Source organism: Sorex araneus, chromosome 4, assembly GCF_027595985.1.
Source record: "Sorex araneus isolate mSorAra2 chromosome 4, mSorAra2.pri, whole genome shotgun sequence".
Lineage (NCBI taxonomy): Eukaryota > Metazoa > Chordata > Mammalia > Eulipotyphla > Soricidae > Sorex > Sorex araneus.
Window position 1 is genome coordinate 135,564,130 of NC_073305.1, and position 71,173 is coordinate 135,635,302.

General features: G+C 45.1%; 3 protein-coding genes across 3 annotated transcripts in view; all 3 read right to left on the reverse strand.

Moving 5' to 3' along the window:
• Positions 1–3,809: 3,809 nt before the first annotated feature.
• Positions 3,810–17,358, reverse strand: LOC105942841 (F-actin-monooxygenase MICAL1-like). The gene is made up of 25 exons (XM_055135613.1): positions 17,000–17,358; positions 15,057–15,401; positions 14,746–14,953; positions 14,376–14,480; positions 13,833–13,937; positions 13,581–13,736; positions 12,447–12,547; positions 10,219–10,476; positions 9,868–9,983; positions 9,549–9,675; positions 9,326–9,404; positions 8,689–8,836; positions 8,148–8,338; positions 7,897–7,985; positions 7,587–7,628; positions 7,309–7,386; positions 7,054–7,210; positions 6,754–6,830; positions 6,034–6,295; positions 5,828–5,913; positions 5,483–5,593; positions 5,286–5,379; positions 5,033–5,132; positions 4,869–4,942; positions 3,810–4,527 (listed from the first exon to the last, which is right to left on the reverse strand). Exons 2-25 carry the CDS (start codon positions 15,312–15,314, stop codon positions 4,394–4,396), a joined length of 3,156 nt encoding a protein of 1,051 aa, XP_054991588.1. The 5' UTR covers positions 15,315–15,401; positions 17,000–17,358; the 3' UTR covers positions 3,810–4,393.
• A 10,886-nt stretch (positions 17,359–28,244) lies between these two features.
• On the reverse strand, positions 28,245–45,719 carry LOC101556424 (zinc finger and BTB domain-containing protein 24). Its single transcript, XM_055135867.1, is given in 8 exon segments — positions 28,245–29,088; positions 29,090–29,770; positions 30,846–30,927; positions 39,007–39,090; positions 39,846–39,929; positions 40,395–40,562; positions 43,891–44,867; positions 45,591–45,719. Coding segments are annotated over 7 exon segments (2,097 nt in total). The 5' UTR covers positions 44,843–44,867; positions 45,591–45,719; the 3' UTR covers positions 28,245–29,042.
• A 7,147-nt stretch (positions 45,720–52,866) lies between these two features.
• The window catches only part of AK9 (adenylate kinase 9), a 145,311-nt gene continuing 127,004 nt past the window's right edge, over positions 52,867–71,173 (reverse strand). The window contains exons 31-38 of the mRNA XM_055136724.1: positions 68,947–69,093; positions 66,280–66,503; positions 61,139–61,335; positions 58,497–58,666; positions 57,679–57,777; positions 55,283–55,385; positions 53,906–54,020; positions 52,867–53,075 (exon numbers count right to left, since the gene is read on the reverse strand). Of these exons, the coding sequence (XP_054992699.1) occupies positions 52,867–53,075; positions 53,906–54,020; positions 55,283–55,385; positions 57,679–57,777; positions 58,497–58,666; positions 61,139–61,335; positions 66,280–66,503; positions 68,947–69,093 (1,264 nt within the window). The remainder of the gene's footprint in view (positions 53,076–53,905; positions 54,021–55,282; positions 55,386–57,678; positions 57,778–58,496; positions 58,667–61,138; positions 61,336–66,279; positions 66,504–68,946; positions 69,094–71,173) is intronic.

Sequence of the window (71,173 nt, forward strand, 5' to 3'; positions counted from 1 at the left end):
TTTTTGCAGTCAGTCATAAACAAAATAGGTTGAGGTAGTTTGGATAGATCAGTAATTTTCTCTAGTACATATGCATAGAAAATAATCTAACTAACCTGTTCCAAATATCCAGGCAAAGGTAGACTAGTAAGCAATTTTGGTTCCTTTAAAGGGGCAAGTTTGTTAGGAAGTGTCTGATCCCAGTATTTCTCTGGCAGCCTAAGAATACAAAATTCATTAGGTGGAAGCTCACAAGTAATAAACATAGAGGAACTGTGTGGACAGAAGAAATAGAAATGATTAAAATGTGGTAACAATGTAGTATATTCAGGTACTGAGATATAAAGAAGTTAATCTGAAACTTCAAGAAACATTAAACCAATGAAGAAACAAACCAACATGCATACACACTAGCTCCTCCTTTTGAGAAAAAAATGGTCATTACCAAAAAGTGTCAACGATGAGAGTGGGAAAATTGAGTCCAGAGGGCCAATTGGTGGACAGACATAGACTTTTGGTGGAGGTCAAATTTTTGTGTGTTGAACTATTATTGTAGATGTCAAACTATAAATGTTACTGTACTCCTGAAATCTATATAATGCCATAGACCTATGTCACATCTAGAAATTTATTCTGCAGTGGATTATCTGTGCCTTTGTCCCCCCCCTGCCCCCAACACACACACACACACACACACACACACACACACACACACACAAAAGTATGAATTTTTTTTTTTAATTTGCTTTTGGGTGACACCCAGATTTCAGGGGCTGCTCCAGGTTTTGTGCTCAGGGGTTGTATCCATAGAGGTGCTGGGGAATATATGCTGCCAGGATCCAACCCAGGCTTGGTGCACATTCATTTGGCCTTTCCCTTTTTATTGAATTCTTCCCACATCTACATGTAAACAAGCATCATAGCTGTATTAAGGAGTCAACATGCTTCATTAAAAGAATAAAAACCAACTTCACTTTTTAATTTTTATTTTTTACCTCTCTCTCTCTCTCTCTCTCTCTCTCTGTATTTACTAAAAGGCTGTGGTGCTCTATCTCTCTTGCCGCCCATGTTTGGTGGTCTCCAGCCACTTTCCCCAGCCCAGAGAGGCCGATGGCGATGGGCAGACGAAGGAAGGAAGGAGGGCCAACCTGGTTGGTGTCAGTTGCAGTTTATTCCATTCCCATCTTCATTCTCTCCTGATTCTCCTCCTGCTTCTTCCTTCCCCATGCTACTTCATTCTCTTTCTGGATCCCCTTCATTCTCCTTCTGGCTCCCCCAGCCCACTCTTACAGTCTTCGTTAAATCCCAAAGCACGAGGGGTTGGGGCTTACATGTAGGTGTGGTCATGTTGGCTCTGGGGGAGCCAAGTCCAGAGAAGCCCCCAGCCCGTGGTAACACCCTTCTGGACCATCTGCGCAGGAAGGAGACACAAGAGCAAGCGTTCTTTTGTGATCACTATCTTTCAAGGATATCTGGGCCCGATAAGAGGGATGAGAAACCGCTAGAACATCCTGAGATAAGTGAGATGGTGCCTCTGGGTGACCTAGTTGCAGAACCCATAAGCTTGGTTTTTTTCTCTGAAATGTAAAAACCCACAGAAGTTCGAACAGTGACGCAAACAGCAACTATAAGATTTGAAGCTTTCTTTGATACGGGGTCTTGCTTGGGCCTGTGTGCCTAGAAGCTTGACAACAGCTAACTGGCTTAATAAACTCCACTTGTGTATTACATTACTGGCTGAACTCTTTGTGCGGTTTGGAGAGGGGGAAATTATCAACACTGGACCCTAACAGTCACAATCACCAGAGGTAAAGTCCTTCCCTCAGGGGAAGCTTCTTCTAGGACAGATTCTCATCCAGCAAGACTCTCTCAAGACTGAAATTCCAAGTATGGGTGCGTTTCTCCTCTCCTTAGTCCAACAAACATATAACATTCATAATATTAATCATTTTGTATGGAAACAGTAAGAGGCACATTAAGCTTATAGGATTGCGCTCCTTGAGCCATCTCGCTATAGATCTCAGACTACAGTGCTCAGGCCAAATTAGTCTTTCCTAACCCTAGCAGGGTCCTAATCTTGTCATTACTTTTTGGATCATGACAGCATTTGTCCATGACCATGCTCTTAACTTCCAGTTAAGTATTGTGGCACTTTGGCTTGGTCCATTTTGATGCCAGGGTAGCTCACAGCTTGCCTTGGGTCCTTTCAGTCCCTCTTTGGGATCCTGCTTTTGGGTTGGTAGGAACTAAGGGCAACTGAAGCTTAAGTCGAGGAAGCAGGTGTCCCAGAATGAATATTATTCAGAGTTAATTAACTCCTAAGTTACAAAAGCATAATATTAACTGTCTTCCTGTGTCTATATAAAAAGGACATTGCTTTAAACTATTCAAAAGACGTAAGGAGAGAAGAAAGGCAATATTTCATTCATAAATATAAAATCATAATTTCTGAGGAATCTGACCTTACAAGTTAACAGAGTCTGATTAGGGGAAAAAGGTGATAAACCGGTCGTGGAAGATAGCACAGAGAAGAGCTTACAGATAAATAGATTAAAAGAATAAGATGGAATTTTTGTTGGTGCCCAACCAGATCATGAAGATGAGTCCTTGGATACTGCCCTGCAAGCAGGAATCAGAACCTAGACCCCATATTGCACTAAGTGGGCGAGCCTAAGCTTGTGAGTCCGATTGATGTGGAAAAGACCAAAACCAACTCTCGGTGGCCAGCGAGTTCCTGCAGCACAAAGAAACAGTTTCCCCTTCTCATGTATCTCAGACCTAGCTAACCTTTAGATGTAAACATCCAGACCCCAGGTGTGATGAAGTGATGACTTATAGCGCCCAGTGGTAGACCATGTTTTCTTCTTCAGAAATTGTAACTGACCATGTTTTCCTTCCTATAACCAATCATGTTTTCTTTCCTGGATATTGTAACTATATGTGTTGTAAACAGGGCAAAGCAATGTATACTTTGATACATGCTCATCCTGTACTTCCATTTCCTTGTTTTGATTCTTCCTACTCTGTTGAATTTCATTGGACATGATTATAATAAGCCAGAAAATAAAAGGAGACTGAGAAGGCTGCTCTTGGTCACAAGATCTGAGTGAGTCCTGTGATCTCCATGAAAAATGATTTCTCTCGGCATTCCTTGTCTCAGCGCCTCAGACTACCGAATCGAATGTTCTTACAACAAATTTTATAAAATTAAGGGGAATGGAAGTGCCTCAGGAGCACTGTGATACACCTAAGCTCCCTGTGGCAAGGGAATCCTAAAGATAGATAGCATTCCAAAGATAGAGCTACATTCCAATAAAAACAGAGGAATGGAGGTGCTTCAAGAGCACTGTGATGGGTATCACCTGAAAAACCTAAACTCTGTGGCAGAGGAGAAAGCACAAACCAATGTTATCCTACACTCTCTCCCTCTCTTTGGTTTTAGGACCACACCCAGCAATGCTCAGGCTATACTCATGGCTCTGAACTCAGAAATCACGCCTGGGGGGACTTTGGGGACCATATGAGAATCCGAGGATCAAACCTGATCAGCGAGTGCAATGTAAGAGCCCTACCCTCTATCCTATCGCTCTGGCCCCTTCTTCTCTAATCACACGTCTTCATGCAGTGAATTTTACTAATGTTCACCAACCACAGCACACATTCCATCTGCAGATGTGACTCAATCAACAAAATATTTTAACCAATAATTCATTCACAGATATTTAAAACAAAAATAATTAAAGAGAGATTCAGTTTCCAATTTCTTGTGAAAACCAGAATAGCCTGGAAGTAAGTGAGTTGCTGCTGCCCTATTCAGTGTGGCATACGCAGTGGAGTTGGCAGTCCTTCCCATTGCTTCCCATCCTTTCACTACCAACGCACTTGCCTCTTGGGCTTAACTGTCTCTGTTGGCAGCTGTGACAACCTCTACATTGCCAACAAGATCCTAATCTTGTCTCAAATCTACCCTCCAGCACTCTGCATAAGGCTTGTACTCACCCCACTGTACCAAAACTGTTATTGCCAAGATCACCAGTGACTTGTTCTAACCAAAATCTGACATGACTTTGTCTTGCCTGATTTCCAAGCTCATTTTAATCCATAGGCTGGGCTTTCGAGATAAGATTTCTGTCTCCTCTTTCTTCTCCCTCTCTTGATGCTCCTTTCATCTTATTTAATGCTTCTTTGAAAACTTGAGACAGCCCTGCCTTTTCCTTGTGGAGATGGTAATTTGGGTTTGGGTCAGCGATGATCACAGGCTCCTTTGCATGTCTCCTGCCCTCCCCACACATGCCAACCTCTGACCCGCAGGCAGCTCACGCAGCATTTATGGAGGAACCATTTTATTGTCCAACAGTGACGTCCTCTGGGTATCTCAAATAGCAGGGCTGTCCTGGGGACCTCCTGTTGTCCTCTAGCTGTGGCCCACCTCGCTGAGCCTGCGTTCCTCCTGCAAGCGGATGAGGTTGTCTCTCTCATTCACTACTCTGAGCTTTTCCTTGAGGATCTGTGCCTCTTGCTGCCGATCGGCATCAGTCTTCAGGGACTCTATAAAAAGGAGACAAAGCTTTGAGAACTGGGCCAGGTGGCAGGAAGGCCACATGCTAACACCCCGCCTGTGTGGCTCCCTCCACCTAGCCTTGTTTCCTAGTCTGTGGAAGGAGGCTGGCTGATGCCACACAGAAGTGGTTGCCAGCATCACTAAGGAGCAGGCCCACTCGGGAAGGAGACCCTGAGTCCACTGTGTGGTACGGATGGAACGGACAGTAGTTGGAGTCCGGAGCCTGGTGCCCTGGGAGCCACCACATGGACTCAAACCCTGGTGCAGGGGTCAGTGTCTGGGGGCTCAGAGCCCAGGCCATAACGGCCTCTCACCACAGGACACTGACCTTCCCGGTTCACGTAGCCAAGGAGCTCCTGGTCCAGGTACCATTGTTCCTCCTCCAGGTTCAGCTCAGTCATCCTGCAAAGAACAGGAAAGAGAAATCCTGAGTCTGCAGGGAGGGTCCCTGGGACCTGGCTGGGGCCGAGAGCTGCCCCCCACCCTGCTTACGTCAGCATAAGCTCAGCCTCCTCATTCACCAGGCTGTTCTTCCTCTGAACAAGCTGTAACAACAGCTCTGTCCATAATGTCTTTTGCTTTTCAGGGGAACCTGGTGAAAGAATTGGAGACAAGGTGATCAGGTGGCCCTGTCTGTCCTGGGTATAAGGAATCAAGTCTGATTTGGGGGCAGAACCTGGTGCTAGAGGGGGAGGACACCCCTCAAGTTGATGGTGCCATCCCCTCTGCCCCCATCTTTACTCACTGCTCTCACGCCGTAAGGCCAGCTCCACCTCCATGCCCTCAGCTTCCAGCTCCTTCAGGGCAGCTTCTATCTCATCCAGTCTCCGCTGGATGGCCTGAGGGGCACAAAGCGAAAGGCTCTGGAGTCTTTAGAGCACTCAAACAGAACATGGGGGAGCCTTGACCCCATCAGAACTCCCCGGAACCTCTAGACCTCACCTGGGCCTTGCAGAACCGCTTCATCTCTTCCTCCTTGGCGCGGCGCAACAGGGTTCGATTCCATGTTGGGTACTTGCTGCTGTCTGAGTTCCTTGTCATGGTCAGCAGAGTCTACATCAGGGCCAGGGTCAGGCCAGTAAGGCTAAGGGCATAGCCCCAGCAGACAAGGCTAGGAAAGCTCCATTCGGGTGGGGTCCACTCTAGTAGGGGGACAGGCTGGGGAGGAGACACTCCTAGGGGAGGGAGTCTGGTGTAGCTCTGCTGTGGTGCTGGCATGGGGGTGTGTACTTAGGGGAGGGCGCGCAGGGCTGGGGCAGACAAGGTAGCCAAGTTCCCGCCAATCACCTCTGTGTCTAAGTCCAAAGTTGTGTCTTCCTCTTCCTCATCACTGGAGGAGGCATTATCTTCTTGCTCTGTTTTCATGCCGTCAACTGAATAGGGGAGTGGACATGGTCTGGGATTCCCCCTCACCTAGCATTCCTCCTTTAGGAAGTTCACTATCAGCAAGCACCACCACCACCTTGGGTCAGCACCTCTGAGCAGAGTGTTACCTTGAGTCTCCTGGGCTGGCAGTCCCCAGCCCATGAAGCTGCCCTCCAGGGCCTGTCGGGCCAAGTCACTGCAGCTGCGAGGGGGTTTCGAGGGGGGTTCTACTTCCGGATCAGGGATGAAGTGCAAGGAGGCGAGCTGCTGGCGCTCTGGGCTGGACAGGCGGAGTAGCCGGCGAGTGGGCTGGCTGGGGTCTGGGACAGGACTAGGCCTGAGAGTGGAGGGACTTGGTGGCAGGCTACTGTCCCGCGGGCTGGGGAGTTCCTGGGAAAGTAATCAGGTAGCGTGGTCACCTCACCTGCCCAGTGGGGAAGCCAAGCCACCTTGTGGATAAACTGTGGGCCCTGCAATTCTTTGACTTACAGCAGAGCGTCCCAAACTTGGTTGTCCTACCCTCCTTTTCAGAAAAAAATGTCACTCAGCACCTCCCTAGAGCCCTGCCTTCTTTAGGAGGACAAACTGCTCGCTGTCGAATGAACTGAGGTGTCTACTGCCCAGCCTTCCAGTGGTGGTAACCCCCAGCCCCCCACCAACACACACACGCTTTGGAAAGACCCACGAACACCATTTCTAGGACAGTTCCAGGCAGTATTCTAGGTGCGGTCGTCACTTAGGAGCACAAGGTCAAGGCTCCTCTCAGAGCTGGTGTTCCAGGGAAGGTTGGGGCATCCCAGCAGGGCTAGAGACCCTTTCCGACCCCCAGGTCCGTGTGCAGCTCTCACCTGGCTCTCGTGTCCTGGGTGGCTGCCTTCCTCCTGGAGGCTGGGCGGGGGCAGGTGCTGGAGGCAGTAGAAATGTCCTGGGAAGGGTGGAGAGGGCACTCACGAGATTCCTCTCCCAGAAGGGTGGGGAGCCCAAGCACTGGATTGGCAGCTGGGTTTCCAAAAGCCCCCTAGCTCCTCAGAACCCAAAAGAGCTGGGAGAAGGTTCTGGGCTCGGTGTGAAGGCCATGCAGAGCTTGCCTCCCTATTCTCTCCAGCTTTGAATTCCCAGCCCTCTGGGGGCTTTCCAGGCCCACTCACCATCTTCCAGGTGCTGCTGGTAGCCACCTGGCCACAATGTGGCCTCACAGACGTGGCAGCGGAAGCAGCTTCGGTGGAAGAAACGGCCGTCGACACAGAGGCGTTCCAGGATGTAGAGCTGCTCGCCACAGAGGGCGCACACGTCCCCTGCCTCGGCCTGCACCAACCCCAAGACTGCAGGGTCAGTTGCTGAGCCCCTCCCCTGCCCAGAAACCCCCATGCTGGCCTGCTGCACAAGGGCCCCTTGGTGCTCACCTCTTGGGGCTGGGGTGGGGGTGTCAGGGATACGCTGGGCTCTGCGACAGGAGGCTCCTCTGCACTCGGGCTCTTGGCCTTTAAGGAGACACGTGCTCAGGCCAGGAGCAGGGAGCAGGGGGCAGTGGAAAGAGGACAGCTAGAGCACACCCGTGGGAAGGGAGGGGCAGCGGATGAGGGGCTCCAGTTCCTGGAGGGTGGAGGGGGTCACAGAACAGAATGGGGGAAGGAGCCAGAACCCCCTGGGCCAGGGCCCGGCCAGCCCCTGTTGTGTTTACCTCTAGGCGAGGCTTCTTGCCACCAGCTTCCTCTCCATTTTCCTGCAACAAGCGCTGCCCTGATCATGGGGCTCCCTATGCCCAGATTGCCCCTTCCCCAGCCCCAGATGCTCTGGGGTGACTTTGGGCTCTGTGCTCAGCAGTGTCCCTTGAAGTTGCTTGGGGGATCACATGCAAGTGCTGAGGCCTGAACCCCGGGACTGTCTCTCCAGTCCTTTCTCCGTGGTGAATGTATACGTGCCCCCCTTCCTTGTGTCCTAGGACCTGGGCTAGGAGCCTACCCCCACAACCCCAGGTGCCAGCTCCTCACCTGAGCGCGGGTCCGCTGCAGTGTCCTCTGCAGTTTGCCCAGGAAGAGCACAGCTTTGGAGGTGCCCCGGGAAGGTTGCCTGGAGGGGCCTGTAGGGAGAGCCAGGTGTGTGTGTGTGTGTGTGTGTGTGTGGTGTGTTGGAGGGGGGTCAGCAGGAACCACTGAGCCCCACAACCCAGAAGGCCGCTCCCCGGGGCTCAGAGGGGCCCTTTCTCACACCTCCTTGGCCCGCCTGCCTCTCTCCAGCTCACCTGGCGTGTGGGGGAGGCTCTTATAGGCACTGTGGAAGGAGCTGAGGTAGGCGATGAGGCCCAGCGGGTCACTCCCTGTCACCACAGCTCGTGCAGACAACACGGGCGTGATGCCCAGCTCATGCTCTGCCATCCTCATCGCCCATGAGGCAGCTTCCAGCGCCCCCAGCCCTTGCAGGTCCGAGGGCTTCCTGGCGAGGGGCGGGCAAGGAGACAAGGCAGTGGGACATGGGGACCTCACCCCATGCAAGAGGGAGCGAGCTGAGGGGAGTGCAAACGGAGGGCGGGGGAAGACAGGACACAAAAGCTTTCTATTCCCTGCTGTACCCTGCCACCACCTTCTGACACCCACAAAGCTTCTCCCCGTGAAAGGGGTTCCAGTTTCACTGGCTTCCCAGAGTCGTGCAGATGCAGCGGGGTGTGGAGACCAGGGGGTGTGCTAATCCCGATAGCCCTCTACTGTCCTTCCACTCCGCCCAGAGGAGGAGGAGGGGGAGGCCCAAAGGCCTAAGAGGCGCAGCCGGCCCCGAGACCCACTCACAGCAGGTCGGGCTGCACACGGTGTACCAGGGCACACAGCGCCCGCCCATCAGCCCAGGAGGAAGACAGGTCCGTGACATGGACGCCAGGGAAGCCGGCCGTCTGCTCCTGGCACCAGCGCAGCAGCTCCTTCTGGGTATCCGCCGTCCCTGCGAGAGGAGGTGGTGCTGTGCCCGAGCTCCCACAGAGCCCCATTTCTGGGTGTGAGCATGGGAGTGGGTGTTTGTCTGCGAAGTGGAGGCAGAGACAGAGCCCCGTCCCTGCTGAGGAGCCCCTGTGATGCTCCCTGTCGACAACACCCCGCGCCCCAATTTCCTCAGTGAAAATCTCCGTGGAATGAAGTGAAATCACCTCTCCCCACTGAGGGCAGAGGACTCTGAAGGAGGGGCACAGCGCACCCCTTTCGGCCTCAGGTACGAGTCGAGCTCTCCCATCGCTATTGAAATGCTGCTCAATGCTGCTCCACCGCCCGCCCCCGAGCCCACTCCTCCATGATGTCCCCTGGGTTCTCCCCACCCCCTGCAAGATGCTCCACCCCACCCCCTGCTCAGAAGCGCTAGGTGGCCCCTGTCCTCATGATGGCCCCTGCTCAAGATCCAGAGCGACAACTGCTGGAACCGCTGCCCAGGCCCACTCACCAGCCGGTGCGACCGAGTCCGTCCTGTCGCTGTGTCGCCGCATGGGCTCCTTGTCCACCACATCGTACAAGTCCCGGACCTGAGGCGGCACCGTGCAGTGAGTCTCAGGCACAGGGCCCACACCTGTGCGGCAGGGCCCTGCCTGGGGAACGGGGCAAGTGGGGCAGGGAAGGTTATCCGGGGAGTCCAGGGCGGCGTTGGGGGAGCCCCCAGAAGAGCTGACCTGATTCACAGTCACTGCCTGGAGGTTCAGGTTGGGGTAGCGGGTGGCTGGGTCGAGCCCATACTGGGCCGTGTTGCGGTGCATGTTTTCCGGGGATGTCTGTGACAGGAGCTGGTACAGGCTCTCACTGGAGTGGGGGGTCAGAAACACTCATCAGCACCCACTGCTCCAGAACCGTCAGGTCTGTCTGTCTGTCTCTCTTTCCCCCCGTCCCCTTTTCACCCAAACCCTCCTTCTGATTTGCTCCAAATCCAGCCCTATACCCCTAACTCCTCCCTGACCCCCCTGTTCCTTCTCCCCCGCTCCAGCCAGTCCTTACCGCTCTGCCAATACTTTTAAGGGCTCAGCACCCTCAGCCCAGCGCTTCACCATCCAGGCGGCATCCAAGGCTGCCAAAAAGCCCCGGGCCACCCCAGTGCCCAGGGGCCAGAAGGGCTGCAAGGGTCAGAGGACAGGAAGCAGCTCAGCAGGAGTCCATGGGAATGCCCCCTCCCCACTCCCCTGGCCCCCCAGAGGGAGAAACCCTCACCTCCCCCACCCTGCCAAGCTGTCCTCAGCAAAGCATTCCACCCCACCTTTCCCCCGAGCCAGGCTGTGCCCAGCCATGGACCCTGGGTGCTGCCTCTCAGGGAGGGCCGTCCTGCCTCCCAGAGGACCAGAGCCCCCTCACCTCCACCAGGCAGTCCCCAACCAGCCCCAGCAGCAGGCGCGCGCCGTGTCTCTCCTGCACCCGAGCCGAGCTCTCGGCCCGCATCATGCTGGTGAAATCAAAGGCTGAGACATCGGGCCGCCCGTGAGCATCCAGCGCGAACTCCAGGTTCCCCAGCTTGCCCTGCGTGGCGAAGTCAGCAGCGTCCCGGACGAAGCGCTGCAGGGCCTCGGGCACCACGTTGTCGCTGCTCAGCAGCCGCTCGGTCTCGGGCCAGTCCTGGTGGGACAATTCATCAGAACCACAATGGTACAGGGGCCATCCTACCACCTGGGGTGTAATTTGGACCTAAGGATCGGGTTAAATGGGGAGGACTCCCCGAGACTGCACAGTAGCAGAAGGCTGAGCTGGAAGGAGGATTTGACGCCCAGCCTTGCTCTGCTGTCACCCGCATGCTGGGCTGAGGGGGAAAGGCAGGAGGGGCAGGGGTCTGGGCCTGCTTCAAGACCCAGAGTTGCTGCAATGATCACACTTGCTTTGGACAAGCCGTTGAAGTTCTTCATTTTTTTTTTCTTTTAGGTCACACCTGGCAATGCTCAGGGGTTACTCCTGGCTTTGCACTCAGGAATTACTCTGGCAGTGCTCGGGGGACGATATGGGATGCTGGGAATCGAAGCTGGGTTGGCCATGTGGAAGTCAAATGCCCTACCCACTGTGCTATTGCTCCAGCCCCCATTTGAAGTTCTTGAGGAATAATGTTCCCCAGGGGCCAAGCGACAGTACAGCAGGAAGGGCGCTTGCCTTGCACACAGCAGACCCCTGAGCACCACCAGGAGGGACCTCTGAGCGCAGAAGCCAGGAGTAAGCCACACTTTCGGGTGTGTGGCCCAAACCCTCCCCTCCACCAAAAAAAAAAAAGAGGGGGAAAAACAAAGCTATAATGTTCCCCCAACAGTCACTAACTGCCTAACTTTACAAGGTACTCAGGAGTGAAAATGCACAGTACCTAGAGGCAGGTGTCATCCAGCTACATCACCCACAGTGCTGGGTGTGCCTTACACTCCAGGCACCAGGGCAAGCATTTCGGAAAGAAGCAAGAGACTCTTTGCCAAAAGCAACTGCTGTTGGACAGGATATGGGGAGAAAGGGACCCTTCTACACAGCTGGTGGGGATGCCGACTGGTTCAGCCCTTTTGGAAAACAATATGGACGATTCTCAAACACTTAGAAATTGAGCTCCCATTTGACCCAGCAATACCACTTCTGGGAATATATCCCGGAGAAGCAAAAAAGTGTAGTCGAAATGATATCTGCACTTATATGTTCATTGCAGCACTATTTACAATAGCCAGAATCTGGAAAAAACCTGAGTGCCCGAGAACAGATGACTGGTTAAAGAAACTTTGGTACATCTATACAATGGAATACTGTACAGCTGTTAGAAAAGATGAAGTCATGAACTTTGCATATAAGTGGATCAACATGGAAAGTATCGGGCTAAGTGAAATGAGTCAGAAAGAGTGAGATAGACATAGAAAGATTGCACTCATCTGTGGAATATAAAATAACAGAGTAGACTAACACCCAAGAATAGTAGAAATAAGTACCAGGAGGTTGGCCGATGGCTTGGAAGCTGGCCTCACATGCTGGGGGAAAAGGCAGTTTAGATAGAGAAGGGAACACCAAGTAAAATGTGGTTGGAAATCCCGCGTGGGAAGGGAGATGCATGCTGAAAGTAGACTAGAGACTGAACACGATGGCCACTCAATACCCATATTGCAAACCACAACATCCAAAAGGAGAGAGAGAGAACAAAAGGGAATACCCTGCCACAGAGGCGGGGTGGGGTGAGGGATGGGATTGGGGGGGTGGGAGGGATACTGGGTTCATTGTTGGTGGAGAATGGATACTAGTGGAGGGATGGGTTCTCGAACATTGTGTGAGGGAAACACAAGCACGAAAATGTGTAAATTTCTAACTGTACCCTCACGGTGATTCACTAATTAAAAAATAAATATATTTTAAAAAATAAAAATTAAATGAAAAAAAAAGAAGCAAGAGACTCAGGCAAGAACCCTTCCTGGGATAGCTCACTGCGGCACGGTGCCCCATAAGCCCAGGGGGAAAAGAGGTGCAAGCTGAAGGAAATGCCAGGGCAGAGGCGGAAGGAGCCCCTCCACACTCAGAGACTGTACCCCCAGCCTGGCCTCTCCCACCCAGACCCCCCTCCACCTGGGCCCAGTCTTCACCTGAAGCAGCACCCCGCGCCGCAACAGGCACTGCTTCTTGGCGGTCATGACAAAGTAGTGGGTGTCATCCTTGTAGTACACGATGTTCTCCAGATCGATGCCTGAGGGGACAGACAGGGCTTAGGAGACGGCTCTTTGATGGGGAAGACAGGCTGCTCCCAGTTTTGTGTTCTGGTAGCTTTCAGGGGACCAGGTGGTGCTGGGGACGGACCCAGGATCTCCTGCATACAAAGCGTGTGTGCAGCCCTTGAGCTCTCCCTCCACTCAGACACGCCTGACCTCTGAGCACTGGGATCCCAGCTCAGCCTGCAGTGGGAAGTTTCCCCACAGGGATCCCAGGAGTTCTGGGGGAAAGTGGATCAAATGTCCCAGGCTCAGGAGATCTAAGACCTTGGAGCAAAGAGAGAACCCCAGTGGGATGGGCACAGTCTACCTCACGGTCACATGTTTGTGATAACAGCTGGTATCCCAAACGGGTATGCACCACCCAAGGGGTGTGGTAGTGCAGAGCCAAAGTCAATACAGGACATTTAATTTTTTTCTTTTTGTTTTGTGGCCACACCCAGCAGACTCAAGGCTGCTCCCAGCTCTGTACTCCAGGCACTGAGCAGTACGAGGTATGGAAGTAGGCAGTGCTGGTGCTCAGTCCTTGGGCTATCTTCCTGGTCCAACACAGGGTATTTTCTTGAAGCCCCACTTTTGCTTTGAACTGATGTTAATTTTGTTTGTTTTGTCCTACACCTGGCAGCGCTCAGGGCTTACTTCTAGCTCTGTGCTCTGCACTCAAGGATCACTCCTGGTGGGGCTCAGGGGAACATATGTGGTGCCAGGGATTGGAACTGGAACTTTGCAAAGCCCACACCCAACCTGATGTACAACTGCTCTGACCTTTGATCTCATTTTTATCTGAAAGGAGATAAAGAAAGCAAAATTCTATGCATTTTGTGAAAGATTTCATGGGCTATCCACTATGGTGGGGTGGGGGCATGGGGACTAAGCCTGCCAACTCCCTAGGACAGATTATTTCTCCCTTGCTACCCAGAACACAAGGACAGAAAAGTGTGGGGTTCCTTGAACTTAAGACAAGTCAGGGGGTGGGGAAGGGCGTGGGGGTACAGGGGTGAGGATGCTGACCTGTGGCTTTAAGCAGGCTCTGGAAGAAGTTTTGGTTGTAGATCCTGGCGACACCACTGATCTCCAGCACCTGAGTCTCTTCCACTGTGCGCCGGTTCACAAAGTTGGCCGTGATGCCAATGGCTAGCTTGCCACGCATTTCTCTCACTGTGAAACCTGGGAGGAGGCACAGGAGGACAGGGGGCATAACTGCCTGGAAAGGCCCAGGAGGAGCCCAAGATGCTGACTTCTTCAAGGGAGGGGACCACTCACCTTCAGGGACGAATTTACCTCCAGCGGCCGAGATGAGGACATCGAATTCGTAGTTGGCCAGCTGGGCTGGGGGACTGGGCTGGAGCTGGGCTCGCCAGCCACTCCCTGCAGCAGGAGTGAGAGGCACAAGAGTGTGGCTGTCTGGAGGCTCCCCCCACTCTCCCAGGAGCCGGTGAAAGAGTCAAAAGCCATCTACTTGAGAGGGGGTCTGTGGTTTATCACACTGATGCTGGTGCTCCAATTTGTTCATTAAACCACCTGCAAGTCTGAGCCAACGATGGTAGCATCATGGTGTTCACAAGCAATAATGTCAATAATGTACTGTCTATCGAATGACACTAGCCCACAGCCACAGAGATTCAGGAAGGACAGAAAACATTCCCCCACCTGCAGACGCTCAAAGTTCCGGGGAAGTTAACACAAAGCCACCCTCATGGAAAGAGAGAAGCAAACAACTCCCAACCACATCCCATGGCTTCATGACTTCACAGGCCAAAATCTCGCTGGCGATCGGGGGTTTCTCAGGAACAGAAAAGTACTTACCCTTTTGGGTTGGGGGCTGGAGGCTGGTGAAGGCGACACCCCAGTGAAATTCCACCCCTAGCAGTAAAGCCACCTTCAACAAAAGCAACTGAAGCTGCCGGATGCCTGGAAGGGAAAGGCTATTTGGCACTCGAACCCCAGGACCACACAGCTTCTGGGGCACAAGCACGCCCCCGATCAGGCCTTGCTGGTCTCTCAATCCCACTTTGGAGCTGTGGGATTTGGGTCCTGAAGGTCACAGGGCTGAAGTGACTGAATGGTCCCTTGCCTCTTGATTGGCCCAGCCACTCCCCCCTGTCCCCCACAGCTCCTGCCTGTCTTGTGGTCCCAGCTACCCTGCCCTCTCCCTGAGAGCCCGCATGACACTCACTGATGTGGTCCAGGGTGCCCGTGCAGAAGCGCCCATAGAACTTCTTGGCGCCGAGTCCCCGGAGGTCATGAATGGTGAAGGGCCAGAGGTGCAGCACATTGTGGCGAGAAAACTTGCGGCGCTTCTCCACCACCACCACATGGGCCCCAAGCAGTGCCAGCTCCACAGCTGCCCGAAGCCCGCAAGGCCCGGCGCCCACCACAAGGCACTGTGAACAGAATAGACGACGGGGTGGTATCTGCATGGCATCCACCTCCAAACGCCCATGCCCTGTTACTCTCCAAGCCTCTGTCCCGGGTCCCCAGACCCACCTTGGTGTGGACACAGGACTGGCCCTGCTGGTACACAGCCTGACCAGCTCGCTTATCCAGCTTGGCCCAAAGTGACTTGGCATTCCAGTAGTTGAGTTGCGCCTTGATCTTGTGGTATAGGGGGAGCCCCCCGCCAGGCTCCAGCCCCAGAGTCCTGCAGAGCTCTTGGAAGCTGCTCAGCACATCCTGGCACTGCTGGGCCTGCAGGAAGCTCTCAAAGTGGGCGTGCGCGGGGTTGGTGGAGGTAGAGGAGGCCATGGTGCCCCTGAAACTTCCCAGGACTGGCTGGGAACAGTTAAGCAGAGGCGGTGGCTGCTGCAAGGGAGGAAAGAGAAGGGGAGGGGACTGGAACAAAAATAAAAAAAAAAAGGAGGAGAAAGGAAGGGGAGGAGAAGAAAACAGGCTGGTGGCCAGGGAGCATGGGTTCAACCCATTGGCTCCATGCTCTGCCTCCCAGCCCACCGGCAATCTGCTTCAAAAACAGCTGCTGTAGCTTCCACCCTGCAGAGCCTTGCCAAATTTGGAAACAAAAAAGTCACTTGGACTGGGCACAGAGGCCATAAGCTATCCCCAGATTGTTATTTATTTATTTGGAGAGAGGCTCACACCCACAGGGCTCAGAGGTTACTCCTGGCTCTGCACCCAGGAATCACTCCTGGCCAGCTCAGGGGACCATATGGAATGCCAGGGATTGAACCCAGATAGGCTACGTGCAAGGCAGCATACTATCCACTGTAGTCTCTCTCTGGCCCAACTATCCCCAGATCCTTTAGATGTGCTCCAGGGCAAGAATTATTTGCCAGTCTTTCCTGGGCCTTATCTGCCAGCCTTTGCTGCGCCTTGAAACTCTCAGAAGTGAGAGGGTGAGAGGGAATCTTTTGCTGATGTGAAGACAGGGACGACCTAAGACCTGCAACCTCAGCTACGGGGCACAGGAATCACCTCTGATGTCCTCTGCCATGCTGGGGTGGGGTGTGTCTGATGACGGGGCAAAGTTTCCTGCCTGGCACTGGTGCCAGTCAAAGCGAGGCAGATTGACGGTAGGTAGGTTCCACTTCCTACTACTTAAAACTATCTCAACTAACAGCCCAGGGGAGGATATTGCGCCTGGCTGCCTTTGCCGGTGATGGAGGGCTGAGTGTATTTCTGACTCACTGTGGTCAAAACACTTCCCCTGTGACTTGCCCTGCCGCAGGGGCCCCTGAAAGGCTGGAGGGGGCTGGAGAACACCAGTGGTAAGGGTCACCCCTCCCAACCTCCCTCTGCCTCCTCTATTCCTCCCCCTCCCTCTGTTGCTCTCCCAGGAATCTCCTGGGACAAGGCTTCCCTTGTCCCCTTCTCCCCTGCTGAGCTCCCACACAACCCCTTGGCAGATGGAGTTGGGAAGGGATAGACTTCCCAGGCGAGGGCTGGGAGGGTTCGAGGACAGGGTTGCGCATGGGGAGGAGTTAGGGAAGGTGGATGGCGTGGGTGGAGGCAGGTCCCCTTGGTTAATCCCCCCTGCCACCCCACCAGCCCTGGACTTGCTTCCACTGCTCCCAGCGGGCGGTCCCAAGGCAGGATGAGGTAACCAAGGTCGTCAGCTGAGGGTCACCCGGACGTGGGCACATGGAACGGCAGGAAAGGCAAAGGTTTCTCTCGTGTGTGGGGGGGAGAGGGGGAATGGTAGAAGGAAGCCTTCTGCCTCCGGTGAGTGGGTTGCAGTGGCGCTGCCAGGGGCGACCCAGCATGCAAACGCCAGGACAAAGGCTATGAGCTAGCAGCAGGGGTGGATGCAGCGAGGACGCTGGACCATCGGAGACCCGGAGCTGGCGCTCCACACTCGGGACGGGGCGTGCCGGGAGGGGTAGGGCGGGGGCCTCGGGGACCCGCGGGGTTCCCGGAGAAGCGCCCGTCGCCCACCACACCCCGGCCCCCCGCGTGCGCGGGGCTGGACCACTTACCCCGCAGCTCGGATCCGGGAGGGCCGCTTCCTTCCGGGCATGCGGGGTTGCGGGGCGGCGCGCAGGCGGCACCCACCCGGGACCCGGCTGGGTGTGGGCCGGGGCGCGGAGGGCGCGGGCGCGTGAGGCTTTATTCGTGCCTCATTAGCATCTCATTACCACACTCTCCGGGCTCGGGGCAGCCGGGGGCCCGCCCATCTCGGGGCGGGGGGGGGAGCCGGAGGCGTGGCGCCCCGAGGCTCGGCGGCTTCCCCCGGGACGCCCCGAGAAGAAGCCGGGGTGATCCATTAGCGGCCACGCGCTGCATCCCGGGCTCGCGCTGCCCAACGCACGCCCGTCCGGGCCGCCCCGACACCCACCCTGAGCTGTGCCCACACCGCCGCGGGCAGCTCGGGCGCAAGTGAAGTTTGGGGGGGACTTGCTGGTCGCTCAGTGGCGCCCCGGACGGACGTCTGAATCGCCGCGCCAAAAGGGACAGCCACTGCCTGGCGCCCTCCCGAAAGATCCAAGTCTCTGCCGCCCTAGATTGGAATTAAGGGCTGCAATAAAGTCTTGAGAACTCGGTGAGCTGCAGGGGAGTGGGGGGTACGTGCGTGCGTGCACGCGCGTGTGAATGTGTGTCTGTGCTCGTGAATCTGTGTGTGTGTGTGTGTGTGTGTGTACGTTGTGTATGAGTGTGTTTGGGGGTGGTGGTGGTGTGTGTGTGTCTCTGTGTAAGGTGTGTATGAGTGTGTTTGGGGGTGTGGTGTGGGGTGTGTGTGTGTGTGTGTGTGTGTGTGTGTGTGTGTGTGTGTGTGTTGGTACTGTGACACCACTACTAAGAAGCTGGGAAAGTGGGAGAGGCTCTAGATCCACAATATCGAGGAGTTCCTTGGAGGGAGAGTGCTTGGAACCTTACTGCTGAAAAGGACTCTGAAACACTTTGCTATCAACTTCCGCGTTCCTTATAAGGAAAGCACAGAAAGCTCTGGACCAAGACCCTTCAGCTAGTTAACAAGAACAGAACACCTATTTTCATTTCTTGTCTGCTTGGAGCATGGCCTTTATCTCCTGACACAATAGTCCCATTTGACTGAAAAGGCAACTGAGACTCTGTAACAACCTCCAATAATTTTCACCATAAGGGATACAGCTGGCCTGGCTCCCAGATCTATCTGGACACCCCCCTCTGCGCCACTGTGGCTCCAAAAGTGACTTGGCAGGGCTGGATTATAAAAAATCTATTTCTAGTTTTGAAGAGGTGCCACTGTTAGGCTGGAAACATTAATAAGAACAGTGGCTGGAAAGGAGGGTGGGTCCCCTTGATAGATATGGACCGGGACAAGTCATGGCCCTCCCCTCTGCTTCCTTTGCACTTTGCATTCTTCTGGAAATCCTCTGAGACTCAGTAAGACCGGGTCAGGCCTGCTCTGCCAGGAAGGAGGGCAGGGAATTGAGCCAGGTCACCCTCGGGAAACCAGGGCAGCTTCCAGCTGGACCCATCCAAGCTCTGAAGTGTGACTTATCAGGAGACTTGAAATGAGTTTGTCCAATAGCTGACACACCCCTATTTAAATGCATGGTATAAAAATGTTCTAAAGTCCACTATAAATGTGTTAGCAGGCTTTAGGATCACCCATTTCCCTTTCATTAGCAGATGGTAAACAGTGACTGCTCTGACTGAGCTCTGGTCTGTGGCGCAATGACTTGTGGTCTCAACCCATCATGGTTTATGTAGCTCTCTGAATACAGATGGTAAAATTAGCCTTTAAAAAAGATCACAGAACAATGACTTCATTGCTAAAAAAAGTCAACAACAAAAAAACTCTGCTGACTTGGAGTTTTACTTTGTATTAATGATACACTTTGAGGGATGGCGGATAGTACAGCAGGTCCAGAAACATCAACAAGAACAACGATCATGATCACGATCACGAAATCCTGTTAATCGTCAATTTCTTGAGCGGGCTCAGTAACCTCTCCATTCATCCTTTCCCTGAGATCTTAGAAGTCTCTCTCAACTCGGCCCTCCCAACTATGTCACACTGGAGGCTCTTTCAGGGTCAGGGGAATGAGATCCAGCTTGTTACTGGATTTAGCATATGAATACACCATGGGAAGCTTGCAAGGCTGTCCCATATGGGCAGGAAACTCTCAGAAGCTTGCCAGTTTCTCCCAGAGGGAGAAGTAGGCTACAAGGTATCTTCTGGGAGCTTGCTTTTAAGTCTCTGGATGTTAGCCGTTGATGGAATTACACACACCTGGGTTCTTCTGCCCGCACCTTCATGCATGAGATCTGTCCGAACGTGTGGAGACGGGCCTCGAGCATGGGTGAGAGTCTCTTTCCCACACGCCTGGCTGTCTTCACTGGGGTCCCTCAGAGGGGATGGGCTCCAGCTTCCCTCCCCGTACCGAGCAGAGCTCCTGGCGGCGGAAGACCACTGGAACCTAGCTACAGCCATTGGAATAAGGAGAGGAGAAAAAACCCTTAAGAGGTATTTTGCCTACTGGCAGTCAGGAAGGGCTTTGGAATGCCCCTAGGTTGTGTTCCCTTTGAACCTGTGGGGCCCTCAGGAAGGGCTTTCTTATGCTGATTTTGCTACCTGGCGTTGTGTAACCTAGGGGCAAGGGTGAGAGAGGAAAAAGGGAGGAGAGAGATGAGGAGAGATGCTGTGGTAGATCCAGAGAGAGGATGGAGCTGGGAGTGTGGGAGATGAGAAAGATGGAAGATTGAATAAACGGTAACTAATCAGCAACCAGCTTGGTCCTCGTTCTTCCTTCGCCTGTCCTTGGCCAACAGCCGTCCCGATCCAGCCCATACACAGCAGTTCCAGAGCACCGAACGCAGGCGGTGAGACACAGCTGCCCAGAGAGTGCACGTGGTGAGTGCACACGCCCATCGGTGGACCTTAGTTTTTTACAGTTACTCACCCTCTGGCCATCTGGTTGTTGGACTCCAGCAAAGCCATCCTTATCTCATCTCATAATTCCTCCTCTCCTGAACTTAGAGCTAGATGCTAGGTCCTTAACACTGCAGGTGGCAGTGTGAAAAGGTACGCTGCACCTGCAGGTCAGTGTGTCATGGTCCCAGGCAGGCAGGGGTGGCTGCAGTATGATCAGACATAGCTCTTGAGGTCAAGATAGTTACTAACAGAGTTACCAGACTAGCATGCTGGAACTGGGTAAGACAGGTGCCTTGATTGATCTAAGACAGGGCCTCCCTGATGAAGTGACTTTTACCCTAAAATTTGACAGACAAAGACATTCATTAGTCAGCCAGCTGGTCAGGGCAGAAATGTTTTAAGTTCAAGAAATTGCAGGCCGCAAGGCCTTACAGCAGGAAATCAGTAGGCGTGCTTGGGGCAGGAGGAAGTCAGCGTAGCTGTAAATGAGAAAAAGGAAGAGGAAGATGATTTTAATTTCATCCTGAGTGCAGTGGAATCTGTAGAAAGACTTTAAGCAGACCAGACGTGACCATTGCCTTGATTAGACACTATTCAGTCATTTAGCTTGATGCTGCTAAAGGCTCAATGATGAATCCTATTTGATTAAGTGGGTTTCAACTTTTATTACTAAGATCATTTATCAACCAAGGTGGTTGAAAAATCACTTAGTAGATTATCTCCAATGGAGAGAGGAGTTGGGAGATGTAGAAAAAAATGAGACAAAGTGGTGGGTTGGCAGGGGGCAGGGGGGTGAGGACCTGGAGATGGTATGGCAGTTAGGGTGCATGCCTAATATGTGCCTGGTCCTGGTTTGATGCTGAGTGCAGCCTTGGAGGTCCCTGAGCACTGTTAACTGTGGCCCTGAGTATCTTTGGCCTCCAGGGCCCAACTCAGGCTGGGTTGGCTGAGAAAGGCCAATGGAGGGGGTACGGGTCCTCAGACCATATGAGCACAGCTTGAGAGCCCCTGATTCCACTAAAAAGATCAGTCAGAGGCCAGTGAGATATCTCAAAAAACTAGAGCAGATGCTTTGGTTGTGAGGACCTGGGTTTGAGTCCCTGTACCACATGGTTCACTGAGCACCATTGGGAGTGGTGCTTCCAAGCAATAAGCCATGAGTAGCCTCAGAGTGCTGCCAAGTATGGCCCAAGAACAACAAGCCAAAAACAGCCAGCCAAGACTTGAAGAAGTCCAGACAATGACCTAGCAGTAGGAATATGATGATTATATGGATTCAAACACTAGTCTGAGGTAAGATTGAACATGGATGTTTTTGAGGAAGGCTATGAAGAATGATTCCTAAGGTCAGAGAGAGAGAGAGAGAGAGAGAGAGAGAGAGAGAGAGAGAGAGAGAGAGAGAGAGAGAGAGAGAGAGAGAGAGAGAGAGAGAGAGAGGGAGAGAGAGAGAGGGAGAGACTGAGTTCAGGGAGTTGAGTGCCTTATTTGCATAAAAGAGGAGGAGGAAGCTGGGTTTGATCCCTGGCATTTATGGTTCCCTGAGCACCATCAGGAGTGACTCCTGAACACAGAGCCAGGAGTAGCCAGTTGTGACCTGAGAATTAAAAAATAAAAAACAAAAAATAGACTCTTAGTTCTTCTGAAGCTTAATACTTTTATTCCTTTATTACTTTCCTCAGAAGCAGAAATCAAATTTTATGATTTCAAGATAACAGTAGGGACTTCAGATCAAGACTTCAAAGGTTAAAAATACTAACTGGGGACTGGAGAGATAGGACAGGGGTTCAGGAACATCTTGCTTGCAGCCAACAGCTGTCTAATCCCTGGCACCACATATGGTCTCCCAAATACTGCCATGCATGATCCCTGAGCAAAGTGCCAGGAGTAAACCCTGAGCACCTCTGGTGTGACCCAAAAACCAAAACAAAAATAACTAAGTAGGTTCAGGATCAGGTGGCTGAGTGAGTTAAAGAGAAAAAAAACTAATTAAAATCAAGAGTAAAATTATTATCTGGGAAACATTCATATTTTCATTTAAAATGATATAATTTATTATTAATAATAAACAATATTTTATAATATTATTAATAATTCTAAGTGAATTGTGAATCCATGTTCTAAAACCAAGGAAGTTCGCTCTCTGACCCCACTCAGATTTTTCCTTTCCTGCATGTCACACATATTTAGTACTTTGCCAACTCATGGAGAAAAACCATTATGATCTCTTATTAATGTTATCTTAAATATCTATATACTTATAAATAAATACATATTTCTAGAATTTAGTCTTTACATATGTATATATTTTTCCCAGATAGCAAATCTTTGCTGCTTATTTATGTCTAAAGAATTTGAAAACCAGATAAAATATCACAGGGGCATTCCAGTCAGGCCATTCCTTGATACTTGCTATTTACACACTGAAGAAAGAGGGTGTTTTAGGGGTAATTCCTCCATAGTTGTTGGATACAAAAGAATTTTCTTTCAATTTTTAAAGAATGTACATTTAGTTTTGAAAATGAGGATAAGAATTTTATTTCTTAGAAATACAGGAACAAAACCAAAATATGCCCGAAATATATCTCATCAAGAATTAGATAGAAAGACTCATGTACAAAGGTTCATGTCAGCGGCAGAAGAGCTAGTATAGCTGGTAGGATGCTTGCCTTGCAAGCTGCTGACCCAGATTTGCTCCCCAGCACCGCATAAGGACCCCTGAGCACTGCCAGGAGTCATCCATGAGTGCAGAGCCAGGAGTAAGCCCTGAGCATTGCCAGGGTTTTTTTTTTTTTTTTTTTTTTTTTTTTTTGCTTTTCGGGTCACACCTGGCAATGCACAGGGGTTAATCCTGGCTCTGCACTCAGGAATTACCCCTGGCGGTGCTCAGGGGACCATATGGGATGCTGGGAATCGAACCCGGGTCGGCCGCGTGCAAGGCAAACACCCTACCCCCTGTGCTATCGCTCCAGCCCCTGCCAGGGGTTAAAACAAACCAAAAGCAAAAAAAGCAAAATCCCCAAAGGTTCATGTCAGTTAAAGAATTTTTACCTTAGCACTTTCATCGACATAGTAAAAGTCTGATTAAGCTTTAAATTAATAGTAGTTAAATAATATTATTAATATGGTAGTTACTGAGTTTACATAGTACTTTCACTATTATTGTTTTATGTAAAAAGCTTTTATTGTATGCTCTTTTCAGATTCTTAGAATCTTTATCAAAAAGGTCCCAGGCTGGGGAGATGGCTCAAAGGATTGGAGTGCTTGCTTTGTAGTTGGGAGCTCAGGTATGGTCCCGAAGCACTGCTGGGAGTGACCCCAAGCACCCTCAAAGATGGATGTGCCTCCTTCAATTAAATATTCAATTACATTAATAAACAGATAACATACAGATTAATCTAGGACTGGTGCTAGTTAAGTCCAGTGAGTGGATCAGTCAGCCTGTGCTCTCTAGTTGTAGTTTTAAACTTAATGTGTGACCTTGGGCAATGGGTTTGATCTGTTTGTGCCTCAGTGTTCTCATCTGTTAAATAGACTTAATGATATTACTTCCCTCATAGGAATGTCATGAAGATGAAGTAAGATGGTGCTTCAAATGGGCTATAGGTGTGTCCCAGAATCTACCTCTTTTCTCATTCCAGATACCAGATGCTCTGAGTTGAATTGTTTGCCCGCCACCTCCACCAGTTCATGCTGATATCAGAGATAGCACCAGAGATAGCATCGTAGCACTGTCATCAGGTTGATCATCGCTTTGCTTGAGCAGGCACCAGTAATGCCTCCATTGTGAGAGTTGTTGTTACTGTTTTTGGCATATCAAATACGACACAGGTAGCTTGCCAGGCTCTGCCATGCGGGCGGGATACTCTCGGTAGCTTGCTCGGCTCTCCAAGAGGGGTGGAGGAATCAAACCTGGGTTGGCCATGTGCAAGGCAAATGCCCTACCCGCTGTGCTATCACTCCAGTCCATCAGAGATAGGTCATGATAAAAGGTTAAATGGGGGAGCAGAGAGAAAGCACATGCCTTTCATGGAGAAGCACTGGGTTTTATCCCTGGTACCTCATGAATCCCTTTCTCTGAGCACCAAAACAAAGGGAAAATGTGGTCATAAGGGTAGGTCCTATGCAGCCTGACTAGTGTCTTTGAAAGGAGGTTAGGACAGACACAGAGCAGACGGCCAGGCTTCAAAAGGAACCAACCCGGCTGACTCCTAGACTTTGGATTTCTAGCATCCAGAACTGGGAGAAAATACATTTGTTGTTTAAGAATCAGATTAAGTGCAAGTCTATCGTATTTGTACTGGCTGTCTCCCAGTGGAATAAAATGCCAGTAATGGACAGAGGTAGGCTATTAGAGGCCTAAATTCAGTGTTATGTAAATCCTACTTTTTGTGTGCCATGACTTGGAAGACATTTAAGAAGCATAAAGATAAGATACAGACCTAATACACCTGACTTCACCCTTGCCCTACAGGTAAGATTCACTGTGTGGCAGAAAGAGTCACTGTGTGTCATTATTCTGATTTGTGAAACTAAATGTAAGGAGAATCTCACTATTTACCTCAGCATTATTTATTGTATTTTCCACAGCATTGTTGTTGTGAGTTGATTGCTCACAACATTTACAAGAACCCCAGCTTTATTATCTGATGGGAGTCTTACTTGAAGCAGAGGCAGTACAGGGTAGGAGCAGAGTTTTTTTCAATGAGCAGGGAAGCATGTGGATGAATAACTTAATCTGATGGCAAGAGCTGAGTCTAGTCCTTTACAGAAAGCCAGAATCACCTCTGAAAGTGAAAAGGTGCATTTCTGTAACCTGAAAACATAATATTCCATTACATAAGAAGCACACATAGTACTTCTTTGCTTATTAAAACAGTTGCTTAAAATTGTACATGTCTAGTACAGTGAGTTGTGAAGCATCTGCAATTTCTCCAAAGACATTTTATTTACATTTCTGGGTCATTCCTGGCATTGTAGAGGTTGGTGAGGAAACCCAGCAAAGTATGCACTTCTAGCTATCTCTGCCTGTGCCCAGTTTAGGAACTCCAAGGTCACCCCTAGTAATGTTAAATATCAAACCTGGGACTACTGCATGTAAAACATGAACACTAGCCCTTTGAGCTCCAATATTTTGGACATTTTCTTTGAGACAACCACTGAACTTTAAAATGGGGGAGTTCATGCAAAGGGACAGAACATGTTTTTGAGACACAGAAGAGAGCCTGGGTTTATAAGGCTGTACTTTCCTCATTTCCCTTTGCCAGCAAGTGAGAGAACTGACTTACAGGCTAAGTAAGGAAAGGTGGGCCTGTGCTATACAAGTCAGGCCCCAGGAGCCCTAGGGGCCCAGCCAAGCATTTAGAGTATAGCCAGTGAAATGAGGAATGAGGCTTTAATTTTGAGAGAGATTTAAAAACTGATAATGGGCTAGAGAGTACCATGGTTAAGGTACTTACCTTGCACGTGGCCATCCCTAGTTTGATCAAGTATCATAGATTACTCCTGAGCCCAGAGCCGCCCCTGAGCACTGTGGGTTGTGGTCCCAGCTCTACCCCTTCTAATCTTTATAGAAAAAAAGTTGTCATATCTGTAATATGTGGGGTTTTGACTATAAGTTTGTGCTCCAAATACACATCAAATTTGGAATATTGTATTAAAAAATATAATCTTTTTTTTTTTTTTTGCATCACACCCGGCAATGCACAGGAATTACTCCTGGAGGTGCTCAGGGGACCATATAGGATGTTGGGAATTGAACCCGGGTCAACCACGTGCAAGGCAAACACCCTGACCACTGTGCTGTCATTCCAGCCCCCCAAAATATAAACTATCTTAATACTTTTTTTTTTTTTTGGTGTGTATGTGTGTGAGGAGTGGGGTTCATACCCGGCGATGCTCAGAGAATAATCCTAGTTCTGCACTTGGGAATTACTCCTGCCAAGCTCAAGTATGGGATATGGGATGTCCAGGATCAAATCCAGGTCAGCTACATACAAGGCAAATGCCCTACCCTCTGTACTCTCTCCAGTTCCTCTTAGTACATATTTATACTACAGGTTGAAATACAATTTGGTATATGTTGGATTAAATACACTATTCATGAAAATAATGTCTTTTTAAAAAATGTGACAACTAAAAAATTTTAAGTTGCATATTGGTTCACAGTGTACTTTTCTTAAACAGCATGGAAGTTGGCTATCATGAGCTAAACTTGACTTATGTCATTATGACTGCCCTGAATAATTACCCAGCTATCCAGAACAAGTAGTTAAAAATTCACTGACTTTGGCAGATAGCTCAAAGGGCAGAGTGCAGGCTTGGTATATAGGAGCCCCAGTTCCACCCCCAGCACCAGAAGGTCCTCTGAGCACCTCTAGGAGCAACACTTGAGCATGATGCTGAAGTAGCCCCTGAGTACTTCTGGGTATAGTCTCAAAACAATAAATAAATAACACTCAATGGCTTGGATCACTATGTATCTTCTAGGGAAAATGAGGGCGGTAGGCTTTGAAGGGCTGGTATAAGCTTTGCCTTTTTAGTTTTTAAATGAATTTTTATTATTTGAATCCATATCTAACAGAGCTCAGGGGGTCCTCTAGGTTTGATATTTAGGAGAAATAACTCCTGGAAATGCTCCTGGGAACATGCAGTGACAGGGATTGATCCTGAGCCTCCTACATGCAAAGTATGTGCTCAGCCCACTGTGTTAGTCACCTCTCTGGCCCAACGTTTGAATTTTAAAAATAAGGTTGTAGGGCTGGAGAGAGAATACAGTGGGTAAGGCTCTTGCCTTACATGTGGCCAATGTAGGTTTGATCCTGGGCACCCCATATGGTCTCCTGAGTCCCACCAGGAGTGATCTCTGAACACAGAGCCAGAGCCAGGAGTAAGCCCAGAGCACTGTTTGGTATGGTCCAACCCTCCTATCCCAAATAAAGAATAAAGCTGAAACAAACAATATAGATGATGAAATTAAATATCTTACATAATGCCCGGGGTACTAAACAAATAATAAAACATACCTTCATGCTTTCAGACTTGCTTTAACAACAATAGGAGTCATTTTGGAAAAATTGTGAATTATTACATAATAAATGTAGCTTGGCAAGTTTGTAATTAAAATATATTTAGATAAATTCCACTCTGAATCACCCACATCCTAATTTGAGCTCATTCTTTTAATTCTTGGCGTTTTTGTTTTCTCTCCTATTCCCTAAACTATTTTGCTGCACTTTAAAAAAGTTTTTCCAATCTTTAATACAACCTAATAAGTGTTCTGTTTATTTAACTGCCCAAAAATTTAATTTAGGTGAAAATCAAAGATGTCTTCCTTTAGGGGGTGGAGGTGGGAGGAGGAGACATCTCCTGTGCACTCCTGGCGGGTTGCTATCTTCTGGGCTCAAAAATCAAAGATGTCTTTAAAAAAAGTAAGTTTTGGGGCTGGAGTGGCAAGAGAGTGGGTAAGGCACTTGCCTTGTTGTAGCCTAACCCGGATTTGATCCCTGGCCCTCCATATGCTCCCTCAAGTCCGCCAGTTCTGGGCTGGAAAGACAGGACAGCATAGGGAGTGCTTGCCTAGTGTGTAGTCAAACTGAGTTCGATTTCTGGCATTCTATATGGTTTCCTGAGCTACGAGTAATCCCTGAGCGCAGTCAGAGGAGTAAGACCTGAGCACTACCAGATATGGTCTCCAAACAGAAAGAACAAGAACAAATAAAAAAGTTCTGGGGCCGGAAGGATAGTATAGTGGGTAGGCCATTTGCCTTGCATACGGCCGACCTGGGTTCGATCCCTGGCATCCCAAATGGTCCCCCGAGCACCTCGAGGGATAATTTCTGAGCGCAGAGCAAGAGTAGCCCCTAAGCATTGCTGGATGTGACCTATAAAGCAAAAAAAAAAAAAAAAAAAAAAAAGTTCTGATGTCAACATCCTACTAATTTTGGGCTGGTTTACCCGTATTTTTTACCAGCTTTATGCTAATTTAGCATAACAGTGCTCATTTTCATATCTGTCTTTTCCACTAAGGAACTCAATCATAAATTTGCTAGTTTACTTGAAAAAATGCAGTATACTATAAAATGTTAAGATCACCCAATTTCATTTTGACTATCAATCACTTAAAAGCATAAATTGATTACAGACACAGGCTGGCTACAAATGCTAAGTTTCTGTGGCTCAAAATTATTTTTAAGAAGATCTGTATTTCTTTAAGTGTGTTCATTTTGTGGGATTACCCTACCTAGTAAAAGATTTTAATCAATTTCCATCTCCAGAAAGTTATTAGACACAATACACAACAGAGATCAATTAAGGGTGAATATATTTTACACTTAAATTAAAATGAATAAAAATTTACATTTCAGAATAATTAAAGGAGCTTTAATTTCATCATGAAGATCATGTCATTGCTGACAAAAACTCAAGTTCATTTGCGTGAATGCATTGATCCAATTAGTATTTTTGAACTTCACATTTTCAGCAAGCTGCTTTTGAAAAACATGTAAACCATTGTTTTTCAGAAAAGCTGTTTAGAATTTTAAAAATGATCACTTAATTTTACTTTATTATGTGAATTTTCAATTAAATGGACGTTTGGCTTATATATATCTTTGAATTTACCTTAAACATGGCACAAGATTACTGAACCGAGTTTGAATTATATCTTAGGGAGTGGGAGTCATAAGGACGAATTCCCTCATATTTTGTCATACACAACACTGACTTATTGTGGCAACTGTGTTGTCTAAGAGAGATAAGGAAGTGCAACCAAATTCTACCCAGCACAACTACCATATGACTTGCTTTATTCTAAAAAGAGAAAAAATATAAGACATAAGATCAGCAAAAACTATGGCTGAGAAAACTGAATACAGAAGTCTAAATCAGAGCCCTAACCTTTTAAGAAATACAGTAAATGCAAATGAAAACCATTTGTCAACACTGAGCTGCCAATCCACATCAGTACTATCCAAATCAGTACTATATATAAGAGCTGATCCACACATCTTGCTGCCTGACTGGAAAGTACATAAATACCTGTTAGCTATCACATCTCAGTAAGGACCTGTGGGTGAATGTTTCAGAAAGCCTGGCTTTAGCCCTCAATCCAGTTTTATCTGGTTCATGAAGAGACCAACGGAGCAGTCAGACATGTTTTCAGGTCAGCTCTGCTCCAGGGGAAGGGGTGTGGGCTGGGGCACATGGTGAGGGGTCAGGGGGGAAAGCGGGTTCCTGTGTCAGCTGGAGGTGCTGAGCTGGATCAGAAGCACTTGCTGCTAAGTGGAGCTCCCTGGTCTGCTCTTGATGGGCATGAAGATGCTCCAGGGTCTCCTTGGATAGTGTGATGACATGCACTGGCTCAGTCTGGGAGGGTTCCATCTGGCCTTCGATCATACTGAGGCTCTGAATGTGCTCCGTTGGCTCTGGTTGAGCTGAAAGAATTAAGTTCTGCAGTTGTTCGGGTTGCTGTGTGAGCAGGGTGAGATTGGCAGCCTGGTCCGCAGTCATATTCTGGGAGCTTTCTGCAGTGACGATGCTGATGCCCTGGCTGGGCCCCGGCATGAAATTGAGGTTATGTACAGAATCGGTTACCAGCAGCTGGATTTCCTGCTCTCCGGAGGTAGAGAGTTGATAGGGCTGCAGCTGAAGAATATTCCTGACCTCTTCAGTATTATTATTATTGCCAGAAACATTGCTGGGCTCTGCTGCGTGCTTCTCTTTGCTGTGTATTTTCAAGTGAGCCTTCAAGTTGTCTAAGCGAGCAAACTGCAAATTACACTCAGGGCAGGAGAAGGGTTTCTTGCCTGTGTGGAGAATGCAGTGTCTCCTCTTGGCACTGGAGTCAGAAAAGGATTTGCCACATGTGCTGCATGAGTATGGCTTTTCTCCTCTGCAAGAAGAGACATTTTACCTTAAGAACAGAAAGAAGCTATTTATGACTGCTTAATTAGGAAACAGCCAGGGAAAGAGGAAAGTAAATTCTTCTGGGAGGTCTGTCATGGGTTCTCCTATAGATACACAGACTTGTAAGCAAGTCCCAACCTGCATGGGCTTTATAATCAAAAGGTGGGGCTAGGGTTTGAGGCAAGTGGTAGGTAGGCTCAGGCCAAGAAAGTTAATTGTGTTTCAGAATATGGATTTCGGATAAGAAAACAAACATTGAATGTAATCAAAGTAAAGAGAAAGTAAAGTGAAATTTATCAGCTACACAGGAGGGTGGGGGGCTGGGGGTTGGGGGGAGGTTTACTGTGGTTCTTGGTGGTGGAATATGTGTATTGGTGAAGGGATGGGTGTTCGAGCATTATGTAACTGAGACTTAAGCCTGAAAGCTTTGTAACTTTCCACATGGTGATTCAATAAAAATAAATAAATAAATTAATAATAAAATGAAAAAAAAAGAAAAAAAAGAAAGCAAACATTTGTAGTTGCATTATTATAATTTCTTTTCTTCTCTTAGAGCCAATTCTTAGGCTCTCATGGTGAAATAAATATATGATTATAGCCCCTAATTATTTGTGGTGCTTTTAGGAGGACTACTAAATGAACTATGAAAGTGAATGAATAAAATTTTTATTCAGAAAACATTCATCTTACTTTTTTTTTTAAATAGTGGTAATTTTTATGAATTTGGTATACAAAGTCTCTGCAACTCCATCACCACCAAATAGAAACATGAAAAAAAAATTTTTTTTTTTTAAATTAGGCTTTTAAGACAGCCTCCAACCCCAAATAAAAATTTGGAAAATGAAACAGTATTGTAGACGTCTGCTAATCAGAACTGACTCTTCTGTTTTTGCCTCAATGAGAAGTTCCTTTACAATGGAAGAAAAAAAGAATAGCATAACAAATTTTATTAGAATTTTTAAAAGTTCTACTTGAGAATGACATTAGGAGTACCTGTCTCCCTACTGACCACCCACGTTCAATGAGGCTCTAACGTGAGAAAAAGATCCCCAGAATCTTACCGATGGATTCGGATGTGGGTCTGAAGGGAACTCTTGGCTGTGAAGGATTTTCCACAGATTTCACAAGTAAAAGGCTTCTCACCTAAAAGGACGAAAGGGTTCAGAAATTCACATGCAACGTGAAACAAAGGCAGAAACCATTTGTGCTTTCTTGCTGTGAAAAAAAGGACAAAGAAGATTCCACTTGAATCCTCAATAAATAAGAAGAGAGGAATGAAATGTTTCCAAGTTGCTATGAAGTATCCATGCACTGTAAGGAGCACCAAGAGCCTGTGACAGGGTGCAGATGGCACTTGGCCTGAGGACAGGAAAGAGGGCTACAGGACAGTGTGCGGGACACACAGAAGACCATATTCCCTGATGCAACCACACACACATATCATACCATGTGGCTATGGAGCATCTCCCACCCCCCCTTTTATAAAATGTATTGCAGGGGAGGGGTGGCATACAAAGCTCTGTGCTTAGGGATCACTCCTGCTGATGCTTGGGGAACCATGTGATGCTGAGGATGGAACCTGGGTCTTCAACCTGCAGAGTGTGTGCTCAGCCTTGTCCCCGGCCTGTAGAAAGCCCTCTAGACCTTCAGAAGACCCCTTGTGCATCATATCCACTGGCACCCAAGCTCCAATCCACCACTCCTCGGCATCTCTTGTAACATGTCCCCTACTTCTGCTCATGCTCCTTCTTGCCCATGACCAGTGTGGCCGGCCATACCGATCACGGGCGAGAGGGAGCATGAGCAGAGGTGATGAGCCAACACAGATGAGCCATGCTTTGGCTGCAAATGGTTCCTCATTCTGAGATAGAAGCACAGATCTCTGGCCCACAAGGATCACAGATCTGTCAGAACATGCCCACATTTGTCTCAAACCTCCCTGATCTCAGCTGGCCCCTCTTGTCCACTGACACAGTCTCTCAGAACTCTTGAAGAGTCACAGGCATCACACCCACCCAAGGCAGCCACACTGCTCTGGATCTTTCATTCCCCAGGTTCTGCTGGCATGGGTCCCAGTCTTCAAGTCTGTGCAAAGGTCACTTGACTGAGGCGATTTCATCACCACTGAAAAGCACCCTCCACCCCCATCACGTCTAAGTCCACCTCCCAAGCTAATCTTGCCAAAATGCTCTTCCCTCTTTCCAAAATGTGCATGACATTTATGAAGGATCCCCACCATTTTAAAACAGGGGAGGCGATGAGTCTGTCCCCCTTCTAGTATCCCAGGGCCTAGATGTGGGCCTGGCATACTGGAAATCCCTATCAAGTGAAATGAGTCAACTCTACACTGATATACACACCAGTATGTATCACTGGTGGCTTACACCTGGATGTCCCACTGGATGGCGTATACTACTAGTGGCTCTCACTTGTACATCACATTGAACAGACTCTACCAATAGAAATGGTTATATGATTGCCAACCCTTCCTATTACACTCTAGTCCAACAAAGTAGAGCTCCATCAATGAAGGTCTCAGATGGCAAAGAACACAAATGACAGTGCAGGGAGTGGGGCTGGTGTGGGGGTGGTGCTAGTGGTGCTGGTGGGTGGGAGTGTGGGGTCAATTAAAGCTTCAACAAATATTTCTTCAGTATGGGCATGTACACTACATATACATTAAAACTGTCATGTCCTCCAGAAACAGAACTAAGTGATCTGAAGGCTGGCAAGGGAGCAGCTATATACTATGAAAGACAAAGAACAAAACTTAATTTAACTAGGCAACAGCAAGGGATGAATGCATTTGAGAGTGGAAGATGGTCAGGGTGCTTCACTGATACAGCAAACTCATGGGAAAACTCATAGGAGACTTTTTGCCAAACCCCCTCAGGCAGAGGACACTTCCGATAACAGTACAGTCTGCCTCTTTGTATCTTGAGCTCTTACCACTCCAAAGGTCAGACCAAGTCACTATCATTATCTTTCCATAACTTTCAGAAACAGAGCTGGGCCTATTCTGATTCTGGCAAGTCCATTTCTCAGTCCATTTTTTCTTTCTCTAGAATTTAACAGGGGGTATCTGCTCAGTGCAAAGTTTTGTGTGGGAAACACCACATGATGGCAATGTTAACTGTATCTACAATTCCACCTGGGGTTATCACACCTCAGGGAGCCTTTCCATTGGCAGATGTAATGGATATTCTTTCCAGGAACACTCTCCAGATGAAGCTTTTGGAGGAAGTCCGTAGGAAGAATGGGAATCAAATATTCTCAAGGGGAATCTGGAGAAAGTTTTCCTATATTTCTCTGGTTTCTGATTTTGTTCTAGTAACAGTGGGACATGGATTACACGTTGTGCTATCAGTAACCCATTTCTTTCAAGCTTATGCAATTCTAAAACATTGATAGGCAAGGGAGACAGTTCAAAGAACTAGTGCACATGCTTTGCATGCCAGAGACCTGTATTGGAGCCCTTCCTATGGTCCCCTGAGCACTGCTGTTGTGTGATCCCAAAACAAAGTAAATAAAATATTGAGAGACTATTCAGAGCACAGAGCTTTGATACAAAAAGCATGATAACTGCCTAAGAAGAATATGGTCTGTTTGAGAAGATAACATACATGTAGCAATCATGTAACAAAGAGCTGCATTTGACTGAATATTCAACTGAGTGGTGTCAGGATGACAGGTATAGAAGAGGCAAGACCAGAGAAATCAGAGAGATCATAGAGAACTTGTCTGGATACATACTAGGATAAAGAGTACAATAAAAAAGCTGGTGCTAACTTCACTTCTAATTAGGGAAATGTCAATCAAAATCACACTGAGATTAAGTCCTCACACCCATGAGGATGACCTTCACAGAAAAGACTGGAAACTACAAAGGTTGGCAAGGATGTGAAGAAAAGAAAACTGTTGGTGGTAAAATAAATTGGTTGCTATCTCACTAAGAAATGGTGTGTAGATTTCTTAAAAAAAAAAAAAAAATCTGAAAATAGAAATACCAGTGATCCAGTGCTACAACACCTAGGCATCTATACAAAGAACAGAAAACACTAACGGGGACAGAGATTTACACCCATATGTTCATAGAAGCATTGTTCACAATAGCCAAACATGGAACTAGCACAAATGCACAGCACAAACGACTAGATGAATTATGGTAGAAAAAGAAGCTATATGCACATATTTTACAGAATATTACCATACCATTAAAAACAATGAAATCACGCCTTCTGAGGCAATTTGGATCAAACTGAGGTGTTAGGGAAATAAGTCAGAAAGTAAAAGACACTTAGTTTCACTCATCTATAGATTATAGAAAGCCAAGCAAATAGACTCTGAACTTATATACATATGGATTCAGGAGAGAAAGGAACAAGGAGGGTGGAAGAATGGCTCATAGGACCATTTTGATAGTGAAGGCACTGACCTCTTGGAGGGGAGGGGAGGCGGCTGTGTCAAGAACCACTTACACAGAGGAAGAAAATGCACGCCTCACACATTGTGGTGTTGGAAGCCAATGGTAAATTAACATGTTGACACTGGCATGCACCACTGGTGGCTCACACCTGGATGAGGCCTAATTAACAAACTGCAGTGCTGGCATTGTGCTAATAAAATTTAATTAAACAAGCAAAAATGACCTGCACATACTGCAGACAGGGATGAGGAGGCACTCTGAGGAGTGGTAGAGCTAAAAGTTGATCCCAGGCCAAGAGAAGCCATAAATTCTAGTCAGAAAACCTATAAAATTTGTGGCATTTTTAGCAGAGTGATGTGCTAAAAGTATAAGTAAAGAAGCATGGGAATGCTGGGTAGGCTGCGAGAGAGGTGGGTGAACTAGGAAGGAATCCCAATGATGGTTTGTAACACACAGCAAGTGCTAAGGCCCAGCGCATGTGTGTGGCCTTTCCTGTTGGGAAGAGGACACAGAAAGGTGGCCACAGAGGAAGGAAAGAAGGTGGGGTGACAGGCAGGGTCTGAGGTGGCAGTGGGCCAGAACGAAGTTAGGTAGGAGGAGGGGGGCTGGATAATATTGATGGGAGGCAAGGACTGGGAAAGTAGAGTAATTCTAGCAACAGGCCAGTGAGTCCAGGAGCGCCTTCTGGCTCCTCTTCTCAGTAAACGCCAACCCTGGACCCAGGAATCCCAGCTGCAGGTAGGAATGACTGGCTGGTGAGGGGCAGGGGAGCCCAGTCACTGAATCAAACCTTGAAACAACTTTCTTGGGGAATAGCAGCACCATTTTGTCCCTGAACCCATCCAGACCCAAGAGTTAAATGAATTCTCCAAATTTTCCAGACTGTGTTGAATGGGCTCTACATTTAATTCCTGAAAGTTCCTTATTGCTCCTTAAAATGATATATGCTCACTGCGAGCCACAACATATGGAAAAGCACAACGTATGTAAAAACCATGATGAATCCCCCTCCTGGATAGCTACTTTACTCTGTAAGGTCTTGGCTTCTCTTTATTGTATACACCTGGGTATACCATTTTGCACCGAGACTATTAGCACCCTCTGCTTTGTAATGTCAAATAAAAGTCACATTTATTTTTGTTTGGTTTTGTTTTCAGGTGATTAATTTACTCCCAGCTCAGTGCTTGGGGGTCACTCCTGGCGATGCTCAGAGGATCATGTGGTCCTGGGGATCTGTCTCGGATGCACATGCAAAAGCATGTGCATCAGTTCCATGAACCACTTCCCCAGCCTTCTCACCATTTTAATATTTTCATTTTGAGGTCACACCCAGCAGTGCTCAGAGATTACTCTTGACTCTACACTCAGGAATTACTCCTGGTGGGCTAAGGGGACCAAATGGAATGCAGAGGTTTGAACCTGGGTGGGCTGCTTGTGAAGCAAGCATCTTACGTGCTTCACTGTCTCTCCAGCCCATCCTTACCATTTTACAAGGCTATTCTGTTCTATCTTGTTCAAAATTAACCTGACTAATGAGGTTATGAACCCTTACTGATGGATGTCCATGTGGCTATCCCAGCCTGTGACATTATAAGCAAACCTGCTTATGGTGAATATTCTTTTTGAGCCACATCTGGCGATGCTCAGGTGGCTCTGCACTCAGAAATTACTCCTGGTGGTGCTTGAGGAACCATAAGGGATGTCAGGCATCAAACTCAGCAAGGCAAATGCCCTGCCCACTGTACTATGGCTCCAGCCCAATGGTGAATACTCTTATGCAAATATCTTTTCACAGCTGGGCGTCTAAGGTGTTGATTCATATATTCCCAAAGTTCTTTCCAAGAAGGTTCAAATTATACTCCCACAAAAGGAAGTAAAGATGTCCATTTCCAGGCATGTGTGTAAGCAGGCACACTCATCTCTTTCCGCCTGTCTCCAGTGGACTCCAGATCAATTGCCCAGTTGCCTTTGCCACATCTGCTGACGATGTCAGGCATTAGCGGGTCCACATGTCCAAAATTGAACTCAAAATGGTTCCCCCTGCCATTTACCCCAAATTTTCTACCAGTTGATCTTTCCTCTCTTTTCTCTGACTCCTCCACTCCAATCCTCAGGAAACCACATGGGCACTTTGGGCAGGACCTACCCAGAGCTGTCTGGCACCACTCCAGGGACAGCACACCCTCAGAACTGCAATAGCTTCCTAATGGCCTTACCACCCTCCTAATGAGTGCTCCACCACACCCCAATGCACAGGGAGCCCATTAGACTTCTAAGTGATAGTGGTATCACTGCTCATGGGAAACTCATCTAACCTGGAGTAAAACTCTGAAGTCCTGACCAAGGCCTTCAAAGTTCTAGAGCCTGACAGCAGAACAGAATCATTTTCTAGGCAACTCTTTAAAAATGCCCATTCTGAGAACCAGAGAGACAGCTCAAAGTGCTGAGGTAGGCAGACCAGGTTTGATCTGTGGCACCTCATGGTCCTGAACACAGCCAGGAGCAACCCTAAACACAGAGCTGGGAGTAGCTCGAGTACTGCCAAGTATGGCCCAAGCTCCACCCCATATCCACCCCCAGATCTCACCCTTGCAAAATGCACCAAAAAAAGCTAATTTTGACTCCCTTTCCCATAACACTTGAAGAGAATATTTGGGTACCAGGATTTTTAATAAAAGTATCTCAGAATAGATGCTTCCTCACCTGGCACCAAACTGACTTCATCCAGGGCACCTTGGAGGAGAGAGGGCTGGGGGGGGGGACGCGGATGAGCCCACCACCTGCCTCAAGAGAGCCCCAGCAGCTGAAAAACCCCAGAACCCAATTGCTGCCTTGCTCATGTCCGATCTTCAAAGGCTTGGGATGAGCCCCTCATGCATGAGAATAAATCCACTGAAAAAACCAGGTACGCAGGTTTTGTGGCGGAAATCTCCAGGCTTGCACAGCGTCAGGAATGGAGCCCTCTCCTCATCTCCCTGTACTTTCAGGAGCCTGGCAGTCAAACCCATGAACTGCCTCTGGGCACCACAGAAGCTCATTAGTAGCTACAATCCAGAGACCTGCAAATAAATCTTGGAAGAAAGCAATATGCTGTAGAGAAACCTCCAGTCCCCAGAATCATAATCCAGTTAAAATTTAACTCCAGCTCTATCTATTGAAAACTTTAGAATTCCTGGAACAATATCTTATACTTTATACCACTGATGTACCAAGAGTAGCACACCACATTTGATGGGGCATAAAGCATCAACTGATCTTGAGTAAAAAAAAAAAAAATTTTAATTTAAAAATTAAAAATATATATATATATTTACACACACATACATATTAGCACACAAGGCTTGACCTGTAAAAACATGTCAGTGATCTCTTATACAAGGGCTTAATAGCTCCAAGGAGAGATACAACAATTTTCACAAACTTTCCTCTAAGTAAATCTTTTTGGATCATTTTTAGTGGATTATTCATAAACAAGCAATACAAAATAAATTATTTAGGATCTGTCTTTGGGGCGGGCTTGAGTGGTGGTGGGAAAATTCAAAATAATGGTGGTGGGATTGGTGGTGAAATATTGAATGTAATAAATTATTACAAAATTTTTTTTAAAAGCTTCTAAGGTACCTGAAGTATGTGGTTAGGCTGAGAACACCTACATTCCATGGATCCCAGTGGGGTCCACCTACCCACTCCTTCCTGCTTCCTTTGCTAGGTCACAGCCAAAGTTCCTCTGGGTATTTACCGCCTGTCCAAAACCTTTCTGCTTCTGTCTCAGGACTTTTCACTTCTGTTCCCGCTGAAAATGAAGATGTATTTTTCTCAGATGGCCACTATGGCTTGTGTGCTTCCGCCTCACAGTTCCCCAGTCCAACACTACTGTAGTGGTTCATTCAGCAGAGGGACACTTCCAGACAAGGCTCCCCTCCTTTGCAGAGCAGCAGCTCCCCTTCCCACACCCTGTCCTTCTCCCTCTGCCTAATATGCACTGAAGTCTTCTGCTTGTTGTCTCCATCTGAAGGTGAGCCCTCAAAGCAGGGGCTCTGTCCAGCTCATTCACTGTCACTGTTTCACAATCGACATAGCACTTGGTATCTACTAACTGTTCAATAACTATGTTAAATGGAAGAATTCAATTTCATGGATCTAATGATATCTATAGAAAAAATTATAGATATTTCTTTTCATAAAATCCATTCATACCCCATGGTGTTTATTTTAAGGAGAGTAAATGACATTGAAAAGTAAAACTTGTGTTAAAAAGAATTCAAGGGCCCAGAGATTCTACAGGGGTGAAGATGCTTTCCTTGCATATGGATGACCCTGCTGTGATTGCTGGCACCACTTATTACTCCCCAGACACGTCTAGGAGTGAGTCCTGGGAGAAGAGCCAGGAGTAAGTCCTGAACTCTGCTGGATGTTACCCCAACACCCCGACTCTGCCCTTCCCCAATAATAATACATATTCAAGTTAGCTACTCACAAAAGTTATCCATATCCCACTTTGCTTTCTTAAGAGCAAAACTTCATTCTCTTCAATGCTGGAATGGATTAAGAGTGAAAACCAAACTCAGACTTGTTCTCTTGAGGGTTATTCAGTGAAGTCCACATATGAGACAGTGCTCTGTATGTGAGCTCCATTTTGCTGTTCACAGACTGCTGCCTATGGCTTTCAAGGGATGTGCTTATGAAAGTTTCACCCAGAAAACAATAAGCACCTCAGAAAGGAATTCAGACATACTCCATTCCTCAACTCTCCTAAAACATAAAAGGCACTGGACAGGAAGGCTGAGGCGGGTTACCTGTGTGTGTCCGTAGGTGTTTCTTTAGCTGAGACACATCCATGAATTTGCGATGGCAGTGGTTGCATTCCGGTAATGTGTGGCCTTGTCGCAATAATAAAAAAAGTGTCAGTGCATATATGCTCTCCCTGCATTTCTTCAGTGATCTGTGTTAAAGCACTTCCCTGAAAAATAATCACTTTAAATATGGTGCTTTAATGAAACAACAGTAATTTTTATAATTCATTTGGTAATAGTCATTACTTTCCTATATATCTCAGTTTACTGTTTCCCCAAGAGAGTGGGACCCTTTCAGTCTCCCTAAATGTAATCTCATCTTTCTTCAAAGGACTCATGTGCCAACCAGCTGATTACAAATGATGCTCTCAAGCTGCCCCCTCACTCCCACTCATACCATATTGTTGGCAGAGCAGACAAGGGATAGAGGCAAATGCAAGAAGACTGGTCTAAAGTCTATGGTGGGGGCAGGTGATGTGGTCCAGGCACAATAATAGCAGGCAATTGGCATTTTCCTTGTACTATGGAAAAATATCAATTCCATAATTTTCCTGGGTGGCAGTGAAACTGTCCCGTAAGAATAAAGGGCTTGGATTTATCTCAGTGGGAGATTGCATGTCCTGCACATGGAGGTTCTGGGTTTGATTTCCCAGGACCCCCAACCTCTAATTAAACATACACAGAAGAATAACACAAGAACTTTTTATGTAGGTGGCTTCTTAAGACTCTTTTGTCCACACTCTATCTTCTACAACATGAAACTAAGGTTTCAGGAACACACAAATATGCTGCATTTGCATTTCTTCCCCACCTATCAAAAATTTCTCTCCCTTTAACTGTACCTGTATGAACTCGGTAATGGCTCTTTAGTTGTCTTTTCTGGCTGAAATATTTCCCACACTGATCACAGGTAAAAGACTTCTGTCCTGCCAAATAAAGCACAAAACACTAAAGCATTCCACCAAGTACGAAGATCTAGTAAGGTCACTACTAAGGCAAACAGCACAGCGGGCCCTTCCCATCTTCCATAAATGACACTGTGACTGCCATAAATCCAAATGTCTCCAGTCTCTATCAGAGTCTGAGCAATACGCAAAGGTCTGTAGGTAGAATCGAAGGACTCATATGAAATTCAAAGACATCCAGAGGAAAATAACTCGTCTCTAGTGGGTCAAAATATTTTAGCACACTGAACTTCTAGCAGCCAATTTATAAACTTCAGTGTAAGACTAGAGGCTGAGCTGCACTTCAAACTGCCTCTGACATAAACTATAATCTGGTCTCCCAACTCTGTGTGGGAGAGGATACTAAGCTAAACAAGGACCTATTAGATCATGGGAATCTCACCCCACCCCAATATGGGACCTTAATGCCAGCTGCCCCTGTGTTACCTGAGTGGAGACTCATGTGCTCCAGCAGCGAGTGCTTGGTGGTGAGAGCTTTGTTGCAAACGGTGCAGGTGTACGGCCTCTCGCCTGTGTGCATCCGGGTGTGGACCTGCAGTGAGTGCTTCTGGGCAAAGCCTTTTCCACACTCATTGCATTTGAAAGGTCGCTCCCCTGGAAGAAGAGCCCCAGAAGGATGGTGTAAGCAAGATTCTGCTCATCTTTCTGCTCCTTCCTAAATTTAAAGGACAACATACAAGTTTCTCTTAAAAGGCACAAACCCAAAAAGCACTTCATGGGAGAGGCATTAGTACAGTTCAGCAAGCTGGAATAGAGAACTCTGATACCCATTCTGAGCTGACAAGCTCATTTAAAACAGAGTCCTCTAAGGTTCTGTCACCCCCCACCCCTCCTCAACATTCCTATTCCCTGAAGTCAGGGTTCACCTCTGGCCAACAAAAGATGCAGAATGTTCTTGGAAGAGGGTAAGATAAAGCACCTATGGAGTCAGGATTTCCAGATTGCAATTCCAATGGCACAAAGCAGGGAGAGTCAGTCAAAGTGTATATGGGAGAGCATGAGGTGCTCCCCACAATGCAGCTGGAGGGAGCAGAGCTTCTAAAGATGAAGTGGAGAGGGTGAGAGACACATGGCACGTTTCTGCAAGAAGCAAGCACCATCCACACCACCCCCAGGCCTCTGTTGACACCTCCATCCACACCTGAAAGCTGCCAGTAGGTTTTAATCACTATTTTTGAGGGTGAGGTGAGGAGGTTTGAGCCACACCTGGCTGTGCTTAGGAATCACTCCTGATAGGTGTTAGGATCATATGGGATGCTGTGGATTGACCTGGGTCAGCTGCATGCAAGGCAAAAGCCTTGCCAGCTGTACTGTCTCTCGACCTCTGGTTTAATCATTCTTGTATATGGCTAATTCTTAACTTTTATTTGTCTTGGGGCCACTTCTGGCTCTGCATTCAGGAACCTTTCCTGGTGATGCTCAGGGGACCATATGCCATAACAGGAATCAAACTGAGGTCAGCTGTATGCAAGGGAAGTGCTTAGGGTTAGAGAAAGACTACAGTTCTTAAAAACCTTGCTTTCCATGTGGCTGACCTCAGTTTGATCCCTGGTTCCACATAATGGTTCCCTGACAACAGCCAGTGATCCTGGGGCACAGATCCTGGAGTAAGTCCATGTGGCTTTCCCACCCAAAAGGCAGTCTTCTGTTGAAGAAGATACCTAAATAGACAAGAAAGGGATTTTAGGAAAAGAGACGTCCAGGGTGAAGAAAACATTAGAAAGATAAAAGTGGGGGACAGGGGTGCCATACAAGAGGTAGAGCACATGCCTTGCACTGGCAAGACCCTGAGTACAATCCCTAGTACCCTGAGTACAATCTCATTACATATAAGGTAATGGCCCTTATAAATATTCCTGAACACTGCTACCTGGGAGGCTCTCAGCACTGCAGACCCGAATTATGGAACATAAGGTCCTAATAACTGGGCTAACCTTGTCTAAGAGTGGTCCTGAGTCTCCTGAGCACTATGTGAGAGTCACCCCGCCACTCCTCAAATAAAATGACAAAAGTGGTAAGAAGAGCAAAATGCAATAGAAAATAGGAAGTAAAAAATTAAGAGAATGGATGACAAACTCCTAAGTACAAAGAGCAGCAGCTTAGGGGCCAGAGAGATAGTACAGTGGGTAGGGTGCTTGTCTTGCATTCAGCAAACTCAGGTTCTATTTTTTGGCATCCCATATGGTCCCCTAAGGGCGCCAGGAGTGATCTCTGAGCACCGCCGGCTGTGCCCGCCCCCCGCCCCAAGAAAAAGAAAAAAAAGCAGCAGCTCAGAATACAAAGAGAATGGGCCAATAAGGATACTTCAAGACAATTTTCTGGAACTGAAAGCAAGGGAATTCCAGATTATCTGATCTGCTGGTATGTAACCAATGAAAGAAAACAGACCCACACTCAAGTGATTGATACAAAATCCCAGAATACCGAGGGGAAAAAAGATCCTCTACTATATTTTACCTAAAAGTCTTATAAAACTAGCTTTATTTTGAAGGGGAGGGGGGAGGCTTGCACACCCGGTAGTGTTCAGTGCTTATTCTGGGCTATGTGCACCTGGCGGTGCTCAGGATAACACAGGCAGTATCAGAGATCAAACCAGGATCAGCTACTTGCAAGGTAAGTGCCTTAACCTCTGAATTAATTCTCTAACTTCTCTAACTCTTTAAACCAACCAGTGTCTCCCAACCATGACCCATATGTCCCTTTAGTGGGCCCCCAGAATATTCCAAGGTCAGTGGCAAAAATCATGGCATATGATTGGGTTGGGGGCCAGCAGGATGAAGGACAAAAGGAAACAAGGTTGGAAAGGGGGCCACAGTCTAAAAAAGGATTGAGAAACACTGCTTTAAACTGGCCTCTATTACAGTTCAACAAATCTTTCTCACAAGTCTATCAAAATTCAAGGCTCACAATCAAATTATCAGTATCTAAAATCTACAGGGAGCTTTGAAAACACTACTGGAATGGGAGATTTGGTACAAAGGGCTGAATGGAGGCCCAGGTTCCATACCAGGTTCTGTGCTGGGTGCTACCCCAGACCACAGAGCCAGAAACGGCCCGAGGCATCACCACATGTGTCTCTCAAACAAATTCAAAGATCTAAAAGCACCACTGCTCCAATCAATCAGAAGCTGAGGTTGGGCCCCACCAGGTGTTTTAGATACTAAGTGACTCTAAGATGTGGCCAGGTGAAGAACCACAGTGCTAGATGCTCCTGGGTTTTCTGGCCAGGTCACTGGCTGAGAGATTTAGGCCCAGACCCTATACTAAGGCTGACAATGGAATCAAGGAACAAACACTTACATGGTAGTGACCCAGAACAGAGGGATTAAGAGGTGGCTGAGAGGTTATATCTGACTATTGATCTGTACTCTCCAATATGGCGGCCACTTAACTAAAATAATTTTAGTTCCTTTCTCACATTCAAGTACTCAAAATTCATGTGGCTTGTGGTTACCACATATCGGACAGTGCAGAGAGAACATTCCCATCACTGCAGAAGGGACCATATAGAAGTCATTTAAGCCAGATGACTAAGGGAGAAAGCTAAGTGGACAGCTGTGGTCAAGCTCAGGCAGGACCAGGAGTCAGAAAGGACAATTTGTCTAGCACTTGCCCCCTGGACATGAAAGCCTTGAGCCTTCCACGCCAAATAAGAAGAGTAGTTCTGCAATGAAGCTATCAGGTTCTAATCTCACGTGTCCTTAAATGGGACACCTGGGCTGATTAACTTCTGAGTTGAGCTCTTCCTCTGTCCACTGGGGTCATTCCCTATCTCATGAGACTATTGTGAGAATTAAAGGTAGTAACGTGTCTAAAGGCTTTATTATAATCCCCATCGCATAGGATTTGTGCCATAAATGAAAGCCATGATTAGTGTTCTTTCCCCAGAACACATTCCAATCTGTGGGGAAAGCATAATTACCCGTGTGGCTCCTCTGGTGGATTGCTAAAAAGTGATTGTACTTAAAGACTTTGCCACAGTCTTTACAACGGGCCTCGGGGCCACCCGGGCGCTTTCTCCTTCCACAGACCTTCTTGGACGGGCCTTGGTCATCTTCATCCCCAACAAGTTTGTAATCTTTTAGTTTGACGGATCTGCGGATCCTCCGCTTGCTGTACCGACTCTGGCTGTCTTGCCTGTCCTGAGTCTTGGGATCGCAGTTCTCATCTTTTTCTGTAGGTACTTCCTCCCTTCTGCCCGCTTCAAAAGTGGCTTCAGATGTTTCCAACACTTTTGCTGGAATCTGATCATTCACTGGCTCCCCATCTTCTTCTTTTACCACAAAGTTTTGTCTGTTCTGAACAGAATTGTTCACTCTCAGCTGTATATCTTCCTCAGTTGCCAGGTCTGATTGTGTCTCCTGCAAATTATTGACTTTTCTTGGTCTTCCCCGTTTCCTCTTTGGAGGATCGTTTTTCTTATTAGAAATTACCACCACTGGAGCACCAGCAGTGTTCAAAGCTGTTGGCTTGTGGGAACTGTGATTATTCTGAAAGTCTGCATAGGCTGTCACCAGGTCATAGACTTTTAGGAACTGAGCAGTGGCCAGGATTTGCTCTGCAATTTTCTCACTGGCCTGGAGACAACCTGTGTAGATAAATTCTAGCAGGATACCAAAAGTATCAGCCACCATGCCTTCCAACATATAAATGGACTGGCCAATCTCCCCCTCTTCAGCAAACATCATTGAGAAGTATTCACTACTCGCAGCAAGTAAAGCTTTATGGGCCCGGAAATGCACATTTTCCACGATTAACGTGATGTCACAGAGAAACCCTTTCTTCCTTTGATCTTCAAAACTGGCCAAGACCTTATCACTGTGAGTGTCTGAACGGATGACAAGCTGTCCGGTTGGCTCTGATGTTTCTGCCATTTTCCTTAGAAGCCCAGGAGTACACCTGAAATAATAAAATAATGTATAAAGAAGTTAGCAAAACACTCTAAGAAAGTTAATTTCAGTCCAAATTAGCCTAACTGAATTTTATCATCCCATCCTGTTTCTAATTAAAAAATCCCCCCACCCCGCCGTTTCCTTTTAAAGGGGTTGAACCCGAACAATAGAACATATGTCTCACACTGACAGACAAGACATATGTTCCACTGCTGAGGGTACCCCTGGCTCTAGTCGAGACCATTTTCAACTGTTGAAACAAAACAAACACAATACCCAGCTCTGGGTTCTCACTCCAGATGTACCGATTCCTCGCAGGGAAGCAACATCCAACACCTAAATCCGACCTGGGGGTCTCTTTTCCCCTTGCAAAAAAAAAAAAAAAAAAAAAGAGGCAAGTGGGACCCTCCCACCATCTCTTAAGTACTTCCAGGCAGGAACTTTCCAGAGCTGCACACCTGAGGCTGATTAGCTTTTCTCGCGAGTCCGCGCATCCTTAGCCATTTTGTCTGGGAGTCGAACACGAAAAGGGCCAAGAGCGAACACACGTGCGAGTCGCACGGGCGGGGCGGGGCTGGGCACAACGCGAAACCTGTAACTGAAGGTTCCCCGGGCCGGCGGCGGGATGAGGCTGACGGCGCGCGGCGACACGGCGGCCCCCGCCTCAGGCCCCTCGGGCCGGCCGGATCCGAGAGCGGTGGTCAACGCGGTGATCCCCAGGCCCGCTTACCTCTGGGGAGGCGCCGTGCGGGGTCCGAGTCGCGATCGACTCACCCGGCGGCCTGGCGGGCTCTGAGGCACCGGGCCCCGCCGAGCCGACAGCTGGGTTTCTGCGCCGCCGCCGCCGCCAACCCGGAAGCGCTGGCGCCGGGAGCCGCCTGTGCGCGGCGGCCAGACCACGTGGCCACGGGGCCGCCCCGAGCCGGCCGGGGGGCGGGGCCTGAGGCCCTAGCGCACTCCCCGCGACGCCCCGCCCACTTTCGAGGGGGGGGGTGGTGCGTCAACTCGGAAGCCGCAGATGGGCAGACCTGGTGATGTTTCGCCAGTTTTAGGTCCTAGGCTTTCTGTCTTGGGTTTCTCAGGAATCCCTTTCTCAATTTGATTTATTCCCCAGGCTTCTGAAGCTATTTGAGGACTCAGATCTGTATGAATGAATGACGTCACCTTTACATCATCAACAGCTCCGTCATTTCCATCATCATCTTCCTCATCTAATGACAAGTTTCTGAATGCATTTGGTTTACTAACCACTTTCCTCCAGGAAATCTACCTTAAGCCAAGAAATGGAAAATACACCCCCCAAGCTCCCTCCCCACAACAGTTGCACCTGAGGATATTATGCCCCCCTCTCCCACACCATCGCCCACTTTGGAAAACCCTAAAGCTAATATAATAATTATTATTACACTTACTTCCTTAATGTTTTTCACATTTTTTTTTTCTTTTCCCTGCAAATCTAGTGCTTTAGTCTAACAGGAATGGAAGAGAGGCCTTTAGTTAGATCTGGATGCTGAGCCAACACTCACCTCAGCCTTGTTTAACTGACCTGTACAATGGAAATGTTAGTGCCAGTTTGTTAATGCTAGTGCTTTAGGTTGGTAAAGATGTTGATATAAAACTTGTGAAGGGATTACTAAGTGCCTGGTCTACTATGTCTATTTCAAGTCTGTTATGATTAAAATAATTATTATTTATTCTTATTCAGTCTTTTATCATCTTTGTTTAACCGGTGATTAAGATAATCTAACTAGATTTTGCGGCAGTGTTCCCCCTTCAAGTACACAGCAGTATGGAAGATTGGTCACTTGGCTTGGAATTCTTTTTTGTTCCTATAGGAGAAATGATAGCTTCTCCCTTAAGCTCATCCTATTTCTCACTCCAACCATTCCATTACTTTGTTCTGTTTATGTTTAATCAGATTACGCAAAGAAGAACATGCATATCCAGTTGAACTTGAATTTTAGATACAAATGGGGAATATAATATGGGACTTTCTATCATTATATTGTTCTGTTAGTAGAGCAAATTCATGTTACTTTATGAGATGCAAATTGAACTCATCATCATCTATTCAGATTGACAACCCTCAATCTGATATCTGATAATATGGGAAGTTAAGATTAGCTTGAAAATTACCTTGAAATCATTTCCATTACAAGCAGCAAGGAACAACAACAGGAACGGAAAGTAAGGAAAACCCAGGGACCTTCCAATTTTTTTCTTTTTTTTAATTGAATCACAATGAGATATAGTTACAAGTTTTAATGTTTGAGTTACAATCACACAATGATCAGACACCCATCTCTCCACCAGTGCACATTCCCCGCCATCAGTATCCCCAGTATACCCCCACTTTCCCACCCTCTCCCTGCCTGCACAGCAGATAATATTCTCCATACTCTTTCTCTACTTTTGGGCTTTATGGTTTGCAATGCAGATACTGAGAGGTTATTATGTTTGCTCCTTTATCTACTTTCAGCACACATCTCCTATCCCGACCGGTTCCCCCAATCATCATTTTCTCCTTCCAGCTATGGAGCAATCTTCCTGGCCCTTGTATCTACCGTCCTTGTGTATCAGTCTCGTGTTATGTTATTTTATACTCCAAAAATGAGTGCAGTCCTTCTTTATCTGTCCCTCTCTTTCTGATTCATTTCACTTAGCATGATACTCTCCATGTCTATCCACTTATAAGCAAATTGCATGACTTCATCTCTCCTAACAGCTGCATATCATTCCATTGTGTAGATGTATCAAAGGTTTTCTTTTTCTTTTTTTGGGGGGGTCACATTTGGCTATGCACAGGGGTCACTCCTGGCTCTGCACTCAGGAATTACCCCTGGCATTGCCTAGGGGACCATATTGGATGCTGGGAATCAAACCTGGGTTGGCTCCACGCAAGGCAAACCCCTACCTGCTGTGCTATCACTATAGCCTTGTTTTTTTTTTAATTTTACTGATTCATTGTGAGATATAGTTACAAGCTTTCATGTCTGAGTTACAATCACATGATTATCAAACACCCATCCCTCCACCAGTGCACATTCCCCACCACCAATATCCCCAGTATACCCCCCACCCTTGCCACCCTCCCACTGCCTCCATGGCAGACAATATTCCCCATATTCTCTCTACTTTTGGGCATTGTGGCTTGCCATGCAGATACTGAGAAGTTATCATGTTTGGTCCTTTATCTACTTTCGGCACACATCTCCCTTCCCGACTGATTCCTCCAACCATCGTTTTCTTAGTGATCCTTTCACTTTTCCAGCTGTCCTCTCCCCACCGGCTCATGAGGCAGGCTTCCAACTATGGAGCAATCTTCCTAATCCTTCTATCTACGGTCCTTGTGTGTCAGTCTTGTGTTATGTTATTTTATACTCCACAAATGAGTGCAGTCCTTCTATATCTGTCCCTCTCTTTCTGACTCATTTCACATAGCATGATACTCTCCATGTCTATCCACTTGTAAGCAAATTTTATGACTTCATCTCTCCTAACAGCTGCATAGTATTTCATTGTGTAGATGTACCAAAGTTTCTTTAACCAATCGTCTGTTCTCAGGCACTTGGGTTGTTTCCAGATTTTGGCTATTGTGAACAGTGCTGCAATGAACACATCAGTACAGATGTCATTTCTATTGTGTTTTTTGCATCCTCGGGTTATATTTCCAGAAGTGGTATTAAGGGTATATATGGAAGCTCAATTTCTAGTTTTCGAAGGACTGTCCATATTGTTTTCCAAAAAGGCTGGACCAGTCGGCATTTCCACCAACAGTGAAAGAGCGTCCCTTTTTCCCCACATCCATACCAGCACTCGTTGCTTTTGTTATTTTGAATGTGTGCCAGTCTCTGTGGTGTGAGATATCTCATTGTTGTTTTGATTTGCATCTCCCTGATTAGTGATGTGGAGTATTTTTTCATGTGCCGTTTCGCCATTTGTATTTCTTTTTTGAGGAAGCTTCTGTTTATTTCTTCTCCCCATTATTTGATGGAGTTGGAGATTTTTTTCTTGTATACTTCTACTAGAGTCTTGTATATCCTGTATATTAATCTTTAATCAGATGGGTAGTACTGTAGCACTATCATCCTATTGTTAATTGATTTTGCTCAAGCAGGCACATCACAATGGAGTAACGTCTCTATTGTGAGGCTTGTTGTTATTTTTTTTGGCATATCGAATACACCACAGGAAGCTTGCCAGGCTCCACCATGCAGGTGGGATACTTTCAGTAGCTCGTGGGGCTCTCTGAGAGGGACGGAGGAATCGAACCCGGGTTGGCTGTGTGCAAGTCAGATGCCCTACCCGCTGTGCTATTGCTCCAGCCCTATCAGATGGGTATTGGGTAAAAATTCTTTTCCATTCTGTGGCTCTCTCTTTATTTTGGTCACTGTTTCTTTTGAAGTGCAGTAGCTTCTTAGTTTGGTGTAGTCCCGTTTGTTTATGTTTGTTTCCACTTGCTTGATCAGTGGTGTTTCATCCTTAAAGATGCTTTTAGCTTCAATGTCATGGAGGATTCTGCCTACATTTTCCTCTATGTACCTTATGGATTCAGGTCTGATATTGAGGTCTTTAATCCACTTCGATCTGACTTTTGTGCCTAGCATTAGACAGAGGTCAGAGTTCATTTTTTTTGCAGGTAGTTATCCAGTTTTCCCAGCACCACTTGTTGAAGAAGCTTTCCTTATTCCACTTCACATTTCTTGCTCCTTTGTCAAAGGTTAAGTGGTCATATATTTGGGAATCTGTGACAGAATTAAAATCTGATAGAATTAAAATCAGTATAGTTGACTAACTTGGATCCAGGAAAATCTCAGAGGTCCTTAATAAGCAGAACCTGGAGGTTTGGGTTTTAGAACATGATTCTAACAGCAGATAAAAGACAGGGTTTGAATAGAGAACTTTCCACAGAAATCAGGTCCCTCAAAGGGTTAATAGAGCTGCTGGAAAGAATTGTACTGAAGATCATCTTCCTGTTGGCTTGCAGGGAAGGAGAGGGAGATGGGGAGAGGAAGTGAGGGAAGGAGGGAGGGAGGGAGAAAGGGAGTGAGAGAGAGAGAGAGAGGGAGAGAGAGAGAGAACCTATGTCTTTTTGGTCTTGGTTTCAGGTGAGGTAAAAGTCGACTCAGATCATTTATGATCACTCTTCTCAAAATCCTCCAGAGATTAAAATGAAATAATTAAATCAGTGAATATCTCAATAAAAATGTGCACATAAATATATACAAAACTCCATAACAGGTTAGAGAGATTGCAATTTTACTATCTAGAATAGGGTTCTTCAATCACAGGTCAGTGTACTTGTGCCAGATCCTAGGTCAGAAAGGTTGAAAAATCACAGGTAAACAATCCTAGTTATAATAAAAGTAGTTTTATTTTTTCCCAATCAACATACCTCTTTCTTTACACTTTGTTTCATTGTAATAACTAGAACTTCCTGTATGAAGTTGAAAAAGAGTGGTAACAAAGTGGTGAAAAAATAGTGGTGAGACACAAGATCTCCTTGTCTTGTTTTCTTATCTTAATGGAATAATTTCTAGTTTTCTGCAACTGAATGTTATGTAAATTGTAGATTTTGTAAATGTGCTTTACCAAGTCAAGGAAGTCTCCTTTATTCAGAGTTCATGAAGGGTTTTGTAATGGATGGACATTGAATTTTGTCAAGTGCTTTTTATTTTTTTTAATTTTTTAATTAATTTTATTGAATCACCATGTGGAAAGTTACAAAGATTTCAGGTTTAAGTCTCAGTCATACATGTCAAGTGCTTTTTTTTCTAATCTGTTGGATAGAATCTTGTGATTTTTCTTCTTTTAACCTTCTAGTGTGATGGATTACATTGATTATTTACTGGTGAATCAGCTCATAGTCAATAAGCTCAGTTGTGGTGAATAATTCTTTTAATACTTGTTGGGTTAAATCTGATAATACTTTACTGAGAAATCTTGCAATTTCACAATTTCAACAAGTGATATTGGCCTGTATTTGTAAGGTGTTTATCTAGCTTTGGTACTAAAGTAATGCTTACTTCACATCTGTTCCACACAGGGAAGGGGAAGCAGGTGTCTGTTTCTGTTTTTATCTTTTACTCTAGACTGATGGAGTTCATATTAGATATAGGCAAACTTGAAGATAGGAACACAATTGGCTAACAGGATTGGGAAATTTAGGCATTTAATTCCTGGTATTTTAACCCTCTAGTTAGGATCCACTTGTATTTGTTTCTCTAAATTTATCTTCTTTGATTCTGAAAGTTTCTCTTTAATTCAGATGTTACTACTCTAATAATTCTCCCCAGAACTACTTATAATTAAGGGACCTCAAACTTTGTAGACATATCTCTACTCAGGCCTCCATTTGTAAAAGCAAAAAATGAATTTTCCTACCCAAAACGAAATGGAGGACTACCTCAATTAGATAAATGTATTCATATGTAAAATATACCTTATTACTTCTCTGTACTTGAACTCATCCTTCTAATTGGTAAAAACTCTTAATAAACAAATTAAAAATGGAACAAAATATATACAATAAAACTAAAAATGTTTTAAATCTGCAGTACCCAGTATGTTGAATTTTGAATAATTTGAATCTACAGCTCACATCATATCCTAAAATAAATGCTAAGAGGCATAGTATGGAAGCTACCCATCCCCCGCCCCCATTTATGTGAGTAATGTAGCCAACCAGGAAACTGTAGTCATGTTAATAACAAAAAAGGGAGGGGACTTGGGGAAATACTATTCTTAAATTGTATTTGTTTTGTTTTGGGACAACACCTGGCAGTGCTTAGGGTTACGACTGTCTCTGCCCTCAAGGATCACTTCTAGGGGGAGCTCAAGGGACCATATTAGGTGCCAGAAACTGTACCCAGGTCAGCTGTGTGCAAGGAAAGTGCCCTACCTGCTGTACAATTGTTCCAGCCCCTTAGATTGTAATTTGGACACTAGTGATAAACACAATTAAACGCAACCACCATTTCCAAACAACAGGGGGACTTAAGGAATTCCCGTGAGATTTAAAATTTCAATGCCTCCTTATTTCTCGATACAGACATACTGTTCTTCTGCTTTCAAAACACAGATCCCTTGACCCAATTTGCAAAACCCCTTTTGTATAATTACATTATTATACAATTAAAGCTTATTGTGTAATTTAAATATGTATTTTTATTTATCAATTATATCTCAATAAAGCTGGGAAAAGAGCTAATTGGTTCATTTTAGAGACAAAGGCTCAGAGAAATTGAGATTTATCCAAGGAAACAGTTAATGGTCACATTTTTTTATTTTCTAAAGAGTTAATATTTTACATTTAAAAGTTTTTATTCAGTTTATGAAAATTGATATTAGTTTAATATCTCATTCAAATTCAGCTTAGTAAATTTTCTTCTAGCATACACTTTATGATAATGTCATGTAAGACTATATTTAATTTTTAAATTCCAAGTGATTTCACATTCCAATGTCCGTGACTACTTGTTTGAATAATTAAAAAAATAAAGAGGCAACCATTTAGTTATTTGAAAATTTATTTATTTTGCCTGGAAAGTAAGAAAGCAGGCTTTATTTATGATGCTTACAAACAACTCTCTATGTGAAAAGTTTTACCAATATTTACACTTTATTTCTGTCAATGTCAACCTTGTTTACTGAAGATTTCTAACATTTGACAAGTGATTTTCTTTATAGATATGGATTTTTCTACTGAAAGTCTTAAACAAATAAGAAAATAAAAGGAACAATAGACTTATCATATACATTACCTAAATATTCTAAATGAGTTTTATTTGGAATAATTTTTCTTAAGCATCTAATTTCAGATCAATAGACTTTAAAATCACACTAAGACTCACGCATACAAAAAAGACTTCTTCCTTGCTGGTAGAGTATGGTCTCTGAAGTCTGGTGGCTGGTTAGATTTTGTCTCTCAGGAAAGGAAATATAGAAGAATGCATTTAAATTTCAATGTCCTTTGCCTAAAGAACTGGGATTCAGGGGGCAAACCCTCAGGCTGTATCATTAATAGGGTCTCTATTTCTAAGAGACATAAAGGTCTCTAACTTAAAATCAAAGTCAATGGGTCTAAATTCAGGCTCCTTGTAATTTTTAGTCATCTTGGAATTCAGGTATGTGATGAGTTCACATCTTTCCACAAACTGCTCCATCTTCTTTTTATATATTTTTCTTGAATATTCAGAACCTTTGGGATTAAAGGCTAGAGAAAAAATTTCACAGAAGTGTGAATGCTTTCTCTTAGGTTAGTGAATCATTAAAGAGTAAGAGAATAGCGTGTGATTAAAGTGTACCACTATAGCTGAAAAGACACCCACACCCTGAATAAAAATTGGAGACTATTCTATATGATTTATTTTATCACTAAAGTTTTTTGTTATTGATTTTTTGGACACATGAGGCTGTTCTTTGGGCTTACTCCTGGATCTGCTCAGGGATCACTTCTGGTGATGCTTGAGGGGAACATTTGTGGTGCCAGGGATCGAACCAGGGTTGATTGTGTGCAAGACAAGTGCTTTAACCCTTGTGTTATCTCTCTGGCTTGAGGATTTGTCTATAATTATTTGCAATTGCCTCTATATACCTTTCTCTATGGGATGAAGTATTGAGAGCTGACTATATTATTTGTAGTTCCTTCTTTCAAAACTAGAAATTCACTGTTTATATTTTTATTAAAGCATGGGTTGGAGTGATAGCACAGCAGGTAGGGCATTTGCCTTGCACAAGGCCATTGCATGCAGCCAACCTGGGTTGTTAATTCCCAGCATCCCATATGGTCCCCTGTGCACGACCAGTAGTGACTCCTGAATGCAGAGCTAGGAATAACCCCTGTGCATTGTCAGGTGTGACCCAAAAAGCAAAAAAAAAAAAAAAAAAAAAAAAACAAACAAAAAAACCCACCAAAAAACCAAACAACAAAAACATTTGCTGCACAGTCCAGTCTGGTTGATTACATACATTGCAACTAGTGTATGTATTAATATAACTAATATTAAATTAGTTCTGAAATGGTAAAATATTAAAAAGACATACCTTTTAGATGAAGTGCTATATATAGTAGCACAGATCTTTTTACACTTAAGAAGGGGTATTTGGGCTTTAAGCATCCTGCTGCATTCAATGCTTTAATTAGAGAAGAGGCAGCACCCTGTAAGTAGGATATAATTTAAATTATGGGTGTATAATTGAGTTTAATTCATTTTTTTTTGCAATGACAAATAGATGAAAGACTACATTTGGATTTTTAAAGGTAAGGTTAAAATACCATTTCCTAAATGACCATGTAGGAAAGAAACAGAAAGTTCAGTTGACTCTTGAATAACTTTGGGGCTAGGGGCATGATCCTCAGCTTGTCTTCTCAGTTTAAAAGTCACCATACATTGCTTTTAACTCCCCCCAAATTAACTGCTCAGAGCCTTTACCAGAAGCCTTATTGAAAACATAAAAAGTGGAGTAACATATATTTTTCATGTTAAATATATTATACACTAGCTTCCTAATAAAAAGGAGCTGGAGAAAAGAAATTGCTGCTAAAATAATAGATAAAGTGGATCACCCTAATAGACCTTACTCTTGTTGTCTTCACAATACATAAACTGAGATGGAAAAGTTGGTAAAAAGTCATGTACATGTGGATACATACAATTCAAACTTGGATTATTCAAGGATCAACTATCCATTTGATTATGAAAAGAAAATTAAAAATTGGTTTTAAAAAATAAAATAACATTTTGGGGGCACACCCAATAGTACTCAGGGCTTACTGAGGTCTCTGTGCTCAAAGTGCACTCCTGGCAATGCTCAGGGGACTGTGTATATTGTCAGTAGTCAAACCAGGGTTGGCTGCAGACAAGCAAGTGCCTTGATCTTTACCGTCTCTCCAGCCTTAATAAAGTTTTATAGGGGCCAGAGCAATAGTACAGCAGGCAGGGTGTTTGCTTTGCACGTGGCCCACCCAGGTTCAGTCCCTGACATCCATTTGGCCCCCGGAGCTTCTGAGTGCAGAGCCAGCAGTAACCCCGAAGCATCGCTGGGTGTGACCCAAAAAGCCAACAAGACCCTCCCCCCCAATAAGTTTTATAGACACTTAAGTGTAAAATAAGAACCAAACAAACCACATTTCCCTTCGCTTTAGTGTAGATATTTGGGAATTAGCTACGAAAGCATGAGCTTCTCATTTTTTATTTTTGCAGTCAGTCATAAAAAAATAGGTTGAGGGTTCGATCCTCGGCATCCCATATGGTCCCCCAAGCACCGCGAGGAGTAATTCCTGAGTGCAAAGCCAGGAGTAACCCCTGAGCATCGCTGGGTGTGACCCAAAAAGCAAAAAAAAAAAAAAATAGGTTGAGTAAGTCTGCATAGATCAGTGATTTTCTCTAGTACATATGCATAGAAAATAATCTAACTAACCTGTTCCAAATATCCAGGCAAAGGTAGACTAGTCAGTGATATTGGTTCCTTTAAAGGGGGAAGTTTGTTAGGAAGCGTCTGATCCCAGTATTTCTCTGGCAGCCTAAGAACACAAAATTCATTAGGTGGAAGCTCACAAATAATAGACATAGAGAAATTGTTTGGACAGAAGAATAAGAAATAATGAAAATATGGTAACAATGTAGTATCTTTAGATACTGAGATATAAAGAAGTAAAATTAAAACTTAAAGAGACATTAAACCAATGAAGAAACAAACCAACATGCACACACACTAACCCCTCTTTTTGAGAACAAAATGGTCATTACCAAAAGGGGCAGCAATGAGAGTGGGAAAATTGGGTCCAAAGGGTCAATTGGTGGACAGACATAGACTTTTGGTGGAGGTCAAATTTTGTGTGTTGAACTATTATTATAGATATCAAACTGTAACTGTTACTGTACTCCTGAAACCTATATAATATCATAGACCTATGTCACACCTAGAAATTTATTCTCACCAGTTCTGCAGTGGATTACAACTTCCTTTTGTCCCCTCCCCCCGCATACATACAAAAAAAAAGTACGTTTTTTAAAATTTGCTTTTGGGTGACACCCAGAATGCTTCAGGGGCTGCTCTAGGCTTTGTGCTCAGGGTTTGTATCCATAGAGGTGCTGGGGTAACAAATGGATCGCCAGGATCCAACCCAGGCTTCGTGCACAATCATTTGGCTTTTCTCTTTTTATTGGATTCTTCCCGCATCTACATGTAAACAAGCATCATAGCTGTATTAAGGAGTCAACATGTTTCATAAAAAGAAAAAACAACTTCACTCCTTAATTCCTATTTTCCAACTCTCTGTCTCTGTCTGTCTGTCTGTCTGTCTGTCTGTCTCTCTCTCTCTCTCTCTCGTTTTAGGACCACACCCAGCTATGCTGGCTCTGAACTCAGAAATCACTCATCACTTCTGGGGGGGATTTCATTTCATGTCCGAAAATGGGGAACATGAGAATCTAAGGATCAAACATGATCAGAGTGTGCAAGGCAAGAGCCCCACCCTCTGTTCTATCACTCTGACCCCTTTTTCTCTTAATCATACATTTTCATGCAGTGAGTTTTACTAATGGTCACCAACCACAGCACACATTCCATCTGCAGATGTGACTCAATCCACAAAATATTTTAACCAATGAATCATTCGCAGATATTTAAAACAAAAAAATTTAAAGAGAGATTCAGTTTCCAACTTCTTGTGAAAACCAGAACGGTCTGGAAGTAGGGGTGTTGCTGCTGCCCTCTTCAGTGGGGCAATGAAGTGTGGTTGGCAGTCCTTCCCATTGCTTCCCATCCTTTCACTGCCAGCACACTTGTCTCTTGGGCTTCACTGTCTCTATTGGCAGCTGTGACAATCTCTACATTGCCAACAAGATCCTAATCTTGTCTCGAACCTACTCTCCAGCACTCTGTAGAAGGCTAATACTCACCCTACTCTACCAAAACTGTTCTTGCCAAGATCACCAATGACCTGTTCTAACAAAAATCTGACATGCTCAGCATATCTTTGTCTTGCCTGATTTCCAAGTTCATTTTAATCCATTGGCTGGGCTTTTCAAGATAAGATTTCTGCCTCCTCTTCCTTCTCCCTCTCTTGATGATTCTTTCATCTCTTTGGGGTTTTTGCTCTCCCTTGCAAGCTCTTCTGACATTTGTGTGTTGGGCATTTTGAGGGCTGCTATTCTTCTTGACTGGTCTCAAACTTGCTATGTATTTTGTATGGGGCTATTCTTGCCTCTCTGCTCTATCTGCCTCTAGTCCTTTCTCATTACTAAATGGTGATTTCTTCTCAACACAAACTGGATTGTAACACTCAGCACCACTTAGCTTCTTCATACCACTTGTTGAATTAAATCCAAACAAATGATGACAAGGATTTTACATGAGCCTCCACACTCTGGCCTCATTTAACCTCTCCATCTTCGCCTTGCTTCCTTTCCCCCCCCACGCCCCCCCCCCCCATTACATTTGAAGCTGGGAAAGTTCTTGCAATTTTTGGATCCTCTGGTCCAGGTTACTTGTAGGCCTTTCACTCCCTTCATCTAGCCAGCCCCCACGCTTCATTCAGGACTTACTGCAACAGACATTTTTGGTCCAAATTGGGACCTGCACTTCCACAGAATCCTGGCAATGTTTCACCCTATCTCCATCTCACCCTATTTTCAGGTACTTACAGTCTGTCTTATCTTGGAGCCTCAAGCCTTGACTGCAGAAACATGAGCTTGTTTATCTTCAGGGCTGTGTTTAAGGACTGTACTTTTTATATGTATTTGTGTATACATGATTGGTTTGTTAAGTAGAGATGACTCTTAATAAATATGTGTGACAGTGAATGATCTCACCTCAAAAATTTCTGGAGTTTCTCCTTAGTCTCACAAATATATATACGATCACGATACTCTACAGCATAGTTAACATTACCAGGTACCAGAGCTTCATATCTGAAAGATCAAAAAATTGTATAGTTGACTTGAAATAAAATGATAAAATGTGTGAATAAAATAATAAAAAGGTTTAATTTTGCTACTTATGCAACTCAAGAAAGAGACAACCTTTAAAAAGGTGTCATACTTTTCCTTTAGTTGAGTAAAATAACTTTGAAAATAAAAACATTCCACAAACGAAATATTTTAAAAATTGATTCAACAGGCTGGAGCATTGTAAAGTAGTTATGGAGTTTGCAGTTATGGAGTAAGCAGAGAGTCTTCCTGGGTGCTATATGAAAAGATACAAAGGTTTGGAACCAGACAGACTTAGGTTTTAGCTTAGCTATTACTTGTGTTACATTGAACTCAAGGCTTTGGGAAGTTCTGTCTTCTGAAGTAAAAGATAAAGATAAGTTGCAGGTTGTTGAGACAAATAAATAAAACAATAACGTTAAGCGACTTAACAGCCGTACCTGAAAAGCAATGAGCACGGAATAAAAGGAGCTATGACAACGAAGTCATCCTAACATTCACTGAACATGAATGAGCTCTCTGCTCACTCTTTTTCAAAAAGTTTCCCCCAGTTTATTCTATCATGGTTTACAATAATGTTAGCAAGAATTTCATGCATACATCAGAAATGAAACATTTTCCAAGAAAGCAATAGTGACTTTAGACCAAAAGGTCAGAGAATGTTGGTGCTCCTGTGCTTACTGAGGGCAGGAAGGACTTGCCTTTGCTCTCCATCCTTGTAGGTCACTGGACAGTAGCCCTGCAGTTCTGCACATTTTGGAAATCTCTTCTTCAGCTCTGACAACGTCAGCTGCTTGGGGATCATGTCGGCAGGTGGGAGAGGATGAGGGGCTAATGGAGGCACATAAAGTTCTGGGTTCTCCAAAAATTTCTATTAGAAAAGAATTATAATAGCAGGAGCACTTAGAACAGGAATTCCACGCCAACTGAAAAATCTTCTTAGGCTTTCTTGGGACTTTCTATATTTACAGAAGCAACTGTTGGACTTTCAAAACCTTTTGAGAGCCTTTCTGTGCTACAAACTCTCCTTCCCTGAGTGGAAGGTACTTGGATGTTTTTTTTTTCTTTCTGGGTCCCACCCAGCGATGTTCAGGGGTCACTCCTGGCTCTGCACTCTGGAATTACCCCTGACCATGCTCAGGGGACCATATGGGATGCTGGGAATCGAACCCGGGTCGGCCTCGTGCAAGGCAAACACCCTACCCGCTGTGCTCTCACTCCAGCCCCCAAAGGTACTTGGATTTGTATCTTAAGTGATCACAGTGACAGCCTCTCTTGGCATTCATCCATTCACACATAAACATACATGCTGATCTATCACATGTCAGATGCTGTAGAGGGCACAGCCACCTGCCCCTGCCTGTCCTCTAGGGTCACATTATATGAATGATCAGGGATGTGGCTCAGGAGGCAGAGCACATGCCTGTCATGTTAGCGGCTCTGAGCTTTAACTCTAGTACTTCATGTCTAGAACCCCAAGCACCCCAGGGTGTACACCCCGAGATGTACACCCCAGGGTGTACACTCTATCTGAAAATCAGCAGTACCAGATAGCTCATAGGGATAGAGTCCATGTGGGAGGTCCGGGTTTGAAATCTGGCAATGTTCGGTCCACCGGGAGTAACCCTCAGCAATGTACTGGGAGTAGCTCCTGAGCACCACTGGATGTGGCCCCCAAACCACCACCACACACAACAGATAAGCTGAGTGCACATAGGCGGCCAACTAACATCTCCATCTTCAGTTAATGTTCTGTAAAGTGAAAGGGTCAAGCTCAATGCATAGTCTTTATGTCTCTGCTCACTGTGAAATTTTTTATTATTATTTAAATATGCAGGATAAAAAAGAAAAACCCTTTTTGTAAAGTGACAGAAAATACAATTCTTGAAAGCAAAACAAAATTATGGACACTGTCACATTAGAACATTGTGCATTATGTTTGAAGAATTTTAAGTTACACAGGGAATCTTAGTGATAGAACATTTATTTTCATTTAATATTTCTTGATGAAGTAATGTTGCACTGAAGCATTATTAAGTTTCAGATGTGACTCTAAAAAGCCAACCTAGTACTCGATCATTGTATGACTGAAATGCAAGCATGAAAGTTTGTAAGTCTGTAACTGTACCTCATGGTGATTCACTAATAAAAAATTAAAAAATAAATTAAAAAATTTTTTAAAAAAGTATGGATGAAGCACACTCATCTTAAAAAAAAGCCAACCTAGTTACAGACTATGTTTTTACTATTTAAAAAATTTAATTGATAGGCTAAGTTTATTCCCACTGAATATTTCTAAAGCACAGGAGACAAATAAAGCAAAGGTTTAAGTTTTGCTGTTTTGTTTTGTTTTGTTTTGGGGCCACAGCTGGTGGTGCTCAGAGCTTACCCAGGAATAATTCCTGGTGGGTTCAGGGAACCATATGGGGTGTGGGGATCAAATCTGGGCCAGCCACATGCAAAGCAAGTGTCCTACCCACTTTGCTATCTCTCTAGCCCATCATTTCTACTGATTTTTATTTTTCTTCTTTCACTAGGCCGACCCGTGTTCGATTCCTCCATCCCTCTTGGAGAGCCCGGCAAGCTACCGAGAGTATTGCACCCGAATGGCAGAGCCTGGCAAGCTACCCGTGGCATATTCGATATGCCAAAAACAGTTAACAATAAGTCTCATGATGAGAGACATTACTGGTGCCCACTCGAACAAATCGATGAGCAACGGGATGACAGTGACACTGGCAGTGACAGTGACTCTTGAAGCTTAACCTCCAATGATTCAGTTGATGTCCGCTTGTGGGCTGAGTCCTGATCTTTAACATTTAGATCTGTTGTTGGAAGTCTCTGTTGTTTTTGTTTGTTCGTTGGGCACACATGGCTGTGCTCAGGAATTACTCCTCACTGTGCTTAGGAATCACTCCTGGCAGGGCTCAGGGGACTATACAGGACTCTAGAAATTGAACCCAGGTTGGCCTTGTGCAAGGCAAAGATCCTGTCTGTATTCTGTCCACTGTACTATCTCCCCAGCCCTTGGATTACTCTTGGGTCTTCTTACCTGTTACACTGGGCCAGGCCAATGATCTGTCTCTGACCTTGAATTTCTTCTTTGGGCTAAAAAATGTCATAAGTTCTATTTTTTTCCCTTGACCTCTGAATTGCCCATTTGGTCCCTGAGTCAAGGGACCAAAGTCATATGGTCAAGAGACCATGTGAATCAGGAATCACATGGTTCCTGGTGCCTAAATCTCATGTTTTCTAGCAGGTAACAACCCTTTAGGTTGATCAGTTCTAAGCCAAATATTCTTTTTTTTTTTCTAGTAAATGTAAGAGTTAGGATCAAACTTACATTCAGGTTTTCTCTAGAACTCATTTTATAATAGTGCCCTCTGAACTCTGCGGCAAATTCCAGTGAGTCAGTTAGAGAGCAATCAACTAATTCACCCAAATCAGCCAAACTGACAGGGCAGAACTGTTCAAATTCACCCAGGCGAGAAATTAATTCTTGAGGTGAGATGCATAACTTGTCAATGAGGGCAGCCTTTCCTACGCAATAAAAAAGGTTTACTATTATCATTTTTTAATAGAAAACACAATTATTTAAATATAAAATTATTTACATTACATAAGCATAATACAACACATGCACATTATATTTCAGACTATAGAATAAAAAACAAGTTTTTTTCCTTCATTCAGAACTACTCCTAAGATCTAATCACTGTTGAGCTATATTCTTTTCAGATGGTTTTTTGCATATACATCTATTTGAGTTCTTTTTATTTTGCACACAATATATTTATGCCACTGTACTATAACTATTATTCTGCAATTTTCTTTTATTGCTTATGATCTTTGACATCTTTTCATATATGTTTATAAAATTTACATGATTCTTTTCTCTGTGGGGGCGGGAAGGTGGTTTTCTAAGCAGTGCTCAGAAGACCTAGGGGCTTCTCCCTATCTTTCTTGATCAATTGGGCTAGTGGATCAATGCAAGGACCTAGGGATGCAGTGTTGCTTGGACCTTCTGATACCAGGAATTACCAAAGCCATACAGCAGTGTTTTGCTGGGTATAACTATGGTTCATGCCATGTAAACTCCACCATAGTGTCACAAAAAAGATAAATATGTTCATATTTTACTTAATCATTATCTATTGATAAACGTTGTGGTTATCTTAAGTTATTGTCTATGATGGGGTGGAGCGATAGCATAGCAAGTAGGGCATTTGCCTTGCATGCCGCCAACCTGGGTTAGATTCCTCCGCCCCTCTCGGAGAGCCTGGCAAGCTACCGAGAGTATCTAGCCCCCATGGCAGAGCCTGGCAAGCTACCTGTGGCATATTCGATATGCCAAAAACAGTAACAACAAGTCTCACAATGGAGACATTACTGGTGCCCACTTGAGCAAATCGATGAGCAATGGGACGACAGTGACAGTGACAGTGACAATGACTATTATAGATATACTATAATAAATTATATACAGATTGGGGAGATAGTTCAAAGGACAAGTGTGTGTATTTTGCATGTGGGAGGCTTGGGTTTGATCTCTAGCACCACATGGTCACTTCCCAAGTGCCTCTAGGAGTGACCCTGAGCAATTTACCAGTAGTAAGTTCATGAGCACTGCTGGGTGTGACACAAAAACTAAAGAAGAAAAGAAAAAAGGGCAAATCCAAATGAAATGTAATAAACTACATAAAAAACCTTTCTATAAGGTAGATTTCAGGAGTGCAAATAATTTGTTGATATAAACTTCTCTCTGTGCAGCAATGTCATCTGAGAGAAGAGAATAAACACTAAAGTGACTAGTTTTACGCAGTCTTTTCTATTTTTTTTTTTTTTTTTTTTTGCTTTTTGGGTCACACCTGGCGATGCACAAGGGTCACTCCTGGCTCTGCACTCAGGAATTACCCCTGGCGGTGCTCAGGGGACCATATGGGATGCTGGGAATCGAACCCGGGTCGGCCGCGTGCAAGGCAAACGCCCTACCCGCTGTGCTATCACTCCAGCCCCCCAAGTCTTTTCTATTTTTTTTGACCATACTTAGCTCAAATGTTCTGAGCCTCAATAATCCTGACAGGCTTACTATCAAGGATAATTCAGAATTAAATTATTTCAGTCAGGGGCTTAGCGCAAATACCTCGAAAACACACCTTGCACACTCTTGGCCTTGAGTTTAAGCCCTGGCACTGTGTGACCACTAAGCACTGCTAGGATGTCCCCTGTGGCTTTTAGCACTGCTGAACCCTAGAAGCACTGCATCACTGGCCTGTGCTCTGAACCTTCAGACCCATGCCAGGGGGCTGAGTATTACTGGGAGTGTCCCAGAAGCCCACTGAACTCTGCTGAGAGGTGCTTAAAAATATTGTGATTTCAAATACTAAAATACACACACAATTTTTTTTCTGATTCTTGGGGAATTTTTTTCCTTTTGGATCACACCCAGCGATCCACAGGGATTACTCCTGGCTCTGCAGTCAGGAATTACCCCTGACGGTGCTCAGGGGACCATGTGGGATGCTGGGAATCGAACCCGGGTTGGCTGTGTGCAAGGCAAACGCCCTACCCGCTGTGCTATTGCTCCAGCCCCATCTTGGGGCATTCTTGAGGACTATATGAAGATCTCATCCCACTTGGCAATGTCTCTACATCTCATTATGCAATGTGGCATGATCATCTTCCAGCTCTGACTTGTTCCATCTCATTAGAATGAATGTGATATGCTGATAAGGAGCATGAGATAGAAATGGAAAGATACAAGCAAGAGGAAAGGCTTCAGTTAGATTAAACTGTTGCACAAAAATCATGCAATTTGCTGCAACATAAAGGACCAAAGGCAACAAAATGGGCAAAGAGATCCACACATCTGAATTGGAGGAGGGGCTGAGAGGGAGGAGAGGGGTGTTGGGGAATGGGAATGGCTAATGGTGTTGGGATTATGATGGGAAACCATCATTAGCAGTATTATAAGTCATAGTATCACTGTATCACTGTCATCCCATTGCTCATCGATTTGCTCGAGTAGGCACCAGTAACATCTCCATTGTGAGACTTGTTGTTACTGTTTTTGGCATATTGAATGCACCACGGGTAGCTTGCCAGGTTCTTCGGTGTGGGTGAGATACTCTCGGTAGCTTGCCGGGCTCTTCGAGAGGGGCAAAGGAATCGAACCCGGGTCAGCTGCGTGCAAGGCAAATGCCCTACCTGCTGTGCTATCACTCCAGCCATAGAATGTCAACCAATAAAAAATTTAAAACACCACCACCCTCCCCCTGACACACACCCAAAGGATTAAATTGTTCCAGGAAGAGGCAAGTACATGCAAGTACATCCAACATTATCTAATATTGGAACACTGTGGCAGCCCTGTGCACATCCCTCTTTGGGGATGAGGTATCCATTCTCCAATTGCTGGGAACATGGGTATTGATGGTTCCCATGCACTATTGAACTGTTCTGGACACTGGCCTCTGTCACAGTCTAGACCCCTTTCCAAAGTGACCTGCGGTTGGTTAATACTAGGCCTGTGGGTGGAAGGAATATGAAAGCTGATAAATTCGGTAAGTTTTGAGGATCCATTTCAGTTTCAGTGCCTTCCTCTGGGATCTGCTGTGATTTCTGTTTCTACTAGGCTGCTGGTTAGATTTTCTCTTTGCCCAATTCTGCCTCGCTTTCCTACAGATATATCTCTGGAACAGGGCTGTCAGATAGAATGCCTAGTTAAGTTTGAATTGCAGATAAATGAAGATCAAGTTTTATCATAGGAATAGTTCATGCAATATTTGAAGTATATTTATACCAAATTATTCAGTTTTTCTGAATAATTAGAAACAAGAGAGTCTCTTGCCCGCACGCCCGGCTGTCTTCCCCGGGGCCCCTCGAAAGGGATGGGCTCCAGCTTCCCTCCCCGCCCTGAGCAGAGCTCCCAGTGGCCGAAGACCTCCGGAACCTAGCCACAGCCATGCTCAAGCCCCCTCTCCACATGTTCGGACAGGCCTCACACATGAAAGTACCGGTAGAGGAACCCAGGTGTGTGTAATCCCATCAACGGCCAACATCTAGAGACATAAAAGCAAGCTCCCAGAAGATATCGCAAAGTGGCCGCGCGATATCTTATAACCTACTTTTCCCTCTGGGAGAAACTCGCAAGCTACTGAGAGCTTCCTGCCCACATGGGACGCCTTGCAAGCTTCCTATGGTATATCTATATGCCAAAGCCAGTAACCAGCTGAATCTCATTCCCCTGACCCTGAAAGAGCCTCCAATGTGGCATCGTTGGGGAGGCAAGAAGAGAGAGGCTTCTAAGATCTCAGGGATAGGACGAATGTAGAGGTTACTGAGACTGCTCGAGCCCCTCGATGATCAATGGGATTTCGTGATTTGTGATTCAGTTTTTCTAAAATTCAAATTTAACTGGGCATGTTATATTTTTATTTCCCATCTTATCACTATTTCTGAGGGTGCTTTCTGATAAAGCTTCTGTATATACTTTTAGTTTGAGTCTATTTCCGGGAGAAACCAGTTAAAGAAAGTGTGTAAAATAGGGTAACAGAAAGCAGGTACAAATTTTGCTTTTAGTCTGCTGCGGGTTGGTCTAGTAGTGTTGTACTATTCAAAACTTATTTAGAAACTTATGGTTTCTAAAAATCAGTTCTCTCTTCCCTTTCACTCTTATCTTTCCTATGATTCTCAGGTGAAAACAAATTTCTAATCTGCAAACAGGTTATGCTGATAATGAAACAAAACAAGATTCAACAATGCAAATATTGGAATCCTAGTGGCATTTTCCCTAGTGCATTTTTAAAAATCTTCTCCATGGTTTCTGAAGTTAAACAAAATAATAAAACATGTCTGTGATATTCCTACAGATAAATTATTTGGAGTCATCTCTTTAGAGATAGCAAGTGTTAAATGATTTCCTTCTATTTTGCATTCTCTTTTTAAGAAAATCAACCATTATAGGACTATATCACCAAAAATTTCTTTTGTGGGTCAAACTATCAAAATTAAATGGTTAAGTTTAAGTTTTTAGTAGGTTGTGAAACAAGTCTAATAAATATAGATGGTAAAAAAAACTTTCATTTAATATTTATTTTTACTTTCTCTTTTCATATTATATTTTTAAGTAATACTTTGCCAAGTGTCATTCACAGACCACTGACTGCCCTCATATAACTGGAAATTCAGAAATCAGTATTTAGAGCTCTCCTCTTATGGTATTCCAAGAATAATAAAATCTTTCCTAGTGAGACACATGTATTATTTTTACGTGCCTATGTTCTCATAGGTATTCAAAAATTGTAGTTTGAGTTACAGAAGCTGCTTGTTATAAGAAATATATAGGCCACAATAATTTGATATTAAAACACTTTATAATATTGTGGGAACAGATGTTCAAATTGAAATATGGTGATGTCTCATGCATATATAAACTTTTAAAATGCATATTTTGTTCATTTTAAAAGTCAAATGTCTTCTTACCTGCCTTTATTCTTCCCAGGTATGTCTGTATATGTTTATTCACCGTTTGAGTAGCTTTCATGACTTCATTCCATACCCACCACTTACTGTGAAATCCATCAATTACACGCCAGTTCTGATGTTGTTGTTCATAAAATTGCTTAATATCAGGAATATTTTTGTGATACTTTGTGTCCTTGACAGCTGTGATGTGTGCACTGTTGTGTAGTGGGTAGGGTAGATTACTAAACAAAAAAAAATAAAGAAATATCTTAAAACATGTTTTGTTTGAGATGATTAAAAGTTATTCCTTTTTTGGGGTTGAAGCGATAGCACAGCGGGTAGGGAATTTGCTTTGCAAGAGGCTGACCCGGATTTGTTTCCCAGCATCCCATATGGTCCCCTGTCCACTGCCAGGAGTAATTTCTGAGTGCTAAGCCAGGAGTAACCCCTGTGTATTGCCAGGTGTGACCCCAAAAGCAAAAATATTAAAAAAAAGTTCTTTCTTTCTTTTTTTTTTTTGCCTTCTCTCTCGAAAGGGAGCATAACACGACACATGCCATAACCATGCTGCCAGACCCCGTGCCAGGCTATTTCATTTGGGGTGCCCTGAAGGGGTGTGGGTGAGACCCCTCCCCATCCCAAGGGATCCAGCCCTGGTGGCCGAAAACTTCCAGAACTCAACCGCTGCTATGCTCAAGGCTGCTCTCCACACACTCGGGCCGTGCTTCACCCAAAAGTGAACATATTTCACACAACAACTCATACCTCTCACCACTCATACTCCAAGAGTACTGCACCACATTTGATGGGGTTTAAAGTAGGAGGCAACCAGCCGTAGAGGGAAGTATTTTTTTTTACAGATACATGTATATATATATAGTAGCACATGAGGCTCAACCTTTAACAACATGTTAGTGATCTCTTATAGAAGGGCTTAATGGATCCTGGGTGAAATACAACAATCTTCACACTCTTTCCTCTAAGGAAAGTGTTTTGGAGCATTTTCAGTGGTTTTTCATTACAAACAATACAAAATAAATTATTTCGGTTTTGCTTTGGGGCAGGGTTTGGGGTTTGGGATGGAAATATCTGAAATATGGTGGTGGGAAGATGTAATGGTGGTGGGATTGGTGTTCAAATATTAAATGTAATCAAATATTGTAAACTACTTTATCACTTTGTCATCCCACTGTTCATCAATTCACTCAAGCAGGCGCTAGTAACGTCTCCATTTGTCCCAGCCCTGAGATTTTAGCAGACTCTCCTTACTTGTTTTTCCCAATGATGGAGGCTCTTTTCAGGGTCAGGGGAATTAAACCTGTTATTGTTATTGTATTTGACATATCGAATACACCATGGGGAGCTTGCCAAGCTCCTTTGTGCAGGCAGGATACTCTTGGTAGCTTGCCGGGCTCTCCGAGAGGCATATATATATTTTCCTTTATGATGATGTGGTTCAGGAATATGTTCACTCATGCGTGAGGCTCAGCCCGAGCATGTGGTTGTCTTTTACATGAAGTATATTACAGTAGCAGGAGAGTAAGGGATTTGGGGAGGCGGGGGACACACTGGGAGATGGCGGAAGGAAGCTGACACTCTGGTGGAGAGTGTGTTGTTGGAATGGTTTTTTCATAAAATCCTGCCATTACCAATATTGTAAGTCAATACAATATTGTTGTATTGACTTACAATACAACATTACCAATATTGTCAATATTGGTAATGTCAGTGCCTAAATAGAAAAAAATTTAAAATACATAAAATGTAAAGATGAACTTTTAAAAAATATTAATTTTATTTATAGGGTGAGAGCCTTCCCTGCCCCAAGAAACCCAGCCCCAGCAGCCGACTACCACTACCTCACCGTTGCCAAACTACTTTATAAAATAAAAAATTAAAAAATTAATTAAATACTGGAAAATATGTTATTTTTTTCTTTTTTTTTAAATGTTGGATCACACTCAGCCATGCTCAGGGTTTAATTCTGACTGAATTAAAAAAAAAACTTTCCTCTGTAACCAGTCCACAAAATATGGGGGACTGTGGGGGCTTAATTCTGGCTCTGCAATCAGGAATTACTCATGGTGGGGATTACTAAATGTGGTGCTGGAGATAGAACCCAGGTCAGCCTCATGCAAGGCAAACACCCTACCTATTGAACTATCACTCTGACCCATTTTTTTAGAAGCCAAATTTCTTTCTCTTATGAATCTTAAATCAAAATGAAAAGAGGGAAACCAGTATAAGAAGAGCCTTCCCAAAAGGTTCCCATAGGTTCTAAGATGTCTGGAACCCTTGGGACACTGGTAGCAGGAAATGTAGAATGGTGAAGGCACCGGTATTGGAACATTGTATAACTGAAAATCATGAACAACCTAATAACTGTGTATCTCACTGTGATTCAATAAAGAAAAATATTTTTTAAGCTGTCTGGAACAGTTTTTTAAAAAATAATTTTTTAAACCACTGAGCCCATTTGGCAAAAGTAGAGCTACTCAACCAGACCCAGGCGTTTTGATGCTCAATTGTTGCCTCAACACGTTGCATCCTGCTATCTTCCACCACCCAAAGGAGGTGGTGGAATACACCATGGGAAGTGTGTTACCTTGGAGGACCATCCAGCTAACCTGCTCTGCTCTGGGTTAAAGTTTATTCCTTTATCAGCATTTTCATCATATACATTACCTTGGCTCCTTTTTTTTCAGCAGCACCAATCTTTTAAAAATTTCTTTAAGGGGCACATCCAGCTCAAAAATGACCATGGGGATGATTGATCTGGCTTCCAAGATATTCACTTGATGTTTAGTGACAGGGTACCCATCAATAACAACACTAACAGGGAAAAGAATGAAGAATTAAAAAACTCCAGATTTCTTTCCTTTTATGCAGCCTCTTCTTTCTTACAGAACCAATTTATTTCTCTAGGATTAGTCCCATGTTCCTCCTTACATAATGGAATTTTCCTTCTTCACTTCTCACATCTCACATCTCACCCTCTTTATATATGTAAAGATATATAGGTATATGTGTGTATATACATAATATATGTGTATATATTTTGTGGGTATTAGGTCACAATTATGCCGCTTAAGGGCTACTCCCATCTCTGTGCTTGGAGGGTCACTCCAAGAAGTATTTGGGTTACTATGCAGTGCTGAGGATTAAATCCATTCACTCACCCTATTGAACTGTGTCGTCAGCCCTAACCTCTTCCAATCCATGAACCACAGAAGGGCATTGTATGTACATATACATTTCTGCATCATAGAGTTGTGTTTCAGTAGAATTTAAGAAACAATAAACGTAATATCTTGAGCATTGTGTCATTTAATTGCTCTACTTTTAAGCATGATGCACTGGATGAAGACAGTTTCAGATTTGGATTTCAAAGTTGGCTTGGTTGAAAATATCTCTGACTTTCAGTTCTCCGTAAATAAAGGAAAACAATGTGTGTGTGTGTGTGAGTATGTGTAAATTGTAGTTTTTTTTTTGTAGGGAGTAGTTTTGGGCCACACTTAAGACCCTTATCTTGAGTCCAGGGTACTGATACAGATATATGTGTATATATATACATGTGTATATATAGTATACATAGATATATAGTATATATAGTATACATATATATATCACAATCACGATCACGATCACGAAATCCCGTTAATTATCAATTTCTCGAGCGGGCTCAGTAACCTCTCCATTTTGTCTTTTCCCTGAGATCTTAGAAGTCTCTCTGACTCTGCCTTCCCAATGATGTCACACTGGAGGCTTTTTCAGGGTCAGGGGAATGGGATCCAGCTTATTACTGGATTTAGCATATGAATACACCATGGGAAGCTTGCAAGGCTGTCCCATGTGGGCAGGAAACTCTCAGAAGCTTGCCAGTTTCTCCCAGAGGAAGAAGTAGGCTACAAGATATCGCGGCCACGCACTTCTGGGAGCTCGTTCTTAAGTCTCTGGATGTTGGCCGTTGATGGGATTACACACACCTGGGTTCCTCTGCCGCAACCTTTCTGCATGAGGCCTGTCCAAACGTGTGGAGAGGGGCCTCGAGAATGGCTGTAGCTAGGTTCTGGTGATCCTCGGCCACCAGGAGCTCTGCTCGGGGCAGGGAGGGAAGCTGGAGCCCATCCCCTCCGAGGGACCACAGGGAAGACAGCCAGGCGTGTGGGCAAGAGACTCTCAGTATATATATATACTGACTCAAGATTGTTTTATATATTCATTTGCTTGCTTTTTGCTTTTTGCTTTTTGTTTGTTTGGCTGCTGGGGTGGGTGTGTGTTTAACCACCCCCAGCTGTGCTCAGAGCTTACTCCTGGCTCTGTGTTCAGGGATCATTCTTGGCAATCCTCACCATATGTAGTGTCAGGGATTGAAGCTGAGATGGGCATGTGCAAGGCCAGTGCCTTTTTGGCTGTACTGTCTCTCTGACCCATGGGAAATGATACTTAACTCCTAAAGATTGTAGATTAGGTATGTAAAACAGTTCCAACAGGGCCTGGCAGAATAAATAGAATCTAAGGAAGAGATTTATCATATAAGGGTAAAGTTATACTCTATGCTTGCTTTAATTGAAAGTTCTTGAGGAGGTTGGGAGTGTGGAAGGGGAGTGGTTGAGGGGAATTCAGTGCTATGTGGGTATGAATCATTTTATCAGGCTTCATCAGGTCTCCAAGAAGAAAGGCTGGAGAAAATATTAATAGGTTTTGGGGCCACACCTCAGGTGCCTGGAGGCTAATCACAACTCTGTGCTCAGTTTCTTCTGTCCCCTCTGTTGGGGAACCGTATAATACCAGGATCCAACCAGGTCTCCTGCATGCTGAGTGTGTGCATTGGCCATTGAGCCATCTCTCTGGCCCCTAGGGTGGAGATTAATTTAAATGAACCCAACAGTTGAAGATAATTAAAGAGTTC

Bases quoted from the DNA above. Each gene is read 5' to 3' on its own strand.
- LOC105942841 (XM_055135613.1), bottom strand. From the start codon at position 15,314: ATGGCCTCCTCTACCTCCACCAACCCCGCGCACGCCCACTTTGAGAGC. The intron at 6,296-6,753 runs GTGAGAGCTGCA...TTACTTTCCCAG, and splicing joins ACCCAGGACACGAGAGCCAG to GAACTCCCCAGCCCGCGGGA. The intron at 5,914-6,033 runs GTAACACTCTGC...TCCCCTATTCAG, and splicing joins GCCAGCCCAGGAGACTCAAG to TTGACGGCATGAAAACAGAG.